Raw genomic sequence first — 72,089 nt, 5'->3', positions numbered from 1 at the left:
CATCCAATCATTTGGATGTTATTTACTTTCCTTTAGTTTTCTTTCAAACTTTTCTTGACATTCTTGAAATAAGTTTTATGCTTCTCTTAACCTAGAGTTTTCTTCCATAGGGTTGGGATACTCATCTAATCACTTGTGAAATGGAGTGATTATAAGCTGAGATTTGGGACAATAATTATGTTGATTAATCATGAAATTATCAAGAAATCATGCATAATGCCTAAGTGATTTAGCCTTTCACCAAAGGATGGAAACAACCTTCCATAATCCTAGGTTGAAAGCCATGAGGCTCCAAGAGTCATGATGACTAATATCAAAAGGTCAAAAAGGGTACAATGATAGTCCATGAGCCTCCTTTTATACTTGAGCCCATGACCAAAGTCCTAAACCTAATCTAAAGGTGTTGCTTGAGCCTCCTTTCATACTTGAGCCCATGACCAAAGTCCTAAACCTAATCTAAAGGTGTTGCTTCATTATAGCTTGGGTGTTGCCCTTATTTTTCTTTCAAACTTTTCTTGACATTCTTGAACCAAGTTTTATGCTCCTTCTATCGTACACTTTTCTCCATAGGGTTGGGATAATTATCCAATCACTTGGGTGTTGTTATCTCTTCTTGATGCTCTTCCTTTAATTGAATCAATGGATTTACTCTGGTTGCCCTTGAGTATCCTTTAAATAGTCAAATTATAGATGTTGAGATGCTCTCTTCCTCAGAGCCACTTTGTATGGTGATCTTATCATTAACTTATCCAATTGTTTTTGTTCCATGTTTCCTACCACTTCCTTCGAAGTTGTAAAATTAGTCATCTCCCTTGTAGAAAATATTTGCTTAGATTGCAATTATGTAATCACATTAAGAGATATGAATGTTATATTACCTCTTTGAACACAAAAGGTTTAGACTTACATGGTTGCCCTTACTGCCTAGAAAGATGCACTTCTTCTTCATGCCTTGAGATCATCATGCCAATATAAGGACAAATGGAACTAGAGCCTGAAGGAATCCTGGATGTTAGAGAAAAGCATTTTGCAAAATAAGATTCTGAGAGAATATTTGGTTAAGTGAAAGTTTTTCCCTATTGAGGATGTAAATTGGGAAAAAGAGGAGGACCTTGCCAAAGATTATCCCTAGTTGAGGACATCTTTATGATTAAGTGGGGGATAATGTAAGATCCCTTCCATCCATAAAGAAAGAAATTATTAAATAAAGGATTTTTGGCTTTTAAAAATGACAAAATTGTGTACTTTTGAAGCGCCATAAAATGTAAAATAAATTGATTGGACACATGGAAAATTGTCTGAGTTGAGTAAAAGCCTTAAAAAATTAACAGTTAGTTAGGATTATTAATTTTGACCTAAATATCTATGGTTCACATTTGGTGTTTTTTTTAAAAAGAAGGTCAAATAGTAATATTAGTACTAGCACACATGTACACAAATGTAGATATATGGAAGCTCATTGATCCTTAAAGAATTTATAAAAAGTAACTCCGTAGATGAGTCCAACAGGTGGGTTTTATCTTTGGACCAGTAGCATGGGCTAGAATGTTGATAGCACTTGGCAAAAATAATAAATTAAAATCAACCTAGATTTGGTATACACCCTTGGATAAATAAACTAATTAGAGTATGGTTTAAGGGACAAAGATTGGAAAACCATGGGTTTGAACAATATAAGTGAAATTGGGCAAGTGGTATGTGGAATGTGATAAGTGGTCTTGCACACATGGTTTTGCTTGAGTGGTAAGTGGAAATGGGTTGATAGTTTTGGAGAGCTAGTGGTTTGCTAGAGTTGAGTTCACTTGCCTTAGATAGACTTGAGATACTTGAGTTCATTTTACTAGCGCCACCTTAGACTAGTGTATGCATTAGTAAAGCCACCTTTTACTTGAGTATGTGTGAGTTTAATTAGCATAGATGGAGGCTATACCAAAATAGGGTCATATACATACATGTGAAGGGGCTATCATTAATAGCCATACAGTACTCCGTTAGTACCCTTACATGCGATTGTACTAGCAAAAGTGGTCAAACTAGCTATCTATTTCACATTAAAGCTTGTGGGGGCACTGATTCCAAGGCCAAAAGGAAGCGACCTTTTTTTGGAGGCTTTGGAGGGTTTTCGATTTAATTCTTTTCTAGCATTTTGTTATTTGATAATAAATAAAAATTTGACTTTATTATCTTAGGCATCTACCATATGCCCTTGGAAACCATTAAATAGGCCAATTTAAATAGATTGGCCTTGTTGTAGCCTTTAAATAGTTACCCATAGGATAAGCCTTTGGCCAAACAAACCTTTGCATCTAATTTCTTTTTATCATTTATGCTCCATGTAATTATTTACTACAATGAACCTCAGGATAAAATCCATAGACTATGTTTGGACAATCTTATTGTTGGGAAGCCTTGGAAGCATACTTGTAAAAGGGCATACCTTAATTTTAACTTTGAATAGGGATAGAATAACCTTAGGTCTTTGGAATCATTGAAGCCATAAAGGGTAATTATTTTGGGTATCAAAATTAGAGTTTCTAAGTGCACTAAAAATGTGTACTTAAACTAGTTTTATTCCCTTTTCATAAATAGTATTTTAGTCATTGAATTTAGCCAAAGAATAAATTAAATCGGATGTATTTAGAAGATCTTATGTGGGGTCAGATCCTCTAACTGTGCACCATTAAAATTGCATATACGATGGTTGTTATTCCCATTCTAACTAGTCTTTTACCCTAGTTGTGAAATGTTAATTTTAGCTTAGAAGAAACTCTAAATCTAGCCTTAGACAGTGTAAATTTTTAAAAGAAAGAAGAGGCTAAGCTTGGAAAGATGAGTTCTAGGCATGCCTAAAAAGGAGCAAGTCAAATACACAATCATATGAACTTATATCCTAAATTTTACCCATAGAAATATTTAGAAGAGTTAATGAGATTATTCCACATTAGAATCCCTAACAAATTATGGGCGTGTGAGTAACGAACCAAGAATATAAATTATCAATGTGTGAGTTCACGCCGGCTGTATAGGCCCAGTGGTAGGGCGACATGCTAGATCTAGGGGATAGGATAAGATCTAGGCTATGTTTATAGATTAGGTTGAAGTAGAAAATGGATACATCACTGGAAAGCGGATGGAAGGGTGGACCCAAAAATACAATGCTTTTTCCAAACAAAACCAAAATTTGGTTGAAAAACTTAGAGAAATGGGTAAACCGGGAAATTAGGCTCTAGAAAACGATAGAGTTAGTCCAAAGTTGTAGAGGCCATCTTCATTATAATTGAGGAGTAAGACATTGGCTATATGTAGCCACTGGTTACTTCTTACTTGTGAGAATCATGAAGGGACATGTGCAGGAGGAATCATATGCATTTTCTAGTGCAAGGATTTTCTTGCAGATGTGAGATGCATATTTGTTGGGGCCGGACAACTAGGTGAGTCGGAATGCCAGAGTCATGGCCCAGTCAGACGTATTTAACACCACAGTCATGGCTTAGTTGGGTAATAATAAAATGGACTAGCTGATTAAAAGGCAATCAAGGATGTAACTCAGCCGTGCGCTCAGAGCAGGATGCCATCATGGATGTAACTCATTGTGCTCAGAGCACGATGCCATCTTTTTTTTCTTTTTTATTTTTGTAACTGCACACTAAAAGCAATATAAAGTTGTAATGGAAATATGTACACCGGTTGTTGTTAGCTAGTTATGTTAATCAAAGCACACCAGTTTGTATATCCATCTTTTTAGTCTTTTGTTTTCGATATGGTAGTACCTATAGGTCAATCCGTCTCTTGTAATTGTTTGCATCTCGTGTAATTCGATTTTTACGCTCTGTCTTTCGCATCGTTCTGTATACATTTTCTTTGTGTCACACTCGTGTATGCTGCACGCATAACTAGAGAATGCTTAGTAGGTTATCGGGTAGCGGTCACCCGGCAACACTTTGGCAACCACGATGCGTCTTGCTGCTTGTTTCACTTATTGTTTGATTTTCTTTAGGTTTGAGTCCATCATTCATGTCAACACGTGAACATTGCTATTTGGTGTAGCTACAAGCTTGAGCACTTTAGTTTGCTAACTCCAGCTCGAAATCATCACAAGATGAAGCAACAGTAACTCCGCACAACAACCACTATACATACCACCACCCGCACCCCTGCCCTCACCACCCCCTCCTTTAGCAATGCTTGGATGTAGCCAATCGACCAGTGGAAGAAATACTCAATTCCTACTTCATGAAGGGATTGAGTAAGCAGTTAATAAGAGCAGTTGCTAATGCCGATCTCGCAACTATGACTCTGGAGCAGCTGGTTGAATCAGCTCTCAAGGTGAAGCAAGTGTTGGTGGGTTCTGTCAAGAGCAAAGGCAAGAGCAAAAGCAAGAGAAAGTCGAAAAAGTCAACTTCTAACTCTTTATTAGAGGAGGAGGAGGAGGATTCTGATGACTCAACTTCAAGTGATGAATCAGAGGAAGAGGAGGAAGACAACAAAACAAGGTCAAAGAGCAAGAAGGCAGGAAAAGTAGCCAAGGAGGTGCCTACTCAGTTGACCAGTGAAGGAGCAGCAAAATCGCTCCACAAGTTTGATTAGGCACTTGGTGCTTGAGGTGTCAGATTCATGGCCATGGAGCCAAAGAATGCAGCTTAAATGAGCTGTGGTGTGCCATCTATAGGATAGCCACACACAGCACCGATGTGTGCAGATATACTGGGAGGAGAGCACCTTAGCAACCTACAATACATGCCCCAATGGTGGCGGTAGTTAAGCCTACCCCATAGATGGCTCCGCAAAATCCATACAGAAGGCCACCATACTGCCCACGCGGGAATTTTCCTCCCAGAGATGTACCAGGTGCTCAGCGGCCCGCTTTCGCATGCTTCTATAGTGCCATGCACCAAATCATCGAAAATACAACTACGAAATGGATCCAACCCCGTTCACAGTAAAAATGGCAGATCAATGCCAACCGCTCGGATTTATCCGTGGGATCATAGTGGAAGTCTCTGGATTCACCTTCCAAATAGCAATGATGGTGCTCCACATGGAGGATGTAAAAGGTGCCTACCCGATGTTACTAGGAAGACCATGGCTCAAGTAGGCATGGATTAAGTAAGATTGGGATGCGGATAGAGTCACCATCCCGAGAGGCAAGAAGAAGGTCAGAATTTCAGTGGTGGCAAGACATCCGAAAAGTGGAGAACCCGTCTAGCCGAAAGTAGCCGAAGGAGTAAACATGCTGGAGGGACTAGATATGGATAAAGAAGAGGAATATCTCCAACAAAATGCCAATCTGATCATCTTGGTTGAGGTTGTGTGGTTAGCATCATGGAGAGTACCACCCAATCCATAATCACCAAAATGAAGCAGGTGAGAGTCAGCAGGATCTGCCGAGGCAAAGGGAATCTCCAAATGAAGCCCAAGATTTTTATGAAGAATTGGATGATGACAGTGTACCTAGCCTCTAGCAAATCATTGCGGCAGAGAAGGCCTTTGAAAGGGACCTGAAGCAATCCAAACAAGTTAGAGAAGATGAGCTGATCGAAATGAATTTGGGTACAGAAGCAGACCCAAAGTTTGTTCGAGTCAATGCTAAATTGGATGCTACATTCCGAGAAGAGATTCGAGTATTTCTCACTTCCTTCAAAGATGTATTTGCATGGAGCTACACCAAGATGAAAGGGATTGACCCTCGATTCTACCAGCATCGGATCAATCTGAGGGAGGACACAGTTCCAATCTTGCAACAAAGATATCGGATGAATCCGAACTATGCAAAGAGGGTCAAGGAGGACTGGACAATCTACTGCATGTTGGATTCATACATCCAATCGATCGGGTGACTTGGTTGTCTTCAATCGTGATTGTCCCCGAGAAGAATCAAAAGCTCAGGGTCTGTGTGGACTACAGGAAGCTTAATGCTGCTACCATCTTAGACCCCTTCCCTCTACCGTTCACAAACTCCCTGTTGGATGTAGTAGTCGGCCATGAGATGTATTCATTTTTGGATGGATTCAGTGGCCACAATCATGTCTAGATGGCACCGGAGGATCGGGAGAAGATGACATTCATCATCGAATGGGGTGCCTTCGCATCTAATGTGATGACCTTCGGACTAAAGAATGCTCTGGCAACATTTCAGCCAGGATGGTTCATGAAATTTTTGTAGAGCATTTTACAAGCTTTATGCGGGTGTTCATTGATGACTTCAGTGTCTTCGGGAAATCATCCCAACACCTGACGCACCTGGAGTTGTCTTGTCAAAATGCAAAGGTTCTAGATTGAGCCTGAACCCCACAAAATGTGCATTTGCTGTCCAAAGTGGTATGCTCCTTGGCCACATAGTATCTCAGGAAGGCATTGGAGTGGACCCGGCCAAGGTAGAGGTGATTGAGAAAACTCTGGTTCTGACGAGTGTGAAGGAGCTGAGAAGATTCTTGGGGCAAGTCCGTTGGGGCAAGTCCGATGCGAATGCTCCGGTACTTGGCACACGTAGCAGTCCCACTAAACCAACAATTGGCACATATAAAGATGCCATTGAACCAGCAGTTGAAGCAGGCTGGGGTAGTCAGAGGAATGTGACATTGCATTCAGGCGCCTCAAGCTAATGTTGACCGAAGCCCCTATAGTCTAGGCACCCAATTGGGAATTGTCATTCCATGTCTTCATGGATGCATCAGATGTGCCAATCAGGAGTGTCTTGATGCAGGAAGCCGAAAAGAAGTGGTTCCGCCTTGTGTTCTACGCTAGCCAGAGATTATCAGATGCGGAGTGGAACTACTCCACCACCCATAGGGAGGCGCTCGGCATGATCTACTCAGTCGACAAGTTCTGCCACTACCTGTTGGGAAACAAGTTCACATTCCATGTGGATCACTCAGCTTTGCTTTATCTTGTTGATAATCAAAGCTTAACAAGAAAGATGGCTCGGTGGGTACTAATCCTTCAGGAGTTTGAGCTTAACATCGTGCACACCTCGGGAACCAGGTGTATTGTGGAGAACTACCTGTCTCGACTAGAGTCTAGTGAAGCCCCAATCGGCATGGTGGATGATTTACCTGATGCGGAGCTGTTTGCAGAGCAGAGGCAGTCATGCGATACCTGAGACCTGGTACGATGACACGTTGGCATTTGTGGCCACAGGTCTAATACAAGATAACCTCTCTCACGATCAGAGAAAGCAAATACCTATCCGAAGCTGGTATTTCCAAGTAATATCCAGACAACTATATAAGAGGGGCATTGATCACATCCTCTGGTGGTGCATTCCACCTCATGAGCAGGAAGCTGTCCTCTGAGAAGCCCATCAGGGGATCAACGATGGCGGTCACTTGCAGGGGAGGTGACAGGAAGGAAGATCCTCTAAGTGGGTCTCTGGTGGACCAATTGTACTTGGAGATGCCTACAAATGGGCCAAACAATGCGATGTGTGCCAGCGCCTCAGTTAGCTGACTGATAGAGATCAGATACCTCACAATCCGATCATCTCGCTGGAACCATTCTAGAAATGGGGCCTTGACTTCGTTGGTCCATTCAAGCCACCAGCTTGATTTATAGGTAACAAATGCATTTTGGTGACAATGGACTATAGTAGCAAATGGATGCAAGTAAGAGACCTTAAGGATAATACGGCCAAGTCCACCGCGAAGTTCCTCTAGGAGATGAAGGTACAACTGTTCGATAGAGCTGATAAGTGACCAGGGTAAACATTTTGTAAATGATGTCGTCCGCCAACTGGTCACTTAGCACACACCTTATCATCCATAATAAGTCCACGGTCTATTACCCACAGGCTAATGGTCAAAGGCTAATGGTCAAGCGGAGTCCACCCAACAAGATCCTGCAGTGGATTCTTAAGAAGCTGGTAAATGCGAATCACTCAGATTGGGATGAGAAGCTATATTTGGCACTATGGGCATTCTACACTACCTATAAGGTCTCCACACAGGGATGACTCCGTTCAAGCTAGTATATGGCATTGAAGCAGTGGTGCCAATAGAGTTCTTGGTGCCGAGCCTCCGGATTGCCATAGCACAAAAGCTAAGTCATGAGGAATCCATACAGCATCGCCTGGATCAGCTCTTGGATAGATTCAACAGCTTCTTCGTGACCACAGTGATCTAGAAGCGGAGAAAGAAGTGGGTGGACCGCCATTCGCATCTACAAACTTGCACCTGCACTAAGCCTCACACAAACCATAGATTCCTGCAACCCTTGCTGCACTTTCTTCTTGCACAACACTTTCTTCTCCTGCCAGAAGCCATGGTGACCTTCGAGCCCATGTGTAGGGATGGTTGAGACTCACAAGGCTAGCAGATTTTCTAAACATGCCATGGCACACAATCCCAGTGCACCCTAGAGCAGACAAGCTTGTCAGGCAACTGCGGGGGAGCACAACCATCAACCTATGGGGCATCCAGACGAAGCTCATAGATGCCTTGGTGGCAGAAAGGCTGAAGTTGCCCCTCGATGGCGTTACAAACATCGCCCGGTAAAGTAGGAGTACATGATCCGCTACTTTGGGGACCAAGTAAGTGGAGAGCACATCACAAAAACACCACGAATATCCTCTGCTATACAGAATGTTTTTGGAGACACTGTGGTTGCAAAATAAAACACAGCACATCTCAGCAATGGCCTTGGTCTAGATTCGAAAAGCTAAGAAGGGCGAGGACATCAGTTGGGCCACCCTTGCTTCACGAAACTGCAAAAGGAGGCCACCCGCCTGGCAAAGAGCAGCACCCATACCAAGATGGGCCAACTCTGCTCTAACGGTCCTATTTCCATTTGGCGTAGGGCCACTGCCAAACCCTTCCCAGCCAGCAGAAGTGCAAAACGCTCCAAAACCACCGTGAAAGCCACAAACTGTGCAAAAACCTATAGAGGTGGCCAGCTCGAAGCGAACGGTTAGCTAGACCTCCGACAGAGGAAGAACCGGATCAACGGCCATGGTATCTCAATTCAAGCATAAGCTGGTGTTGGCCTCCCAAGTGTCCCAAGAAAAGAAGCAACGACGAGTACTGGTTGAGTTGCCAATGCCACAAAGCCGGCTGAGCGATCTCCAATAGGCCCAATAGCCCCTTCATAGGTCCCTCCGCCCAATGCCGGCCCATCGACATCCGCACGGCCCGAAGATACGCTGAGTACCTGGCCGAGTGCTTTGAGGGGGAGGATCCGTTGGGCATGCACCAAGCTGAGGCCCAGATGCTCCGCCTGTAAGAAACTGTCGACCGACTCCAGTAGGAGAAGGACAACCTGAGAGAGCAAGTGGCAGATGCACAGAGGGAGGTGACCATTACAAAAGAAGAAGAAAGCCAAGCCGCCGCCCTCTTCATAGGCTTTATGGACTTAGTCAAAGACCAAGTCCTCAAAGACAAAACCCAAATCAGCTTTTTGAAGCCCAGCTGAAGACACACACCGGCACCTCCTCCAGCACCATTCAAATTGACATGGAGATCCTGGCCGAGCTCTCTGACACCCTACAGGACAAGTTGACTCGTCAATGGGAGAACCTCATGGACCAACTCCGCCTGATCCTCACGGGCCACTGCAAGGAGCCTGCAATCCGACCAAGGGATGACACTGACTCGGATGATGACATCAATCTGGAGCACCGAGCAAAATGCCTGTCCACCATCAGTTGATTGTGCCGCGAGCCGCACCAATGGCTCTTACCCGGCCCCGCCACACCAAAGGAATCGGCTCCTTCTGCGGCACATGACGACCTCCTGCTGAAGATGGAGCAGCTGGAGCAGGAGCTTGCCAGGTACAAGGAGCAAAACGCCAAGCTGACTGCCCTGGGTAAGAGGCCTCTCCAGATCCCGGAGAAGCCGGTCTACATGCAAAACTTACAACTGGCAATGGTGTCAGTCTCCGGGGACTCGGCCATGGCCCTACTGAAAGAGCATGCAGCGGCCCTCCATAAAAACTATGATGAGCTATAGGACAGGATGGCAGCCATGAGATGGCCTAAAGGACCAGCACAAGTAGGCCACAGAGGACAGGAGCACAATGCAAGCTCACATAGATGAGCTAAAAACTAAGTTGGCAAGGAAGAGGCCCAAGGCTCGGCGGGGGAAGCACTAGGAAACACACCAGAATATCCAGTTGGCCATCGCCAGCCTTGAAAAGGCCAAGAATGTGACCCTCCACGCCGAACTCGCATCTATCCGAATGGAGCTCACTGACACACAGCAAGAAGCAATCAGGCAACAAAGCAACCTCACATAAACAATCCACCAAGGATGTTACTACATGCAGATCCTAGCAGGTACCATTGTAGTGGCCAACCTACCCGAACCTCGAGCTTGGTTGAGGATGGACACCTTTCTGTAGCAGCAGTCCCTGCACCATCAGCCCTTCCCAACCTCGTCCCAGCTCCGGTCGGTTTGAACAATCCGAACCAACCTGTTGTGCTGCCAATGATGATGATGAGATGGGTGGAGTCGAAGACTAGAGCCTCTGAACCTGTGAGATCAGGAATGCGCCCAAGCAGGTTAGGGTTAAGAAGTCTGCTTAGAAGACAACGAAAACCACAGATGTGCGGTCCTTATCTCCGGGTGATTAACTCCATTGTACTGACAACACCAAGGGAAACTGATGGTTCGAGTCGGTAGATTAGGAATCCGACCCACCGGTGTGCTAGGTGTTTGGGCTGGACAACCAGGCGAGTCGTTGGGTGCATTTAACACCACAGTCGTGGCTCAAGCGGGTAACAGTAATGAACTAGCCGGTTAATAGGCCAACTCAGAGCACAATGCTGTAACTGCACATTTAGCAGTATAAAGTTGTAATGAAAATATGTACACTGGTTGCTATTAGCGAGTGGTGTTGATCAAAGTACACCATCCTGGTATATCCATCTTTTCAGTCTTTTGTTTTCAATCTGGTAGTATCTCTACATGTTGATCCGTCTCTTATAATTGTTTGCATCTTGTGTAATTCAATTTATGCTGTCTTTTGCGTCTTTCTGTATATGTTTTCTTCGTGTCATGCTGGTGTATGCTGCGTGTATAACTAGAGAACACTTAGTAGGTTATCGGGTAGCAGTCACCCAACAACAACATTGTTAGTTAGCCCAACAGTAGGCCATTGTGTATGACGCCCCCAGGTGGGACTCTCTAACTGGTACGTGTAGACATCATTACCATTGTAGACATCATTACCATACTTTGGGAAGACATATTATATTATATATAGGGGGTGGGGGTCCTCACACAATTAAACTTGAAACTAGGTTTTTTCCATTCTACAAAGAGGATGAAAGCCATCCTACTCATATGGAAAAACAAGATGTAAGAGGCAAGTTATAAGGAATATAAAAAATTCTTTAAGATTTTTTTATAAAAAAATCTTGAAGAGGTGAGATAAGAAATTTAAAAAAAAATTCTTTACGAATAATAGAGAAATATATTCTTTTGAGCAAGACTGCAATGAAATAGTTGCAAAAAATGATAACTTGGGTGGCTCTAGTAGGTAGCAATACTGGAACTCCAGTCAAAAATCTCACATACATTAGTTAAATCTAAATATTTTGCACACCTGCCAGGATTTAGCTTCTCAAAATTTCGGAATTTCCTTGACGTTGCACTAAATTTAGGGGTAAACACAGAGAAAAAATTAAACTAAGGGACTAACACAAAAGGAAAACTGTACATTTAAAAAAAAGAAAAACCTTTCCCAAGTGGCAAGCACTTAGGGGATTGGTTTTGTTTTCGCTTTAAGCTTATCAAAAATTAGGGGCAAATTAGGGACAAACACAAAGAAAAATTTAAATTAGTGCCTAAACACAAAATGCAAATTTCATATTTTTAAAAAGAAAACCCCTCCATCTCGCCACTGGTTTTTTTTTTCAAAATTGCACTTTTCTTTATGGTGTATTAAAATTAGGAGCAAATTAGGGCATACACAAATGCAAAATTGCACAAACAAAACCCTCCCAAAGTAGCAAGTTTTTTTTTTAAAAAAACCTTTATTTACATTGCATGAAAATTAGAAGCAAATTAGGGCCAAAACAAGTATAGATTTAAATTTGCGATTAAATACAAAACAGAAAAGTTTAATTTAAAAGAAAACTCCCTCAATTAGCGAGGACCAGTTTCAAACCCCCCTTTAAACTTTTATTTATATTGCATGGAATGTACAAAGAAAAAACGAAATTAGGTGCAAATTAGGGGCCAAACACACAGAAGAAATGAAATTAGGTGCAAATTAGGGGCCAAACACAAAAGGAAAAGTTTTTTTTGTCTCCTGTTACGATGGAAGGAGGTGAGCATTAAAATTTGCATTCATGGAGTCAATAGAGGTAGAAGCAAACCATATTAATTGTTTTCTCGATTTGTGTCAAAATAAAGATCAAGATTGATTCCTTAAATTTTTTTAATTAGAAAATTAAATTGTCTCTTATTATACCTAAATTGGATATGCACAAAGTATAGATAAATTAATGATTGATGTAACCTTCTCCTTTCCCTTGGAGCAGGTACCTAAAGGTATTACCTATTTTATCCCAGCATTTCATTCTTGATTAGTGTTTTATCTCCAAGAAGGTTCTTATGGCTTCCCATAATTTTTGAGGTTCTTGTGGCTTCTTGCCAGCATTGTCATTTGCTTTTAGGGTGGGCTTTAGGCCTCCCTTCCTTGGTTGTAAATTTGCTATTGGGGACTTTGAAACAACTCTTTATTTAGGGATCCATATACGAATAACACCTTCATAATAGCCTTGAGCTTTTAGTACTATCATTGGTACCCAACATTATTTAATCCTCCTTGAGTTATTTTACTTAAGGTGTACACTTTGTAATAATGGCCGATGTTGTGGTTGTTGATGTTGAGGCTTGCTTTGATTGGTACTTGTGTTCTACTTGACAGCTTCCTGCTTTAGTATTTAAAGGGCATTTAGGTGTCATGGTATTGGTATTGGCATTGTTGCAAACCAATTCCACTCCTATCAAATTCTTAAATGCACATGTGTATATGTTGCACACATTTGTAAAGACCTTCATTGTTTGGGAGATTTCAGACCTGGTAGCATCTTTGTTATAATATGAGTTATCTCCAAGTGTTGGTTTTTTTTTCCATCCAACAAGGTCCAACAATGGATGTCCTAGTATTATGGTTTGATTCATAGATTAAGAGGGATATTGAGGACCTAGGAGAAGTAGGAATAGGCCACTCAAGATACTACAATTACAATACCCAAGAGAAGAGAGAGAATGGTAGGAAGGAGGCATGCCATGGTTATTTAGCATTAGTGATGAAGATTATGATGTACCCCCAATAAGAGGGAAATAGAAACCTAGGATGAAAACTCTCGTAAATGGTTGTAAAGCAGATGATGAAATTGAGGATCAAGAATGCTCGAACTTTTTTGTGATCAATTTTGGTAGTGAGTTTCATATGAATGCATTGCAAGATGTCTTGGATTGTCTAATTCATAGCCACTTAAACAATCTAATCAAACACTTTTTTCCAACATAAGCATGCCCGCCAAAAGAGAGACAGTATAAAGGCTGACAAGGCCCTTTGGGATGACGTTTGGATGAAGCATAAAACAAAGGCTTCAAGATCAAGATAAGGGGGGAATTCCTGACCAATAAAATGGTTACATGTATTATGGCATGGAAACCATCAACTAAGGACATGGATGGAGGAGATAAGAAGAGGTATAGTGCTCTTTTCTTTTTTCAATTGTAAACTAGAGCTACAACCATTCCATGGCACTAGATGAATAATCTCTTTCTGACTCTTAACCAAAAGGGCATATTCTTTATTACCACATGAGCATGAGGACAAGATATTGTCCAGCCAATTGAGCCAAAATCAAACCATAGTCATATGCCCAGAAAGTTCTCCAAGCGCAACCCCATTCTCTCTCTCTCTCTCTCTCTCTCTTCCTTCTTCTCCTCCCCTCCTCCTCCTCCTCCTTAGTCAAAGCTAATGTAGGTAGCTTTGTGCAACTAAACAAACGGACCTATGAGGCTATGGCTACTATGGTGAGCAGATGTACTTCTTGAAGATCTTGAGGTGGTCTCGTTTTCATTGGAGCTGAGATGGTGCTAGGCTGGTTCTAAAGTGACTCTGGGAAAAATGGGTGTATATGTACGAGATGCCATGCTTTGGTGCTTCATTGCCTCTGTTTGCCTGTGCATATACAGTAGGACGTGAGAGGTAGACATGCTACAATGAGGGCAAGTGTGGCTGGGGACGAAGGAAGTGAGTTTTCTGCTAATACTTAAATAAAACACCCTTACACTGTGTTAAAAATTTCTTGTTAAAATTCTAGATACAACCTATGCTACTCTGTTTTTCCATTGTTGGAACTAGAAGTGAATGCCTCTCTCTATCTTTGGCTTCAAACAGAGGATGGCAATGCATTACGTCTCTCGTTGTATGATTCTAAGCAACGCTCAAGCCCTCTGCGTGTGATGGCTGGGTAGAAGTGTCACGTGCATCCTTCACGGTGACACACTTGCATGATCATGAGTGCAACATTTTATGCAAAAGTAGTACCTTTTTATAGGAATATTTGTCGTACGTTGTGACCCCATAGTGAACCCTCAATCTAGGGACAATCATTCACGAGTTATAGAGGTCAGTCTCCAAGCCATAGAGGTCAATCGAGAGCCAGTCCTCTTAACCCACTTGGAGAATTCATCAGATATTGCATGTAGAAGTCCGCCTTAGCAGTAGGTTTTGTATCAGAAGCATGAAGTAGTTAGGAAGAGGCCAAGTGCAAGAGAAGCATGCCTATGGGCAAGCCCATGGCTATAAGACTTAGTCTCGGCAGCCTTGTGAGGACTATTTACAGCCCTGCACCACAGGTGTGACCAGCCGACCAGCATCACATGGCTTTTGATAGCAAGCGACCTGCATATTTCGTGCATAGCAGTAGGTCGGGTATGGGCCTGTAGTTGGCCAACAGATGTGGCATTTAATGGTAAGTGCAGCATTTCATGTTGCATAAAATGCATATTTTGTCCAATCAAAGCTGGCCGACAAAGCAACCACACTGGCCGACCAACAACAATTGACCATATATAAGAGGCCCTAAAATCAGCATTCATATTCAATATTCAGCAAAGTATTCAGCAGTACAAGCATCACTTAAGTCATCCTATCAACTCTAGGCTGTCAATGAAGCTCCTCTTCAGCATTCAGCCAACATATGTGCTTTCCGACAGCCAGAATATGTGCATAAGTGGCCCGAAGAGTCTTCTCCAGTGCCTTGGATTTGGTGGATACTCAACCAACGTACGATCTTCCTCATCCTTGTGTTGGGCATTCATATCGCTTGTTTCTCAAGCATTGTACAACATTCTCCAAAGAATAATCTAAGCAAATCTAAGCAAATACTCCTGCTTGCAAGGGAGGGCCCTTCGGTGGGTATTTGGGACCCCATACGGTGTCAACTACTTCACTCTTATTCTCTTCTCTCTTTGTCTATTTTGGATACTAAAGATCTCGTGAAAGGTATAAACAAGGCCCTATCGTGCGTTACCATGATTAACCTCAGTGCATGTAACAAGAAGGGTGGCTTGGCTCTGTCTTTGTGTTACGTTGAACAAGTTGAACGAGACAAGGGACTTCTTTTTCATTGCCTCTTTTCGATGGGTGCAATGACATTAAGAGGGGGAGAATGAGAGAAGGCAACACTAGCTCTATTCCTCTCTGAAAGGACGACTGCTCTCTCTCTGCAATTACTTCTTCATGACCAGATTTGCATTTGGCTCAACACCCATTTCGCATGCCATTGTTTCTATTGTTGAGATCTTTCACTTGCCTTCATCCCTAATGTTGAGTTCATGTACCCTGAAGCTTCTATAAAGGGGTCGCTGACTCATCAACAAAATGTTGGTCAGGGAACATCTTTCACTACACTATCATAGCTCCATGCAATTTCAAAGTGCTTGAATGAGAGGATCTCTTCCCAGTCATGTCTTGGCAAATTTGTAGCAAAGCCGCTTCATATAAAGTGTTTCGCTGTTTGGATCAACATAATTAGTGAATGAACAGAACCTTTGTTAATGCATATTTCTACCATGCCTCTTTGTGGGCTCTCTATGCTCTTGGATGGTAATGTAAAGTGTTGGATTCGCATAGGTATTGCTTCAAATGGCAACATAGCTATACACACCTCAAATAAGACCCCAATTGGTGGTGTGTCCAGACAGAAAAGGAGAACCAGAAATACTCTTCAATTTTCGATTGTGCATCTATCAATTGTCCAGTGTTTACTTCTTCATTGATGCATCTCTCACTAAGTAAAAAGAAAGCATCCACAATGGGCTGAAAAAACAAAGGCAACGGTCTTCCAACATACTGTAACTAATAAGCAATGTTTAGTCTCTTCCAACATACTGTGCAACAAAATGAACTTAAACAATTAAAAAATACTTGGTCTATATTTACAAAATTGTGTAAGACAGAAGAAATCGTGTTGCTCCTTATGCAATTTTGTAGAGGGTTGGTGCTTGTTTTTTCTATCCTAAAATCCATGCCTGACGCTCTTCGTACTTGGCTTTAAGATCTCTTTTTTGGGGTACAGTTTTCCCATTAAGCCCAGTTGCTTGCCACCATTCAGCTAGCTCTGCCTGAAATAGATCAAGAAGTGTATAATATATACCAGGATCTTCATTCTCCAAATCCACAAACACCCCCCACCCATTCGCCCTGCACTAAACAGAGCACTGAATGGCTGTGCTTGCTTCAAACAGCAAAGGGAAGCAGTGCATGCAGGCAAGATTTGGCACTTACAGTAGCTAACATATTTCAGGTAATGGAATGCTTTCAGAGCAAATTGGAAACATATAAGGGCATCTCACCTCTGTAAAGCCTTGATTAGAAACATATTGACTGTCAACCGTGCATTCCATATTACCTAGGTCAACCAACATGGACAACTTTCTGGCTCCAACACTAGCTTCAACATAAGCACCTGCAAGAAAAGCACAGAACATGTTTAGAGATGAAAGAGACATGATATCCTCAAAGACACAGTTGGAACATGTTATGTCCCGGAAAGACATAACTAGCTGAGCTTTGATGGTAAGACTAGCCTAATACGAGTTGGTGGATGGATTAATAACACTGATTGAGTATTAGTAAGTTCCAAATAAATGGTCCTGTGTAAACTGACCTTAAGGGCGATCTGATGATGAACATATGCCTACGCCAGACACCTGGAAGATGAGCTCTTGTGGTATGGGATGCCCGAACTTGGATCAAGAGTCATGCCTGGGTGTTGATCCAGGGTGCTTCTGATAGGAGCTACGCCTGGGTGGTGAGCTAGCCAAATCCCTCCTTGAGTGGTCTTGGGAGTTAATTGAATGTTGAGATTCTTGAAGGCTAAATGGAATAGTTCATATAAACTTCATGGATTTGTGTACATTTCAGACCTAGAGCCAGTAATCTCTAAATATCGATTGAATAGATGTGTCCAACAAATGCACTGACAAGTGTTACTCCATCATGTACCTCTCTCTTGCTAGATTCCTAATAAAGAATGGTTACTCCCAATAAATAGTACCTTAATGATAAATACAGAGACTCTCAAAAACAGTTTCTAACAAACATGACTTGAATCATCTAGATCTCTGACCTTTGGAATCACCCTTTGGGTACTTTAAAAACTGCCTTTGGGGATTGTTAATCCATAATATACTCAAGCCAGAGTTATCAAAACATCACAACCAAATGCAAACGGAAACCCCAAAAGCATTCAGCAAAAAATGACAACAAATGGACCCCAAACCCATGTTACCATGCCATGTCAAAGGTTGTCATATGCATCACATCTCAGATACATGCGTCATGTCTACTGAGGCATTGTACATGCTAGGCTAGGAGAGATACAGGTCATTGTGAGCCATATTCTATCAGGGGACAGGATCATGGAGCAATCTGATTGGTTTAAGGTAGAGTAGTGTAATGGGACATTGTGACCCACCTATGAGTACAAGGTTGACAACACACAAGGATCCTGTGGACAGCCTGCAGTCAGCAGGCTCGTGTGGACAGCAGCGTGTGTGAAGTGTGGGCAGCCCACAAGGCAATTTCCGATCAGTTTTGGGCAGCTTAAGCATGTGCAGACCAACATGGCCAAGGAGCCAAGGTTGGGTACCTTTTTAATAATGTGAACGTCACTAAGATTGGCTAATTATCCCCATGAATATCACCAATTTGGATAATTATCCCATGAATATAACCACCACACGGGTGGTCTATAGTGCCGAGTGGACTTGCCACCACTGTCATTGAGAAAGGGACCGTGATGCCAGATCCTCAGGAAGGCCTCCCAGCGCTTCCACATGCGGTTTGAGCCACCCTAAAGCTTCCCCTGGTGACCACTGTCCCCCACCCTCCTCGTATGACATGAAAATCGCAGCCTCAGTGGCCCAAGCAACTGTGCCCCATCGGGAGGGGGCCAGTCCAAACATAGAACCACTGTGGATCAGGATAGAGGACATACCCTGAGAAACCCTAGCAAGGTTTCCATAGACTTGAACGTTGAACACGTTGCGTGACCGCGATAGATTGTGGCTAGCGGCTCACCACCCAACCGTAGGTTCAGTACATTGAATCACTACCGAGCCTGAGGTTAGATTGCCATGAGCTTGCCAATCACGGATGGCCCTAAAGGACAAGGCTAGGGTTACTTGATTAACTTATCATGTCACTCTTTTTCTCACTCCTTCAAATTGGAAATGAATATGTCCTCATGTAGAGGCCCTATTTCTTACACCCACTGCTGAGCGATCCCCAATTTTGCATATGCAACTTGGTCTTAGGCACTTAGTCCTAGACATGGAAGTTCAAAACTTCTTATCTCTCTCATGTACAATTCTGAGGCTACCTCATGCATCAATATCACTTGCCCATCACAAGAAAGTGTGTGTGAGGAATCACTCTACGGGTAACATGTCATGCTCAGACAACCAAGTTCCTTATCTTATCGTCACTCACAAACTAGCACTACCCAAGCATAGAGTGTTCTAGATCAGAAACCCACGAAGCCAGATCCTACATGAGAATACACTCTAGCGTCCCATACCACCAAAGCACACCCCACATAAAACCCTCATTAAGCATTTGCTCATAGGTGGAATGGCCAACTTTTCCCCCTATATCGTAGCCTTCAAGCAACCGCATCCCCCCCTGAACACCAAGGTCAAACCTTCGATCAACCTAAGGGTCAATCTAATCCATGCAAAGTCAAGGATAAAAGATATCACTACATCCCGTCATGGGCTCCCGTAGTCAGCACAACTGGCTGTCTAGCCTTCCCAAAAACTTGGCCTAGGCATCTCCGAGTATGACCAACTCCACAAGGCTGCTTGACTTGGCACCATGTCTTGGGTTATGCCAACTCCCGACAAGACTTCCTGTCATCTGTCACTTAGTGGCTATCCGGAATAACACAAAGGGTTCATGCTAAAACTTGTATCCTTTCGACACCCATAAAAAGAAACGAGAACATGCAACAAAATAGGTTCCATCACAATTTGGCAAAGATCTCTAAAACTAAATATTTTAGATTAGGGGTTTTACAAAAAAGTACTTGAAATACAAGTGTCATGGCTTCAGGTGTGTGAAGTCAAGACTATCGAGCCATTCCTAGACCCACCAATACGTGTTCAGATTCTTACGTGAATCCACGTGTCACGAGCTCTTGACGCCACTAGAAACCCAATGGTTATCGGTTGGCAAAGGCTTGACATTATCCTTCCTCATGGGATACTGGATAACACGCTCTTGACTATCTTCCAACTTTTCTACTCGTGGTGGATAAAATCCTGGCCATCCCGAAAGCTTCACGTGCTTAAAGTCACCTTCGTCGACCGACTCACTGCCAACAGACTTCACTGAGTTGCTGCCCACTGACTCCACGTATCGCGAATAAACTTGCGTGTGTACCTAGGATAGTGGATAAGAGAAGTGAAAGGTTAAATAAGAAGTTTATAGGGTGAATGAGAAAGGTATCACCAGGACACGACGTAAGAAAACTTGCAGCTTGTTGTCGATAGAGAGAAGTACTTGTAGGTGAAGTACTTGGTCCCCTTCACAAAGAGAAGACTTGCCCCTATTTATGGGCTTTGAGAAAAGAAGAAAAAACATGCTTTTCTTTAAAAAAGCTTGCTTTCTTTAAAACAGCTTGATTTTCTTCAAAAAAAGCTTGCTTTTCTTTAAAAAAGCTTGCTTTTCTTTTTCTTTTTATAAAGCTTGTCCTATATATATTTTTTTAAATCTATAACCCTTTCCCTTAATTTTTTTTAAAAAAAAAAGCATACTTGCCTTTTTAAAATTTACCGAAGAGTTTTGAATCCTGTGTATCTTCTAGCTATTAAGTTCACTTTAATATATAATATACTTGGCTCCTTCCTTACATAATTTGGATATATAATATCAAATAATGAATCAGCAGCATAAAGGCTAACAAAGAACACAGTCAAAGAAAAGCATACCACTTCTGAACACAGCATGAGACATTTCAGAAAAAAATTGAAGTACCTTTTATGCATGCCATCCGATAACCTGTGCCACCTAGTTCCTCCTCCCATTTGCCAAAGCGCAATCTTACAAAGAATCCTTTTATAGGCAGATTGATATCTGCATGACTTTCCCACCTGTTACATTATACGATGGTGAGGAGCATACAAAATCTATGAGAAAAGAAGAATACATTCAAGGATAGGCAGATGATGAATGCATCTAACAATAGAAAGAGATAAGGGCTCACTTGAAAAGGTCAGCTCGAGATAGACGAATTGATTCAATCATTTCCAGGATGCCCATAGGAACCAAGGGAGTTCCCCACTGGGTCTCATGCTGGACTTTTGCAGTTGGAAAGGCTAACCGGAAGTGCCAGTCATCAAGTGCTTTGTCATCTCTAACTAGCAAATTCATGTGTTTCACACCTATCATGTTCCCAACAGATTTTCCTTCTGAGTCAGCTAATTTGCATTTCCATTTGCTGTGCTCAGTTGACAGAAACTGCCCTTTTTTTTTCAGATCAGAATTTCTGCACAGCACATCCTGTCCAAGATGCAGGAGACCGCATGAACCTTGTTGATAACTTATTTCCTCAATGCTATTAGCACTATGCACGCCCCATGTAGAAGGCAAAGTTTTATTGCTACATTTCTCAACTAAAATTGGTATCGCATCACCTGGATCTCTCAGCTGCTCAGCTTTAAAAGAACTTTCATCAATGCTTAAATTTCTCTTATCAAAGGCATTATTTTCTGGGTTCCTAGGACAATCATGGTGTTCAACCTGCCCTTCTTTTGGGAGCTTTGATTCTTTCATTTGTGACATTGAAGAAGCATCCAACTCTTTGAGATGACACTCTGCTCCCCAGTGACCTTTGCCCAGACACCGCAAGCAATAGATTGCATTTATCTGTGCACCAAGTCTATGTAAAATAGGTAGCTTCCAATCCAAATCATGGAGTTCACAATTGCTTGTTTCTGAGCATTCAGAAACAGTATGACCATGCAGACCACAGAATATACAAATAGAAGGTGCAGTCTTTTGCCCTTCCTTTTTATGAAAGGCAGCAATATATTCTGCATATTTAGTTGTCCAATCTTTGACACATATCATGGTGGCAGTAAAATCAGCTGAATCTTGGCCAATCAAACCCCCAGCTCCATACGCGTACAAGCTGCCTCTTGTAGGATACTCTGAATATTCAGGACAGGCTGGTCCTTTGTCTGTTTGGCCCTTCTCACCCTGGAGCGATTTCCCCAAAATTGAATCGGTTCGCTTTGAAAGAACGTAAGTTGAAGAAGCACTGGAATCAACTGCCTTATCTTGATCATCTGACTGTGAGATTATTGAATCAGTCCCCCTCATTGTGAGCCCCAGCTGACCTCCTTGCTTTGTGTTAATGCCGGCCTCATCAGTTCTGTCTTTGCCCACTAGGTCGCTGTGCCCTACATGGACCTGAGGGTAATATTTGTGATCAAAACCCATGGGCAGACCCCTTGTTGAGAATCGACTTATCCACATGCTATTATGATGTCTGAACCCTTGCATACTACTGTCTCCATTCCTGAAGAAATTTAACTGAGAGACCTGATCACAATCCTTCACAACACTATCAGGACTGAAAGATTGGTGCTGTTCAGCACCAAATGAACCATCTTGAGGAGTTCCATCACATTTCTTAGCATCTCCGAAAGGCTTAACCTGGCATGGTAGATTATTAGAGGTGGATTCAGCAGGCACTTGACAAGTTTCAGGCACCACTTTATTGATGGTCTCAATTTTGTGCTCCTCCTCACATGTACAAGCCAAAGAACTTAATTTTCCTTGATTGAAGTTTATATTTGGCGCAGTAACAGCTACTACCTCTGCTGGAGTGCAGGTAGTACACATGATAGGCTGCCCATCAGTGGAACCAATTGTGTCTCTCTCCTCACTATGGCTCATACTTGTGCATGGAGGATTTATGCCATCTTCTGATGAGCCTGGTATCAAAGGTAAAGACTCCGGCTCAGAAGGCAATGAAATCTGAGGACCATCAACTGGGACTGCATCAATGAGAATGGTACTGTGACCATTTGGGGATTGTCTTCTATCATTAGAGATACCCAGCGACAAAAAATCTTGTCGTGAGCCAAAGCTAGACCATCTATCATGTGCCTGGGCAACCATGTCTCTTCTTGCTTCATCCAGTTCAAAAACAGAGAATCCTGTATCAGGATGCTTGACTGCTGGCCAGTTTTGAGAATCCCCTCCTTGCCTCTGTTCATGGTCTGCAGTAGCAGCCACCACATTAGATTTCAATGGCAAAATTGCATCAAGAAGATCCTTGACACAGATGACTACTAAAACTTACACACATCAAAGTGTTTTCTATCGCCCAAATCCATCATTTCATGAACCTATTCAAAATAAATTGTCCCCTGCTGGCCTCATCATCAACAAAAGGCCTGGGCTCTTGCCAACCAGCAAATATACACATATTGCATGCTTTAGTTACTGTGAGCAGCTAGGTTGGCTGAATATGTAGGATTTACTCAATTGGTCAGACCTGTGTTAAGCCTCAACAGCTATCTGAAGAAAACTTTCTAAGATTGCCTTTAAATAGAGAATAGATTTCTACATAATAGCTTAAAGGTTGCAAATAAGTAGAAAACTTCAGCAAGTTGGCTTTATCTTATCAATCTCACTTCCTAACCTGGGCTTCAAGAGTATTTCCAGCAGAATAGGAGCACTAAAGCAGAAACTGGCCATCCTGCAGGTGGACATGAAAGACAGATGCACAACAAAGGGAGAAAATCATATGTACATACCTTCAGAAGGAGCTCTTTCTTTATCAAATCTACTGACTTGCAACTTGTGACTGCGAAGTGTTTCAGCATTTCCCAGTACAGAAACGAGAGTGCACCCAGCATTCGCTTGCGGCTTTGAAGGCACACAGTCTGGAATTTTATGTGTTCCGCTTCCCATTCCCAAAGATAAGCCTTGTTCAGAAGGCCCAGTACAGGTCTGACCACCAATACCTCCAAGTTTTACAACAGTAAACGCCACTTTATTTTTATCACCTAGCATTTCTAAGTTCACAAAATGACCCATCACCTTCGCGTGCTCGTTTTCAGCATACACAGCCTTGTTCTCCAACAGAAGACCACAGACATGTGGTGCTTCTTCTGGCCCATCACCAGGCATGCACATGCTTGATTCTTTTACCATACAAGGCATGTCGAGGGTACTGAAGCCTGCATTTGCACCTGCACCTGAACTTCCTGCTTCCTCACAAATGCTATCGTGGTCTTCTAACCGCTCATCAACACCCACACTTTGACTAGCTTGAAAGGTACCAAGACACTGAGAAGACCTGATACATTGTTTTTCTGGCAATGAGCATGTTTCACTCCTCAAAACCAGGAAAGGATTGGCTTGCATCCCTTTATGGCGCTTCCAGCAAACTGCCACATACGACAAAAGTTAACCAAAGATGAAAACTAAAGTACAAGTAGATTTACTAAGAAGAACATATTTTGTTAAAGCTTTGCAATATCCTTCTAATAAAACTAAACCAAATCAATCAATAAGTCCACCTTTGCTTGACTCCATCTCATTTTGTTGGGACATGCCAGATTTGTTCTGTGAAGAAGACATCTCAAGATCCACATCTTGATTTTGACCAAAGCCATCAAAGATTCCAGACATTTCTAAAAAACCTGCAGGTATACATTAGGGTATTTCCACAAAACACTCGTAATTGGCAGTGGCTCATAATGCAAAAAGAAAGGCCTTTTCATGAAGTGCCACCTGTAGCATAAAAAAGCTACTCCTCTCATGTAAAACAAATTTATCCTTGATATGACAGCATCTTACAAAATAAAGGGGGCGAAAGAGCTATGCCAAAACAAGTCAATAATGTCAAAGTAAGTTGAGCCTAACCAAGACCATCCCTCCGTCTCCATTCCGCACATTGCAATCCCATCTTCTATGCAGCTATCAAGCACCTGAAGAGGATGGTATGCTGGGACCACAAGATGTCTTCAGCATTCATGTCCACTCTCCATCTCTGTAAACATGAAAACTGAATCATCCAGGAGGACATTCTTCAGCATGTATCCAAATTTGGATTGAACCAGCACATCTTTCAACAAAGATGCGAGTGTGTAAGAATGCTTGAAAAGTGGAACCAGAGTGCCAGCCGAGCAAGGTGGATGCATGTTGAACACATCATTTCTTCTACAATTCCACAGACAGTATTATTCAGGAACCTGGGTCTCTCACAAGGCATGTGTGTCAGGCTATGCAGAGTCCAACAGTAGAGTTCCCTCACAGAAAAACAAGACTATATGAAACCCTAGGTCAATTATCCCCACAGCATCTGCCAACTCTGTTGGATTGGGACGTTGATGCTCGAGCTGGAGCTCTCCCCCCTGAGCACTAGCACCCCCTCGCCTTCACCCAGCCCTCCTGCCCTGTTCGCACCCCCCCCTCCCCCCGCCCAGCACTTGTGCGCAACTCCCCCACCCCTGCACTTTCTCCCGCTTGCCACCTGCACCCCTTCCACCTTTGGTCCCGTTCCTCCATTCCGCCTTCCCTCAGCCGTCTGCAGCCTCGCATCTTCCTTGCCTGCAGCCCTAGCCTCCCACCCTTCCACCTCCCCCTTCCCCCCACCTGCAGCCCTAGCTTCTCCCTCTCCCCCGCCCTAGCTTCTCAAGCACCCTCCCCTTCGCATCCCTCTTCGCGGGGCTTTGATACCCCACCCACCCTCTCCGCCTCAAGCCCCCACCCCCTACCCTCCACCCCCCTTTTGCCTCCTATGCCTCTTCGGCCTCAAGACTGCTTCCCCGCGTTTCCCTTTTCCTCCCCTCCGTTTTTTCCGATTCAGGTGTTTTCGCTCTCAGGGTTTTTTACCAGTGGCGAGTTTCGGCATCTTCTTGTCTTGAACCACTAGGAGGCCACCCCTTCCACCTTTGCTCCCGTTCCTCCATTCCGCCTCCCCTCAGCCGTCTGCAGCCTCGCATCTTCCTTGCCTGCAGCCCTAGCCTCCCACCCTTCCACCTCCCCCTCCCCCCCACCTGCAGCCCTAGCTTCTCCCTCTCCCCCGCCCTAGCTTCTCAAGCACCCTCCCCTTCGCATCCCTTTTCGCGGGGCTTTGATACCCCACCCACCCTCTCCGCTTCAAGCCCCCACCCCCCCCTTTTGCCTCCTATGCCTCTTCGGCCTCAAGATTGCTTCCCCGCGTTTCCCTTTTCCTCCCCTCCGTTTTTTCCGATTCAGGTGTTTTCGCTCTCAGGGTTTTTTTACCAGTGGCGAGTTTCGGCATCTTCTTGTCTTGAACCACTAGGAGGCCGCTCCGTCATCCCCTACTGAGGCCACTGTCCCTTGCCTCTCTTTTTCAGAAGCAGACCTCCAACTCCTCGCTTTGACAATTGCATCCTTAGAGGCCTTCACCTTGGTATGCAAGATTGTGGATAGCCCACTCGGCACGCAAACAGCTCAAGGATCTGTTATAGGCGCACTATAAAGATCACTAATATTCATCCTTTGGGGCATGGCTACTACCAGGCTGAGTTTGACTCGCTAGCAGCTTCGCATAAAGTCATGCAGCTGAGCCGTCGCACTGCGTACGTCCCAGGCCTTCTTTGCGCGGTGGTAGCACGGCTTTGACCCAGCATCCGCTGGCGTTTCAGGCTTTCCCGTGACAGTCTGCTTCCCAAGACCTAGCAAGGAGTACCTTCCTCTCCTCCCAGTGATAGGTGGTGCTATCGAGAGAGTGATGGAATCCCCCTCCACCGATGCTTTGATTGTTGCTCAGGCCACCAGGATTCCATCCCTTCGTATCTGCGTAGCCTCTCCAAAGACAGTGCCTCATGCCATATCTCTTCCTTGCCTCCAAGGAAACCCTATTCTTCATAGAGTGTAGTGTTCTCGCCTCCCAAGCCAATGCTTCAATTGTAGGCAGATGAGACATCTCACTAGAGCTTGTCCTTGTCGTCAGTCCACGAGAACACCTCCAGTATTCCCCCCCTTGCCTCCTTGCCTCCTCCCCCACCTTGCCCCCTTGCCTCCTCCCCCCACCTTGCCTCCTTGTCCCCCGAGACAGTTTATCTTAGCAACCCCCCGGCCGACATGCATGCACCCCCCCCCCCCCAAGGCCACGACGACCCGGAGGAAACCACCTCCGGCCCCACCTTTATGGAGACCTTCGCCTTGCCGAGATCCCTGTCCAATTTCCCCGATTCCCATGAGGCCTTTAGGCCGTACCGAGCCATCGATAAGCCCTTCCTCGCATCCCCCCCCCCCGGGGGGATTCCTCCCCTCAGCTGCCCCGTGCCCCCCCTTGCCTCCTCCCCCACCTTCGTCTTCAGCTCTCCCCCCTCAACATCTTCCTCTGATCTACCCCCCCCCCCTCTTCCGCCTCTCCAGAGCATTCCCACCACCCTTCGGCTGCGCCAAACCCGAAACAGAGGCAGTCGGCGAGTTCAGTCTGCCGCCTGATTCATCGTTTCTCGAAGCCAGTAGAGATGACCATCGTTGCCTCTTTGGTGAGGGCTCTCCCTCCAAAGTCGCTGGGAGCCCCCCCAAGGTTCTAGGGCAGCCAGTGGATCTTTCCTCGTCAAAGGAATTGGTATGTTCGAGGAGATGGTGGCTCCCATTCAGATTTGTGTGGTGTTTCATCACTATAGGCCCTCCACGCCAGAGAGTGGTGCGATGATCTTCTCCTTCCCCTTGACTGCAACACCGAAGATGGAATGGGATACGGAGTTGGTGTCTGCCCCTATCTAGGGGCAAGCTGTCGAGCTCTCTCATCACTTACATGATTTGCGCATCACCGATGTGTTTACCTGAAACCGGCCTTCAAAAATCTGACGGGCGGTGTAACAAACACTCACACACAATACACTTCATCACCCATGGGAACCTGGAAAAGAAAACAAACAGGGGGAGCTAGAATGCTCCTGCAAATAATACAAGGACACCGATTGGCCCCAAAACGTAGTGGCGCCCCTTGCGGTATTTCTTTACTTGAACAAAAATGAGTACAAAGTACAACTTGTCGAATCCTCTATCAATATGATCCTTTATAGCTTTCACCGAGGACTTCCAAATAAGAACTCTCGCTATTACAACAAAGCATTCCATAGAGAAGGCACACCTGTACAACACCTCCCTACTTGAAAAGGTCTTCTCCAACTCTATCATGGATCCCACAACCCTTTCCCAAACAGCAGTAGGGCTGTACCAAACCACATGTCCTTCCTATAGTCACAGTTTGCATGTAACCTGGAGAAAACTAGAACCTGTTCACATGAATCCAGAGACATGTTCTCCATATGAAACCAAAGACCTGTATCCCATAACCATAGGCCTGTTTCCTCAATACCAAAGTCATGTTTCTTCTCGAAAAACCAATGTCCTGTTTCCATGAGAAAAATCCACATATATGCACCATCCAATCACGGTGCCAAAAACCTAGAGAGAGAAAGATAGAGGACATGTCAAGCGATCCCTGAATACACATAAGTCCAAGATGAAGAGCAACAACACATCTCTTCCAAGAACATCATCCTGTGCATATGTAGCTTGATCCTCTGCATCCTAATCTCGTAAATAAAACCTGCTTGCGAAGAGAGAGAGAGAGAGAGAGAGAGACCCCTTGGCTGTTAGCCCCTCGGTGCCTCCTTCAGCTCGCCTTCTTCAAGAGAGAGAGAGAGAGAGACCCGTGCTGGCTCCTTCCACATATGCAGCCCGAGTCTCCCGTCTGACTCCCGCCCGAGTCTCCCGTCTGACTCCCGCCTGGCTGCCTGGTCTTCCATACGCGAGGCTTCCCACCAGAAACCTGCCTGGCTGACCGACTGGCAGCAGCCGCCGCCAAGAGCCCTATGTGCGCAGCAGAAGCAGCAGTACACGCCGCCTGTAGCTCTTGCGCAGCTGTCTGGACAGCCACCTAGTAGCCCGCCTATACCACGCGTAGCCACTTGGTAGCTGCCTTTACCACACGGCGACCCCTTGACGACTCCACACAGCAACGATCGACGATGATCCATGCGTCAACCTGCCTGACTTCAGCTCGCCATTCACCATATATAGATACGTTGCGCTTTTCTCAAAAACGCCAAAAGCAATCAACAAAACGCATGCTTAAAAATAATAATACCTTTAAATGATCAAAGGTTTAAAGTCCCTTTTTGTCCCCTTTCACACTTGGGCTGGCCACACTTATGAATTTCCTTTTCATATCCAATTGATGCCTGTCCACACTGTCCATCCCGTGCCCGTGCCCATGCCCATGCCCACCTGCTTGTTGTCCAGAGGGAAAAACACAGGGTCGTAACATTACCCATCTTTGGTCCTTGGCTCAGATGGAGTTGGGAGGCTTGGGCCACAGAGATTAGGATGGGGAGGTGGTGTCCTCTAGCTTAGAGGTGCTGCTTTTTGTGTTCCTTTATATCTCAGTAGTATTACACCTTCCCCCTTCCTACAGATACCTACATTGCGACAGGTGGAGCGCAGATTATGCTTATTCCCGGGCTCAGACAAAGTGGCGTCATATGGAGGGGAGGATCCATGCCCACCTGGCACGTCTTCGCCCTAGGACCGACTGTGACTACTCCCATCGAAACCCACCCCAAGATCCTTTGAGAGGAGAGCAATTCCAATAGTTCCGCTTCCCACAAAGAATAGATATGTGGATTGTCTCTCGTGGAACATTCAGGGTTTTTAGGGAGCCTCAGTGCTTTCAGAGGCGTGGCATCCTTAGAGGAGAGCTTCATAGAGTAGTAGTTGGAAGACCCATTGATATCCTCTTCCTCCAGGAGCACCATCTTTGAGAGGGGCGTACCTGTCAATGCAGGAAGATACTACCGCATACAAGTCACACTTCTTGGTCCTCCTCTTTTAGCCCCTCCGAGACACAGGGGGGGGTATGTGTTTCTATCAGTGAGCAACTACTACTGGCAGTAGTAGGCTTAGGCATCATTGACTCTGGTCGGGCTCAATGGGTGACCATCAAGATTGGAGAGGACTATGTGTGCTTTTTAAATGTATATGCACCGAACACCGCAGCAGGCAGAGCCACCTTCTGGAGTACAGTTTGTCAGTCCCTTCCACAAGCCGACTTTTGGTGTATGGGTGAGGACTCTTAACATGATAGAGTCAACAGAGGATTGACTCAAATGTCACGCGAATCCCACACTTGATGCCATGTGGACATATCTGTACAGCAGGTGCAAGACCTAGAATGGAAATTGGTCCCATGTGAGCCCCAGTCCGAGATGAGTCACCCAGGGTTCCACTTTAAGCACACAAGGTCAGGTGTACAAGTCCCGTACATGGTCTTGGTCAAGTGTGCATTGTCCTACACATGAAGCAGTGCTAGTCCGTACTATGTATCTACCTCTGGATGATGTCAGGTGTTCCGGGTGTTCGGCTTGTAGCCAGATACCGGGCAGATGCATGTAGATTGCATGTAGGAGGAGGCAGCCCTTTGGGCTACCCCACAAAGGGATTAGTGTCCCTTGAACATGGGCACGGGGTACCCCAAGGGCCCAAGAGGCCCATGGCCTTTGAAGTTTGCCACCAGCCTTTAGAGTGGCTAGGCTTTGGTCGGCCAGCCCAAGGAAGGGCCTGGCAGCCTGTCGGCCAGCCCATGTGGGCTTGGCCAGCCAGCCAACCAGCCTTGGAGGCAAGCCCAGCCAAGCGGCCAGCCTCAGAGTGGTAATGACAGGCTAGCGCATGTGCAGGGCGGCTAGCAGCAGTGTGAAACAAGCGCATGATTAAAACAGGAAAACAGGTTGTGGAGAAATAATAACAGGCCGACTACCTTATGTAGCCATCGACCAGCATCAGTAGGGGCTATAAATAGCCAAGCATAGAATTCATTCATTTATCTAAACATTCACAAAGGGTTGTTGTATTCCAAGGGCCAGGACAGCCAAGGGGAGTGCTGCAGCCAAGGTGAACGTGAAAGGTCAAGAACCAGAATTCTTTTACAGATTTGCATCATTCTAATAAAGCAAATACACCATTCGTGGTGGGGGCCCTACAGATGGTATTTGGGACCCAATACTATGTCCGACTCCCTCTCTCTCTCTTTCTATCTTGTGTGTTATCTTCGTCGTGAAAGATTACTGAATTCTGTCCATTGAAGTTACCAATTCTGCCCAGTAAGCTTTCGCATGTTACATTAGCATCAGAGCCTTCTTCAAGTGTGAAGATTCAATCAGAAAACCAGAAAAAAAGAAAGAATTTTTTTTTCACTTGTATGGTTTGTTTCTAGACTCTGGAGGACCACCCCCTTTCAGTATGACTCCTATCCCTAGAAGGACGGTTGGTTTTTAGCCACCGGAAAGTCTCCCACACGCATATTGGATGGTTTTATTGTGTTCCGGAAAGGAAGTGCATATTCCCACTATGGTGAGCTTTGACGAAGAGAGAGAACAAAGAATTTCGGAACAAGAAGCACCATGCAATCCTTCGAGGGCAGCAGACATGAGTGTCGAGACGATGATGCGAGAAATCGCAAACCAGAGCACCAAGTTGGAAGAGCAAAGGCGCAGATCTTGGCCCTGGAAGAAAGAACCCGTATTCCAACCCCTTTTTCTCCGTCTCCTCCTCTCCTTCTGTTTCCCACAACCCGATAGCAGATCCTCTTCCGGGTAACCCTCCTGAAGGGTTACTACTACAGCTGAGTTCGACACTCGAGTTGCATATGAGAGCATTGGAGATTCAATTGATGGAAGACCGTGCGGCAGCATCCCATGCTGCTTCACAAGAAGATGCCAGGCGATGCGTGGAGCACCAAAGATTTCTTGCCGCTTTAGACGCAAGAGAGACACCGGCTGGAGTCATCCTCCCAAGAGGATGAACTTCTGTAAGTATAATGGTAAACTCTCACAGAATGTGCAACGGAAGAAGGGAAAGTGAAAACACAGGGGAGAGAGAGAGAGAGAGAGAGGAAACACAGGTGAGAACCTGCTCTCAATATCATCACCAAAAGGAATACATGTCCCGAGCAAGAGGGGAGAACCTCGTAAGTGAGGGACTGCAGCTAGACAAGCTAGGCAAGCAATGAAATATGAGGGAGGCATGCCGGCTATATATACACCTACATGAAGGCAACCGACTAGAGCTAAAAGTACCTACACGACTGGGAAAAATACCCAAGACCATAAATGGGGAATAAATACGGGTAAAATATATGTGAGGAGTGACCAGCCCCTCTGACTAACATGGTCAGCCCTAGAGGCTAAAATAGGACACCAAATAGGAAGCCAGCAAGTAGGGGATGATGTCTAACACCCCCTCTCAGCACCGGATGCTGAGCAAACTCCAAGAAGCCAGAGATGCCGTCCTCGATCAAAGATGAAAGACTGCAGAAACAGGTACCAAGAAAGCTCCACAAGCAATCTCCTCAGCAACTCGGCTACAAAAGCAATAGAACAAGCTGCCCGGTACACCGCTCCTCTGGAAGAAAACAACCATACAGGCTGCGACATACTGCTCCAAATAATGGTTCCAAAACCAAGTGTAAAAACACTCCCCGAAGTCGAATGTCATGTATCCAGCTTGGAGAAGGTATGAAAAACCTCATAACCAACCAAGATCACATCCTATATATAATCAATTCTGGGAGAAGCAAACTGCTCCTCACTGGAACCCTCAAAAGAAATAGAGTCAATCTGCTCCAACTCTGTACCAAGAGTAGCCAAATGCTGTACAAAAGCATCCTCGAAAAAGATCGGCATCGCAAGATGTAAAGACTCTGTAGAAAAGATGGGGTCCATCTGCTCAAACTCCATAACATGAGTTGCCCAATACTGTACATAAGTACATACCACTAAGATGGGCATCGCACGATGAAAGGACTCCAGAGTCCACATCCCCCTCTGAAAAAAGAAATCGTCGAACTAGTACAAGCCCAACCTGATTCTGATCCAAATCCAAAAAACTCTGGAAGAACCACTGTGCCCCAGGCACGGTTAGCAACCACACATCCAAAGCATCCCACTGGGTTCAAAAAAACCATCCTCCAAAACAACAAGCCTGCAGAACTAGCAAGGGGAGGGGCATCCTCAGAAGCATCACAAAGAGATGCAGAGATAGACTCCTCACAATGAGGAAGGGAAGCAAGAATATAAACTACAGTGGTAACAAAGTCCTCAAAAGCATCACAGATAGTAGAAGATTGTTCTAGAAGTAGAACCAGATTCCAAGAATCAGCAACAAATAAAGGATCCATGTGAAAGGATCACACCGCAAGGGCAAAAACACCCTCCTTGTTCTGCAAATACTCCAAAGAACACAAGCTCGGACAAAATAAACTCTACTCAGGATCTCTGAAAAGATCACTAAGATCACTGCTCTCCTCCAAAATCTGTAAACTCCTGTCACAGAAGAAAGTCTCCACAGATACAAAACAGCTCCCGAAACTAATCCTCAAGTGAAGTAACTAGAGATAGGCCCCCTCTGAGTGTAGAAACTCCTATGCGAAGAAAAATGCAGCCAAAACACTGCTATCCGGCAAAAATAGCAGTCCACCGCCAACAGAAGGCAAGGAACGTGTAGAAACCGGGAAACCGTGTAGGCCAGGAACAAAACACGGGTATAAATGCTCCAAAATCAGCAAAACGCTGACTGAAATCTGAAATTCAGAATCCTCCTCAAGTACCACAATCCAAACAAGAAACCCCCTCTGCAAGTGATTTGTGTGTAGGCATATGCTCACTTATGGTAGTGCTATGTGTGAACAGGGCTTAACCAAGGGCACTTTTTCCCATGTGGTTTTTCCCCTTGGATATCAAGTGTGAAAGGAAGGAGCCACACTACTCTCACATAAGCAGGAGGGCGGGTCGAGGTGGTGAGCTCTTATGTTTACCTTGGCATCACATTTACTAGCTCAGCTGGACGCTTCTCCATGGCTCAGGCAGTCCGAGACAGAGTGACCCGGGGGTATGCAGCTCTTGCTAGCCTTGAGCGTCAGAGTCATCAGGCACATTTTCAGGAACCCCGCACGAAGGGGTGGCTCTTTGATACATTAGTGACACCAGCCTTGATGTATGTAGTAGCGGTTTGGGGACCAGGGCTTGCAGCCTCCACATGGGTACAGCTGGAGAGACCACAGATCTTGATGCTCTCGAGGATGATACGCAGCAAACCATCCGTCTCGCATGACATTGTTCGAGCTGAGTTTGCTGCACCACCTATGGCAGTGGAGGCATTGTTCCAGACGATCTCCTTTATATACAGGATGAGGGAGATGCCCACGGAGAGATTATCCCGCCAAGCTTTTGAGGCATCCAGACAGCTGGCCGAGGCTGGACACACTGGATCTTGGTATGCACAGATGCTACAGTGGTTCTCACATCATGGGATAGACATTGAGCGGTTGCCACCTTTTCAGTATGATCAGTCTACTCCACGGGGTTACCTCTCTCTCAATGAGAGGAACAGAGTGATGAGACAGGACATATGGCAGCACTACATACAGGAGACATGGATAGCACCAGAGAGCCCACTACCACCGAAGATGCTGTATTACAGAGACCACTTTATGAGCATCTCAGGGGATGGGTTTATACAGCGACCGCGGTACATGGATGTATACATGCCACACAGCTCTCACGTTGCTATTGGACAGCTACGAGTCTCATCACATCAGCTAGAGATAGAGGCTAGGAGAGCGGCACGGGTTCCCAGAGTTGAGCGGATATGCAGATTGTGCTGCGAGGAGGTGGAGACTGAGGATCACTTTGTATGTAGATGTAGAGCCCACCAGGGGGTCAGAGATAGATATGCAGGATTGTTTGAGGAGCACTCTTCACTACATCAGTTGATGAAGGCCTCGGACCAGCGACAGCTTGGCAGACTACTACTAGAGCTTCTTAGTTCTCGAGAGAGACTCCTCCAGACACCCACTCCCACTAGGGGTGGGAGATAGTCCCACCTCATAGATTTCTTCCAGAAAGCTATGCCAGTGCCAGCTGATGTACCACGTGGGGTGACCGCACAGAGAGCAGAGGAATTGAGAGCCAGGAGGAGACCTAGACAGACTGGACATAGAGCACCCCGACTCCATCACCGAGAGATAGCAGCTATCCGAATGAGACACCAGATGGCGACACAGGAGAGGCTAGCTCGCTTTCATTCAGACTCAGGGTACATGTTCACGCCATTCATAGCCTCAGCATCGGCGATGTATGATATCTTATATCCCTCTTATGGCACTGGATGGAGTTAGACATAGATCTGCATAGCATGCTTGTACTACCCCTTCAGCATATAGAGATGCATCTTGCCTTAGCACTCCATCCACATCCCCACCCCCCTTTATATTGTTTGTATATGGGCTCCACCGATCCATGATGATTCACAGTTGTATCCAAACACATGCACACTTTTTCTTTTGTTTCTTTTCTTCCGATGACCGGAAGAACACAGTTGTATTATTTTTTTGTCTCATAGGCCGACTTTGGCCTCTCGTAGATGTTAATATCTCTCTCTCTCTCTCTCTCTCTCTCTCTCTCTCTCATTTCTGTGTGTGAGCTTCTCCATCCTGCACCTAACCCTAATGCGCATGCTTGTGTGTGTGAGTGTGTGAGTCCAACACCAACAATTGGTATCAGAGCTGGGAGCTGGCCCTAGGATTCTGCCCGTGGAGATTCTGCAACAAACCCGGCGAAATTCCATCGAAAACTGACATCTCGGGTGTTTCCTGGTTTTCGTTGCCCTGCCCGCCGCCACCGCTCAGCCCCGCCGGCTTCCGGTCCTCAACTCGCTGCCACCGCCCAACCGCGCCTGCGCTTCTAGTGCGCTGTGAGCCACCAACGCCCAGCCCGGCCGGCGCTCATACTGGGCAGCAAGCCGCCTCCACCCAGCCCGGCTGGCTGCAATAGCGGGCAGCCCTTCGCCGCCGCCCCGCCTCCACCTGTCCCGTCAACTCTGTGCGCCGCCGTCGACCCTGCGCTCCAGCTCCCCGTCGACCTGCAGCTCCGGCGGATCCCTCTCGCTCCATCTTCACCCTCTGCACGCCTGCGCCTCGCTGCTGGCCGGTCAACATTTGCGCCTGTGTGCTCCCCGCCTACCACCCGCTTGGCACGTGCTGCCCTTGCCTAAAGGTATTCTCTGTACACATTTTTGTTCAAACACAAATACAAATTTTGCAGCCATTTCAATGCAGGTGAGATACAATTTTGCAGACACTACAGTGCATGTGGTGAAAATATGCAGATTTTGCAGACACTACAGTGCATGTGGTAAAGGGTTCAGGCGATTTGGAGGATTTCTCAATTTCAGGACAAATTGAAAAAATTGGGCATGTTGCTTTGCTTGCAATTTGGGGGTTTTCAAAATTGAGGTCAAAATCAGCAAATTGAACCTCTTTCATTTGCAAAAATTTGGGGCTTTTGTGAAAATTGGCCAATTAAATGCACATTGAAGCGATTGGAGTGCATAAAAATTGGGGATTTTCAGATTGGCGCATGTAATTGGGCATTACAGCTGTGATTTGTCGCGTATGTATACACATTGTGTGTAATTGGACAATTTGGTGCAGGTTTACACTTGCTTTGGTTTGCAAGCATACATTTGCACAAGACATTTGGTTGCCTAGCAGTGCACATTGGTGCTTGGTTTGCTTGCAGGTATATTTTGTTGACATGGCACAGAATGCTACAGATGTATTTGGTGTGCTCACCCAGGAGGACAAGTTGGATGGATCTCACTACTCTCTCTGGAGTTTCATGATCCGTAATTTGCTGGTAGCCAAAGGGCTTTGGGGCATCGTGTGTGGTGATGACACACGCCCACTTACCATACAGCCAGCCACGCCTCAAAGGGGAGGTGCTCAAAGAGCTCCTGATGTAGAACCTGCTCCCACACAAGAGCAGAAGAGATGGGACTCTAGAGATGCATAGGCCATGTCATTGATAGCCCTTTCAGTGAAAAGGACTATTATTCCGCACATTCGTTCTTGCAAGACATCGAAGCTTGCATGGGACACATTGCAAGCAATGTATCAGGTACGCAACGAGGCAAGAGTTGCCTACTTGAAGAGGCAATTGGATCTTCTTTCTATGGATGAGGGTGACTCCATGGCATATCATCTCACCAAAGTGAAAGATTTGCAGGAACAATTGCTCAACATTGATGAGGTTATCCCAAACAGACAGATGGTCACCAACACTCTTCATTCTTTACCACCTTCCTACTTGGGCTTTCACACCTCTCTCAACCTCTCAATGAGAGGAGGTGGTGATCCTGACACTTTTGAAGAGCTGGTGGGTTTACTCTTCCAGGAGGAGCAAACAAGAGCAAACTTATCGAGCAACCGTGGTGGAGACAAGGCATTTACAGCCAAGGATAAGGGTAAAGCAAAGAGCTTTAAGCATGGGGGACAACAGTCTAGCAAGGCTGGTCATGGACAGTCCTCTTCTCGTGGTGAAAAGTCTGACAAAGGGGATGCAAACAAGCCCAAAAAGAAGAGCAAATGTCACTACTGCCATAAGCATGGACACTACATCAGTGAATGTAGGAAGCGGATTGCAAAAGAGAAAAGGAAATAAGCAGGCAATGCAGTAGCAGACTCTTCTGATGACAAAGCACAGCAATCAGCTAATGTAATCCACGAAGAGTACACTTTTTTGGTCACATGCACTAGTGGCACACCAAGTGCTTCAGACACTGATATGTCTTGCATTGCATCTGACAGACAGAATGCATCATGGTATTTAGATAGTGGTGCTGCGAGCCACATCACTTCATGCAAAGATGTATTTCAGCACTTGGTTTATGCTTCAAATGGCCGCACTGTATCATGTGCAGATCATACCACATATCCAGTAAAGGGAATTAGCAATGTCATACTTATTGCAACCAATGGTGCCAATATTTGTATGAAAAATGTATTGTATGTTCCAGGGATAAAGAAAAATCTGCTCTTCGTCTCAGCCATAAACGACCAAGGTTTAAAGGTTGAATTTGAATATGGGAAGTGTTTGCTAAAAGACCCATCAAAGGGTTATGAAATAGTCACTTCTGGAACACGATACAAAGGCTTGTATAAGCTGGACAGCTATGACAAGCGTACTTATGATGCAAATACAGTGGCTGCCCACACTCCTGCTATGCATGATGCAGAGCTATGGCATGCTCATTTTGGGCATGTAAATTTTCAGAGTTTGATGCTTTTGCAGAAGCATCATATGGTTGATAATTTGCCGCCTCTTGAGTCTCCACCAAGACATGTATGTGAGGGGTGTATTTTGGGAAAGATGCCACATCTACTTGTGAGGCTGAGTACAGGGCAATCTTCACAGCTACAGTAGATTGTGTATGGTTGAGGAGACTATTGGCTGATCTTTGTGAGTGTCAGCAAACACCTACCACCATTCTCACTGATAACCAAAGTGCTATGGCCGTGGCACGAAATCCAATATTTCATGCACGTACCAAGCACATTGAGATTCATTATCACTATGTCAGAGAGAGGCTACATGCAGGGGAGATCAGTTTATCTTACTGCCCTACACAGGATAATGTTGCAGATCTATTCACAAAGGCTTTACCTCGAGAAAAGTTTGAAGCTTTCCGCAAAGCTTTGGGCTTACTCTCATACAGAGAGTGATCTGCTACCTTGTACAAGTTCACACTTCCACTACAAGGGCGATTTGTAGGCATATGCTCACTTATGGTAGTGCTATGTGTGAACAGGGCTTAACCAAGGGCACTTTTTCCCATGTGGTTTTTCCCCTTGGATATCAAGTGTGAAAGGACACTCTTATTAATATTTTGTACTTCTATATTATATAGATGTGGCACACATGCAAGGGTTGACTTGCATTTTGTGGATACCACACTTTTGGCTCTCTTTTTTTTTTTTTCGTGAAATGGTGTTTTATATTATATGTAAAAATGTACATCAGCCACATGGCTCACACAGAACCTATGGCCCCAAAAAAAACCCCCACAAAATATCCACTGATGAGCCGAATACCTCTCTACTGACTCCCAAACGCGAGAGACAAAAGACCAAATCTGACGGGCCACTGGACAACTCATGAACAGATGCATAACTGTTTCAGTGCATGTCGTGCAGAAGAAGCAAGAGGCCAATGTAATTTTACGACGGCTGAGCTGATCCTGTGTAGGTAACCCTCCCACCAACATCCTCCAAATGAAAACCTTACCTTCGTAAGGGAGTTTAGTCTGCCAACCACGCATAAGAGTTTTCTGCCACCATGATTTAGACTTGTGCAATCCCCACACCTTATTGGCCTTGGCTGAAACCCAATCTTTCTTTGATACGAGCTTATGATAGACCTGGTTAGCTGAAAGTGATATCAAGTCACTAGATTTACATAGTGCCCAATCCAGCCAAGGCTGATCTGCAAATGGCCGAGGCAATGGAGTAAAAGGCTCAACTGCATGCATGATGTCAACCCATAGTGGCTGAAATGTCCGAGGAACCCTAAAGTGCTGCCAAATACGACGAAACGAATATGGCCTGTCACGACCAGGTATCACAGCATCTCGGATTCTAACCAAGCCTAACCTGACCGTGCGGTTGAGTCGTATGCGTGAAGCATCTCTGTCTGGCCAAACAATGACACGCGACTCCACAAATGTTTCGAACTGCAAAGAGTTCAAAAGTAGTCTTTCATGACCAGGATCCCACCGAGCCAATAGTAGAACTTCATGCCAAGAAAGGAGAATATGCGATAAAATGTGAGATGAGCGAATACGGACAAGATGAGCCGCATTCACAATGTCCTACCATGAAGCCTGCACACGTGTCCATCCATGTGACAATCCCTCCAACTCAATCAAGTCACGAGCCATGAATACCCAAGGCTGCTCCTGCAAACACATATCCTAAAAAAGCGCCCACCTACGCGCCACCATATGCAAGTGGACATTCAGTAAAGCAACGCCACCCATTCTTTTGGGCGTCGTAATGTGATTCCAAGCTATCCATGTTTGACCCATAATATTTCCTTGCCTTTTCCACAGCATAAACCGAATGGGAGCAACCAAACGGAGAAGAGATTTATGCGTCCAAGGGAGCAAAGGCAAAAAATAGGAAATCATGCTAAGCATAATAACCTGAGCTACCTTAACCCTCACGTGCATAGGCCACCCTTGAGCTTTCCAATACACAAATTTATCCGAGATCCGAGGAGAAATCCAAGCAAGAAGCGCTTGGGGGTCCACATCCACACCCACTGGATACCCAAGATGACGAACAATGTCTCCTGTATGCACCACACAGCCTTGCCACCCTAATGCCTCAAGATCAAATTCCGTGCATACGATGCAAGGTGGTAAGGTACGTAGTGTACGGCACGCTATCAGTACGTACGGAACGTACTTCTGTACGGAACAAATTTTAAGGTACGTAAACAGTATGTACCATTTGTAAACAGTCCTAGAAACCTGAATATTTTGTAGACATAGCAACCAAAATACTTAAAATAAAGAGACTGAACCTAATTACTTAAAGTTTAAATCAATTATCAGTTACCAAGCCCATTACACAATACCTCATGTTAACAGTCATAGTGATATAAGCAAGAACCATGAAAGTCATAGATGATAAAAGAGAGTACAAATATCATGTCTACAGCTGCCAACACATGTCCTGGTCCACAAGTGCAAAAAGCAAAACAATGAAACACTACAGTTGTCTAGACTCTAGAGTCTAGACGCAAGAGTCTCAAATCTCATCATCAGATGAAGATGATGAGTCTTCTGAAGAGAGCATGCCTCCATCATTGATACCATTGCCCTCTTCATCGAACTCTGGCTCAGCAGCGACAAGCTCCAGTGCATCCTCGTCATGTGCCTCGGGAATCTGAGTGTGAATGAGTTCGACAGCCTCATTTGCACGCCTCTGCTGGGTGCGACGAACTGGAAGCTTTCCCTTACGAATGCTCTCTCGTCTCGCAAAGCCTGATCTGGAGCTGCCGGGCGTAGAGGAATGCTGAGAGATCGTGCACGTGAGCGGGTCACACAACGATCCACGCTCTCAAGCTCTCTATGTAAAGCTCTCAAAATCTCCTCTTGCTCATCTCTAATCTGCCGATCCACAAGCTCCGGGCTGGGTTCATCTACCATTTTGAGTAGTGTTGGATCAACCTGTTTAAACATGCCACAAATTGCATATTGGACAATGGATATTCATTGAACTAGAAAAAAATTTCTACTTCTAAGTTCTTCTTGAGTCCAAATTTCAATTTATACTTGCTTCGGTCACCCCAAAGCATGGTAGCTTCGCACGAGCCTCATGTTAGCTCTGCAATACACCAACTTCTCTAATTGAGAAGTACTAAGGCGATTCCGAATCTTAGTGTGTATAAGAGAGTATGAGCTCCACTTCCGCTCACATGCTCCAGCTGAGCAATCCTGTGCAAAAATGAGTGCAATGCGAGCAAATTTGTAAATCTTTTAATGCTAAAATATCAATCTTCATTTTCGAAGAGTATACTTTAGAGATTAATTACAAGTTACCTGAGATAGAACACGAAGAGCAACTCGTGAAAGGTTTGGAAGACAAACCCTTCCATAAGAGTGCCACCATGTCAAAGGGAATTTCATGGCTTCCTTCCTCAATGACACAGGTCTCGCAAATGAAGCACCAATACCACTCATGTAAGTGGTGAACTCTCTATCAATCTGAAGTTGCTCCTCCTCTGAGAACATCCTTCCCACATACTCTGACTGCTTCATGCTCAAAGCAGTATTATTCCATAGCTCTGGCGACCTGTAGAGAGGATGGAGCATGGCAGCCATCGCATGGATGGGACGGCTCATGAATGTCCACCGTTTGTCTACAATGTCCAAGATCTCACCTCGGCTGAAAATGAGAGATTGAACATACATGTCTTAGGTTATAGTGCTAAGAGAATCGAGAATCGAGAAGTCATAAAAATCAAAGAAAGAGGAAGAAATTAGAACTATTGCTTACCGTTGAGCAGTCATCATGGAGCACTGAGCAACATGGTCTTTCATTTGCATAAACAAATGAAAGACCAGCCCCAAAGTTGAGCCCTCCATGTCTGTAAGTCGGAGAAGGACATACACGGGCTTAAGTGCAACTGAAAGGCTATGAACTTGCTGCCAAAAATCATCATCCAGGATCCGCCTCTGCAAGTATTTTGTACGCTCATCCTCTGAATGATGCATCTGTCGCCACCTTGGATCCACAACTGTTGATGATAGTGAATCTCTTATCTTGTAGAGCCTATCCAAGACCAAGAATATGTAGGCAAACCTGGTCTTGGAGGGTCTCACCATATCCAAAGGGCTATGGCTCCGAAAGATGGCAAGAGCCTGATGCTTCTTGCGGAAGAAGGTGGTGATCTTTATAGCATCTGCAACAATGGGCTGCACCCAAACAAGCTTCCCAATGTCTTCCATAAGTAAATCAAGACAATGGGCAGCACATGGAGTCCACACTATATGTGGAAACTCTGCCTCGACCATTTGACCCATTGCCTTGCAGTTAGAGGCGTTGTCGGTCACCACCTGCACAACATTGTCCTCCCCAACCTCAAGGATAGCCTGTCGAATGTGGCCATAAATGAACTCCCCTGTGATCCTATCGCCTGCTCTCCCTGCATCCACGGCATGCAAGAAATAGGTGCCCAAGCAAGATGACACAAGGATATTGATTATGTGCCTCTTGCGAATGTCTGTCCACCCATCTGAAATAATAGTGCATCCAAACTCCTGCCAACCTGCTTTCACAGGAGTGAACGCCTTGTCTATCAAGGCCTTCTGCTCATCCAACATGGATGTACACATCTTCGTATACTCAAGACCTGTCCATGTCTCAGTAGGCCCTACCTGCGCAATTGCTTTCACCATTCTTTTCCATTGGTCTGTCCTTAATACATTGAAGGATATATTACACTCAATAAGAGTACGACAAATCTCCATTTCTACCACCCTTTGCCGCTCCTTTACCCAAGCTTGTGATGAGATACAAGAACGTAGAGTGGATTGCTTTGATGCCTCCCCTGTACCTCTCGCATCTTGAAGCAGGAGGTCCTCATCATCAGCAATACGTGCCCTCTTCCTGCCTGTGGTGGATTGGGCTGAAGCCGGGGCTGAAGCTGAAAGACTTTCACCCTCATCTACTGTACCTGAACCTGTAACATCTCCAATAAAAGCATCATGGAGAGCATCTTGCGTACTTTCACCACCTCTAACACTGCTTGCACCACCCATTGCAGGACAATTCTCCGCAATCAATTGGTCCCTCACAGCTTGTGGTATTTTATCACATGGACCACATTGATTGGTGCACCCAATACCTGTCATGTGCTTGATGACGCGAGTCATGGTGCTAGTGTACTGCTCCCCGCAATACTTGCATGCCCATAGCCGAGTACCTGACCCTTGCTGAGAAGGGGTGTTAACAACCCTCAGGACATTGGTGTGGATTGCCCAGTTCGGGTTAGTCTTGCGTGGCATGATGAAGCCTGGGCGTGAGAGAGCGAAGAAGAGCGAAGAAGTTTGCTCTGCAGAGTTTTGCAAGTACACACGATTGTGCAAGTATTCACAAATGCCCAAAATTTGGTCGCTTATCCACAAGCACATGGTCGCCACACGCGTTTCGCCACGCCACACCATTTATTATTTTTTTAAATGTTTCCGTACGGATCCGTACGGTACGGTACCGTACGACTGTACCGTGCTGTACAGATCCGTATGTACGTACGGCATCAACCTTGATACAATGAGGGCTGATTTTGTTGAATTTATTTTCAACCCAGAAGCCAATGCAAAATTATTCCAAGCTTCCATTGCTCGATCTATATTGGCTTTTTCGGCCCTCAGATCCGCAAGGGCTTAAGCAACCAATTGCTTGCCATGAGGGAGATGCAAACCAACCACTTCACCATGCAATGCCATAGCATCTAGGCGAGATAACATAAGATGAGTGGCAATGGCAAAGAAAAGAGGGCTAAGAGGACAGCCCTGCCGGAGAACGGGTGAGAGAAATACCATCCGAAAGTCCTCCATTGAGCATAATCCGCGCGATAGAGCCAAAGCCAAGTAAATGCACTAAATTAGCCATTTTGGGACCAAAGCCCATGGTTGTAGCCTGTCGTTAACTAAGAAAGGAAAGACCAGCTGACATGATCAAAAGCTTTTTCAAGATCCAGCTGCACCATCACAATCTCTTGCTTCTTTGCCTTGGCATAATCCACTCCAATTTGAACATTAAGAATATTATGCAAAATATTCCTGCCATGCACAAATCCATATTGATATGGATGAATAAAAGTAGGAAGCACCTTCTGCAAGCGATTGGCAAAAATCTTTGTAAAGATTTTATACATAATACCCATAAGTGAGATCGGGCGCCATTGAGCCAAAGAAGTAGGCGAAAGGGACTTCGGGCAACAAACGAAGTATGCCCAACTTCCAATCGGCAGGCATATATCCCTCATCCCAAACCCTTTGACAAATAAGCGTCAAAGGCTCTGCAAGCTGATCAGCATATTTTCGGAAAAACTCATTTGTCAAACCATCCCAACCAGGGCTCTTTCCCATGGGAAGTTTGGAGAGAACAGCTTCCACTTCCCCTTGAGTAACAGGAGCATCAAGCTGAACCGCCACATCAGGGTCAACTTGATATCGTACTTCAGCAAACAATGACTCCCTTGCAGCCAAGACAGCTGGTGAGACATCCTCTCGAGGGGCAAGCAAATCTTCATAAAACCTGATGCAATGCTGAATAACCTCTTAGAAGGTTGAGTAACAAGGTTGCCTTGGGCATCCATCAGCCTAACAATATTCTCACGCATATGTTTTTGATGCAACTTATCATAGAAGCGATGAGATTGACACTTAGCATCCCGCAAAGCATCAAGACATGCAAGTAGTTTAAAGAGAACATATTGTGCTTTCTGCACCCTAGATAGCTCCTTTTTCAGCCATTCTATGGCATCCACAACTTCAGCATCCATAGAGTCAGTAAACATGAACGCCTGCAAACCCTTTAAAAGCGACTCAAGAAGAGCCACATGCTGTTTTTGTATAGAGGCATTAGCAAGACCATAATGCCGCGCTAATTTCCGAGTGTTGGTAAGGAACACTGGCCAAGCATGATAATCAACCATGGACACTCTTGTGGAGAAATGTCGTATCAATTGACACATATAAACATCAAAAACTTCATGCTTCAAAAAAGTGTGATTTACGCGCAAAGGCAAGCGTCCCAACAAGCCTTTATATGCATCCACAGGATGATAGACCATTTCAAACACAAGCGGCCAATGATCCGACAAAACCTGTTGCTGATCAACCATCATAGTAAGAACCTCTGGCAAAAAGAGATCTTGATGTAAAACATACATCCTATCTAATCCCCGAAACTGTTGTGAGGCATAAGTGTAACCCCTTTCATTTGGATGCAACCAAGACCACATGTCTTGTTTTAGCGACCTTGCTCACGCCATTCTCTCCGGGCCATCCATTACAGAATGAGGCGACGTGGCTTGCTCCCTGGAGACACACATATTAAAGTCTCCCATCACAAAGCCAGGATGAGAGATTGAAAGAGCACACAAGTCATTCCACAGCAAACGGCGTGCACGAGCATTATTTGGAGCATACACCCCTAACAACCATAAAGGCGTATCATCCCAAACAATCTGTATCACTAGAAATCTTCCATGAACATCTTGAATCACAAGAGAAGGCTGAAATTGCGAACGAACAGCAAACATAACACCTGACTGCGAAGCAGGATGTCCACTGTGGAGAACATGAAACCCCTTATATACATAGGCTTTGCCAGCCAACTTATGCTGCTTATGTTCAACTGCACACAAAACATCCCAACCATGACAAGAAGTTGTACGCCAAAGCCTGAACTGCTTTTGGCGCGAAGAAATACCCTTTACATTCCATTGTACAATTTTCATAAGCCTTCCCAGAAATGGAATCAACATTGCCGTGTACTAGGCCCAGGACAATCTGCCAAATCATGAACCTTTTGAAGCATTGCATTTTTAGACATGGTATTTGTGATCTCAGACTGCCCTTGGAGTTCCCGAGCACGTGCCGAAGGGTAATGACCATCCCGTGGCAAGATGACCTCACCCTTCGAACCAAACACAAGAGGCAATTGTTGTTGTGCTTCTTTTGTTAGGCGACTTCTAATAGGATAGCGTTCTACTCTATCCACCCCAAGAGCCCCTGTATGTACCCTGAGAAAGTTGGCCTCTCGGCCTCTCAATCCTGGTCTATTGCTGGGCACCTGAACCCAAAGGGCGACGAGCATATGTATGTAAGGGCCCCTAATGAGTACGCAAAGGCCCCTGCCAAACAGCATCTGAGGAAACCCCCCGCGGGGCAACAAATCGTGTCTTTTTACCACGTACTTCCACCCATGGCTGCTCAACCTCGTTCTGAACATCCACATGTACATCCATGTGCTGGGCATCATGTAAAGGAGCATCATGCTCATCTTCCACGGGCAACTGCCCATCAACGATATCCTTGGTAGCAACTTGTTCTTTCTTAGGACATTCGGAGACAAAGTGGCCCATCTCACCACATTTGAAACAGTGCCTAGCAAATGTATCCCACCTCAATTCATACATTAAAGGTTGCAGCCCAGCCATATTGACACGGCAAATGTGTCGGCCTAGGTCTCCCAGTATCCCACAACATGCATAGACGATTTCGGTTTCTAGATGTCATTCGAGGCACCACCAAGACATCACCGATACCTCGCATGAGACTTGGTAAAACACGCCAAAACATTGGTGGGAATTGTTTCACTTCAACCCAAACTGGGCAAGCCTGGCGCAACATATCTTGGTCCTCTGCCATAGGCTTCCACGGAACCACATGAACCAACTGCCCATCCAAAAAGAGTGGCACCTGCTCCACGACTGCCCTACGGGCTTCCGAAGTGCGAAAAAGTATTTCATAAAAGCCTCTCGGACCATCATAAATCTCCTCAAGTGCCTCAGGCGACACCAAGCGGCCCAACCATGCTCTAAGACGAGGCAACAACGGAATACGCCCAGTAAAGAAGAAGATAGCAGCACGATCATGAAAATCTGCTAGCTGTTGTAGCAATAAAGGAGTCTCCATGCATACATCAACCACACCACCATTATCTACTGCAGCCATTTGCACGCTATTTGCCTTCACATATTCTTGCAGAAGCTCACCAGTGATCTGCAGCAGCAAACGTGCAATCTCCGGAGAAGGTACCTGAGAACTTTCCTCTGCATTCTCTCCAACATTCACCGGAGTGTAGCTTGCATCAACATCAAGCCTTTGACGTTTTTGTTGCTCCGAGGCATCTGAAGCATAACCCACATCCTTCTCGATCATCTCCTCAATAAGATCCATGTTAAGGCTATTGGCAACCATGCCACCAACAGCAGCAGCAGCCGGGTCATCCAAATCCATGTACAAAAGCAAAGAAAACCCGTTCTCTCAAACCCTAATTCAGCACCTGAAAACCCTAATTCAGCACCTGCACACACACGAAGACAAGCCTAGAGGCTATGCAGAAGCAGAGGCAGTAGACAGGAAGAGATCAGCTGCAGAAGAGGAAGATGACAACTAGCAGGAATAAGCGACAACAACAGGAAAAGAACGACGAACAGCACGTACAGAGAACAACCAGCAAGCACAGTCAATGGCGCTCAGCAATTCCAGGCAACTTCCCAATCTGCAGCAGTAACAGGTGACGGCCGAATCCCTCCACACCGACCACAGCAGGAAAAGGCGACATCCTATCAGCGCAGCACATGCACACGCACACACACACGTGCGCATATACAAGGCACACAGGTCGCTGGCAAAGACAGCACACAAGACGCTCGCGAAGACGGCAGACAGGTTGCTGGGGACCTCTCTCAACTCCTCTCTCCCTCTCTCTCTCTCTCTCTCATTTCTGTGTGTGAGCTTCTCCATCCTGCACCTAACCCTAATGTGCAGGTTTGTGTATGTGAGTGTGTGAGTCCAACACCAACACTATGTCCACTCGAGAAAAAAACGCAGCCAAATAAGGGGCTACAATCCTGAAAATTCAAGTCAACCAGTGTCCACACCTCCTATGAGGAAAAACGCTGAAGAGAAGGTACCTTCGGCTCCTACAGATGAAGCCCAAGTGAAGGTAGAGCTACCAGCAAGATCGGTTCAGAAAAAAAAACGCAGCAACCATGGCTGAAAATCTGAAAACACAGAGGTATAAGGGGCTGTAGAATAGGCTGAATATGGAAACGCTGAAGCCTCAAATCAAGAACTCCTGCAAAGAACAATCAGGGGGTGGGAGGGATGGCACAAGATAACCAGAAAGGATAGGCAAAAGGGAGCTCAGAGAGCTCCAAGATCAGGGCTGGGAAATCAAGCCCAAACATGCCAAAAAACGCAGCCTGTTTGGGACAGCTATGTTGCTGTCCAGTCCTGAAAAAAACGCCTGAGAACCCCTAGAAGGTGCCACCAAGAAGGACAAGTATGCTATCCAGAAAAAAACACCCTTGTCAGGCTGCCAAGAAGCTGCAAACTGACGCCCTAAAGAGAGGAAACTGCAGCCCACTGAATGGGTATCAATAACGCAAGCTTCAACGCATGAACACAAAAAACGCAGATCTGTCCATGGGCGAAAAAATGCAGATATGAAGAGGTAGAGGAGGGAGCATCCAACGCTGAAAATCACCGGCGCTCTGATACCATGATAGAATGTGCAGCGGAAGAAGGGAAAGTGGAAACACAGGGGAGAGAGAGAGAGAGAGAGAGAGAGAGGAAACACAGGTGAGAACCTGCTCTCAATATCATCACCAAAAGGGATACATGTCCCAAGCAAGAGGGGAGAACCTCGCAGTTGAGGGACTGCAGCTAGACAAGCAATGAAATATGAGGGAGGCATGCTGGCTATATATACACCTACATGAAGGCAGCTGACTGGAGCTAAAAGTACCTCCACGACTGGGAAAAATACCCGGGAAAAATACCCAGGACCATAAATGGGGAATAAATATAGGTAAAATATATGTGAGGGGTGACCAGCCCCTCTGACTAACATGGTCAGTCCTAAAGGCTAAAATAGGACACCAAATAGGAAGCCAGCAAGTAGGGGATGATGTCTAACAAACTCAACCCCACGTCGCTTTATTCCTGGTTGCATCAATTTGAAGCTTATTTTGCTGTTGTAAGAAAAAATGATACTGACAAAGTGATCTTGGCTAGTTTTGGTATTTAGAAGGCGAGGCCATTCCATGGTGTACTAAGTGGGCTCATGCCCACACCACATTAGGTATGGCAGCTTATGTTTGAGGCGAGTTTGTCTTAGATCTTAAGTGGCGGTTATTACCTTGAGCGACTTGAAGACGAGTTTAGGGGGGGGGGGGTGTCAAAATGCTCAACCAGTCCTATAGTTGCCAGCAAAATTTCAAACTTATGTTTACAATTAGGCATTTCTTCTAAGGACAAGAAAGGGCAGTTTCTTTATGGCCTTGACACGCTAATTGTTGGTCATGTCCGCTCGGCCACTCCCGGCTAGTTAAGGTGTGAACCCAACTTACTCATGGGCATTTTTTCCCTGTGATTGGACACAGCTTTTTTCCCCGTGTGAACACACTTATGTGTGTTGGGCACCTTGCCCTAGGCTTTTACGTACTCCTTGTACTTTGTACAATATTATTATGAGTGAGTACTTTTTCCAGCCACACGCTTCTCTCTCTTTCAAGTTCACTGCACGCTTGAGCTTCTTGTTGTGTTCGTGTGCAGGTTTGCCCCCAAGCCCAACATTGGTATCAGAGCGTGTTGGTTAGGGTTAGGGTTAGGGTTTCCCCATGCTGCCCTCTACTCCTACAGCTTTGGCCTATCGCACAAGAGCCCTTCGAACACACAATCAGCAGCTGCGTGAGAAGTTTCACCTTCAGACTTCGAAGCCTGCTAGTGCCTGCCGTTTGCCATCTCAGAGCTTTTTGAAGCCAGCCAGTGCTTGTCGTCTGCCATCTCAGAGCTCTTCGAAGCTAGCCAGCAAGCCAACGACCTACACCCTGTTGTGCGCTACTGTACCTTCCCATTGCTACTGTTGTGTGCTGCCACTGACGTGCGCCGCCCTGTCCATGCTAGCGCTCTGCCATGCGCTGCCTTGTCCACACCTTCTGCCTGACTTGCCCGACCTGTTGAAGCTGTCAACTGAAGCTGCTCGAAAATTGTGCCGATTGCAACCCAACATTCGAAAACTGTGCCGACTGCTACCCATGATTTAGTATTTCTGCAATTTTTTCAAAAACTCAGAAATTGCTAAAAATTAGCAAATCGACTACATTAATTTTGGGGCTTTTCACCATTCAGCTTGAAATTGCAACATTAACACACATTGGCATTGGTTTCATCAGATTTGGTGCGTAATTGCACTAGAAATTTGGGGATTTTATAAAAATTGACACTATTTGCAAGTCTATTATAGACATTTGCAGTCATTTTGGGTGTTACATGCACATTCACTCGGCATTGGGGCATTTCCCCCAATTTTTCAGTGTTACAGCATTGGTACAGGTGACAAAAACACATTTGGGAAATTTCCCCCAATTTTTCAAAGGTCTCAGCATTGGATTGCTTCGCAGATTTTTTGCTCTCCACTTGATGTGGTTTATGTCTATGTATTAAGCAAACACAGTTGTATACTTGGGTCATATTACAGTTGACGCCTTGACTCAGTTACACTACCTGTTTGTACGCATTCGTGACAGCCATGTCTGGGAATACCAGTGATTTGTTTGGTATGCTCTCCATTGAGGATAAGTTGGATGGCACTAACTATCCTATGTGGGCATATATGATGAAACATGTACTAGTCACAAAGAATTTATGGGTCTATGTATCAGAGGCTGATGTCAGGCCTATTGATCTTGCACGAGCAGTAAGTGCTTCAGGCACTATTGATGCAGGTGATGATGCATCTTCAGGTGGTGCTATATCTTCTGCACCTTTGCCACCCACTCCAGAACAGCTAAGATGGGATGCCAAGGATGCTCAGGCACATGCTTCGATTGCCCTTTCATGCAAAAGGTAGGTTATACCGGACATTCATTCATGCACTTCTACTAAGAAGGTGCATGGGATGTACTTGCTTCTTTGTATCAGGTTCGCAATGAGGCTCATGTTGCCTATCTTCGCAAGAAGATTGAGTTTGAGCATATGGATGAGGGTGATTCAATGGACAAGTTTCTTACCCGCATCAAGGATTTGCGAGAGCAGCTTATCAACATTGATGAGATCATTCAAGATGGTTCACTTGTGTCTACAGTGCTCAGGGTTTGCCAGAATCCTATCAGGGTTTTGCTACTACTCTTCATCTACTCATGAAGGGTAATCCAAACTTGTATACCTTTGATGAGTTGGTGGCTCTCTTATTGCAGGAAGAGCAATCTCGTTCTAACAGGACTACTATGCTTTCTGCTGATCAGGCATTTGGTGCCTTTGATCGAAACAAGGGTAAATCTGGGGCTTCATCTAGTGGTAAGCCTAAGGGTAAGCCTAAGGGCGAACCACCTGCCCATTCAGATTCTACCTCGTCTAAAGAGGGTGACACCAAGAAGAAGAAGAGATGCAACTATTGCAGGAAACCTGGCCATCTCATTGAGGAATGCAAGAAGCGCATTGAGAGTGAAAAGAAAAAGAAGCAGCAAAGTTTGGCTGCTACAGTGGACACTAAGAAGAGGCTAACTTTGCTCATGAGGGCTATGCATTAGTAGTTACATGCAATTTGCCTGCTTCTTGTATGTCTATCCCAGGTGAAGATTGGTACTTTGATAGTGGTGCTTCTAAGCACATCACTTCTTGCAGGGATCTATTTGCCACTTTGCAAAATTCAACTCCAGGTGGCATAGTTATGCGTGCCAATGATGCCTCTTACTCCATTAAAGGCATTGGCAATGTGAAGCTAACAACATGTAATGGGGATAGTTTTACTCTTAGTGACACTTTATATGTACTAGGCATTAAGAAGAATCTCATTTCTAATTCAGCCCTTGCATTATCTGGGTCTAAGGTTCAATTTTCTGACCATTGTTGCTCAGTGTATGACAAAAGAGATTCGGCTTCTCTTATGCTTTCTAGGACATTATGCAGTGGCTTGTATAAACTTGACATGTATGATAGGAGTACTCATTCTCATGATGCTGTGGTTGCATCCACCTCCCGTGTGTTGAGTGACACTGAGTTATGGCATGCTCGGTTTGGCCACTTGAATTTCACATCTCTTGTACGCTTGCAAAAGCAAGGTATGGTGCATGAGCTTCCTCCTATGCAGGTTCCTTTCAAGCATGTATGTGAGGGATGCATTCTTGGAAAGATGCACAAGAATTCCTTTCATAAAGATGGTACTATGAGGGCTGTCCATCCATTACAGCTCATTCCTAGTGATCTTTGTGTTCCCATGAGGGAACCATCTTTTGGAGGACACTTGTACTTCATCACGTTCATTGATGACTACACTTGGTTTTGTTGGGTGTATGGTTTGAAAGTTAAGTCAGGTGCTTTTGCAGCTTTCAAAGACTTTCGTCCCATGGCTGAAAATGCTTGTGGACACAAGCTTGTCACATTGCGTACAGATTGAGGGGGGGAATATTTGTCAAATGAGTTCACATCTTACATGCAATTACATGGTATTTCCCATTAGTGTACTACCCCCTATAATCCTCAACAGAATGGAGTTGCAGAGAGACGTAATCGTACACTTCTGGACATGGCACGTTGCATGCTCAAAAGCAAGGATCTACCCAGTAAGTTTTGGCTTGAGGCCGTTATGTGTGCCAATTATGTGCTTAACCATTGCCCCATTAAAGCCTTGAAATCGATGACTGCCTATGAGGCATGGAATGGCAGGATTCCAGTGGTGCCTCATATGAGAGTCTTTGGGTGTTTGGTATATGTGCATGTGCCCACATAACAAAGACATAAGCTTGATGCAAAGGCAATCAAATGCATTTTCATTGGTTTTAGTACTGAGAGTAAGGGATACAGACTCTATATGCTTAATACAGGCAAGATCATTGTGTCAAGAGATGTTATCTTTGATCAATATGCATCTCAACCACTCCTCTCATGTACAAGACAGCCATCTATTGGGCCGGAAGATGTGTTTGATACTTTGTTGCCTTTATTCAATTCAAATGTGGATAATGTAGAGCCAGTTTCAGCTCATTTACAGCCACCTATGCCTGCTGAAAATCAGCCAAATCAGCAGCTGAACTTGCCCCAAATTGATCCTAAAATGCCTCAGATCGATCGGGATCCCTTGGGTGATGCATTAGGAGAGGAAGATGCAGATACTAGGAAGTCAAAAGCTGTTTCTAGATGGCTGGTTGAGACTTTGCGTGATAGCAAACAGTCTACATTTATGCCAGGTCATACACGTGCTGCTTCTCGCCATGCATCTTCACATTATGTGGATATAGCTCTTGTCGCCACCGCATGTAATGAGGAACCTATTTCTCATGTTGATGCATTGGAGGATGACAATTGGGTCACAGCCATGCGTTCGAAGTTGGACTCCATTGACAAAAATGGTACTTGGGAGTTATGTGACTTGCCTCCTGGCATGTACATCAGTTGGATGTCAAAACTGCCTTCTTGAATGGCGATTTGCAGGAGGATGTTTATGTATCTCAGCCTCCTCGCTTTGTTCAAAAAGGTGCAGAAAGAAAAGTATGCCGTTTACATAAAGCACTATATGGTCTCAAACAGGCTCCTCGTGCTTGGTACCACAAAATGCATTGTCTGAGCACTATGCATTGGCAAGCATGTAAGCATGTCTTTTGCTATCTTAAAGGCACCGCAAACTTTGCCTTGTTCTATGGCAGTTCTTCTACATTATGCTTGCTTGCATTTACAGACAGTCATTGGGCAGGTTGCTATGACACGCGAGTGTCAACCAGTGTGGTAACTGTTTTCTTCTTGGTGACTCATGCATCTCATGGCTCAGTAAGAAACAACCTACAGTGGCCACTTCTAGCTGTGAAGCTGAATACAGAGCACCCTTTACAGCAACTGTGGAATGTGTTTGGCTACGACGCCTATTAGCCGATCTTGGTGTTGGGCAACAATCTCCTACCACCATCTACACTGACAGTCAAAGTGCTTTAGCAGTTGCACGAAACCCAGTTTTTCATGCCCGCACAAAGCATATTGAGGTTCACTATCATTATGTCAGGGAAAGGCTCCATGCAGGAGAGATTGACTTGGCTTATGTGCCTACACATGCCAACATAGCAGATGGGTTTACAAAGCCTCTTTCGAGGGAAAAGTTTGAGCTTACAACCTCTACCAGGGTAGTTTGCTACACCCTATCTCCGTTCACACCATTCGCTTGAGGGGGGTTTGTTGATTATGTCCACCCGGCCACTCCCGGCTAGTTCAAGTGTGAACCCAGCTTACTCACGGGCATTTTTCCCTATGACTAGACACAATTTTTTTCCAATGTGAACACACTTATGTATGTTAGGCACCTTGCCCCAGGCTTTTATGTACTCCTTGTACTTTGTACAATATTATTATGAGTGATTACTTTTTCCAACCACACGCTTTTCTCTCTCTCTCGTTCACTACATGCTTGAGTTTTTGTTGTGTTCGTGTCTAGGTTTGTCCCCAAGCCCAACACTAATCTAGTGGAAGGTGCGTATGTTTCGGCCAGCCACCTTTGAAGATGCACTCTCACTTGCGCAGAGTGCTAAGATGAAGTATAATGGCAGAAAGCCCAAGACTACCTAGCCTTCCAATCCCAAGGCACCCACCTTGGGGGGAAAAGGCCAGAACCAGACGAGGTCTTCCCCAAGACAAAGCATGGGAGCCTTTGGCTCCAAGAACTCAACTAATGCACCCAAGCTTACTCCAAACTAGAAAGCTCAAGCAGGAAAGACCAGTGGGAAACTGGCTCCAAGAACTCAACTAATACACCCAAGCTTACTCCAAACTAGAAAGCTCAAGCAGGAAAGATCGGTGGGAAACTGAGTCAAGAAGAGACAACTCAATAGAAGGAGGAGGATAGGGGGTTTCTTTTGTCACACAAAAGGACACACTTCTAAGGATTGTCCAAAGAAGACTACCACCCCAACCTCCACGGCTTCCGTGGTTAGCCCCGCTCCCACACAGACCCCAACAGTCGCCCCTAGTTCTTCGGACCCCAGTTCTTCGGTTGGTGCAATAATTAGCCGGGAGCTCAAAGATAAGCAGAAGGGCGCCCAAGGCCAAAAGTATGAGCACAACAAACTGCTCAAGACTTTTGGCTACATAGGTGGCCACAGAGTCGTCGTCTTGTTTGACAGCAGCAACACGGAGGATGTGGTAACGGAATAGGCCGCTTAGCGAGCCCGGTTGCTCGATAGACAAGAGTATTGAGGGATTTAGAGAGATGGTATCCACAAGTTGCAAGGCCAAGATGGATCTATAGTTTCGGAACCCCCCATGTGAGAGCCATAGCCACAAACTTCTTTAGATCCCTTCTCACTGGTGCCCCCATATTCTCACACGTGGTGGATGTGCGAGAGCGGATCTGGCGACATATGAGAGAGGTGGTTTCCCCTGTTCTCTAGACCTCCCTACTGACTCCCTTCATAGCTAAGGAGTTCGCAGAGGCCTACAGCACTTCCTAGGGGCGAATGCCCAGGAGCGGACAGGTTTCCAGTCTCCTTGTTTCTTCATCACTAGGATCTCATGGAAGGCGGGCCTAGAGCTGCCTTCAACGAGATTATGACTACGGGTGCCATGCGCGAGAGGCTTTCAGAGGACTTGATACACTTGATTCCCAAAGAGGGTGGTGAAAGATAGGAGATTCAGCAATGGAGACCCATCACCCTCCTTGGGACCGCTTACAAGATTTTGGCCAAGGCCATCAACAGGAGACTACAACCTTGCCTCCCCGACTTGATTCATGATACTTAGTCATGATTTTATTCAGGATTGGAGCATTTGGAACAACATCTTTGATAGAATGTGCAGCGGAAGAAGGGAAAGTGGAAACACAGGTGGGAGAGAGAGAGAGAAAGATGGAGAGGAAACACAGCCACAAACTTCTTTAGATCCCTTCTCACTGGTGCCCCCATATTCTCACACGTGGTGGATGTGTGAGAGCGGATCTGGCGACATATGAGAGAGGTGGTTTCCCCTGTTCTCTAGACCTCCCTACTGACTCCCTTCATAGCTAAGGAGTTCGCAGAGGCCTACAGCACTTCCTAGGGGCGAATGCCCAGGAGCGGACAGGTTTCCAGTCTCCTTGTTTCTTCATCACTAGGATCTCATGGAAGGCGGGCCTAGAGCTGCCTTCAACGAGATTATGACTACGGGTGCCATGCGCGAGAGGCTTTCAGAGGACTTGATACACTTCATTCCCAAAGAGGGTGGTGAAAGATAGGAGATTCAGCAATGGAGACCCATCACCCTCCTTGGGACCGCTTACAAGATTTTGGCCAAGGCCATCAACAGGAGACTACAGCCTTGCCTCCCCGACTTGATTCATGATACTTAGTCATGATTTCATTCAGGATTGGAGCATTTGGGACAACATCTTTGATAGAATGTGCAGCGGAAAAAGGGAAAGTGGAAACACAGGAGGGAGAGAGAGAGAAAGATGGAGAGGAAACACAGGTAAGAACCTGCTCTCAATATCATCATCAAAAGGAATACATGTCCCGAGCAAGAGGGGAGAACCTCGTAAGTGAGGGACTGCAGCTAGACAAGCTAGGGAAGCAATGCAAGCAATAAAATATGAGGGAGGCATGCCGGCTATATATACCTCTACATGAAGGCCGCCGACTAGGGATAAATACCTCCACGACTGGGGAAAATCCCAAGACCATAAAATGGGGAATAAATATGGGTAAAATATGAGTGAGGGGTGACCAGCCCCTCTGACTAACATGGTCAGCCCTAGAGGCTAAAATAGGACACCAAATAGAAAGCCAGCAAGTAGGGGATGATGTCTAACACCCCCTCTCAGCACCGGATGCTGAGCAAACTCCAAGAAGCCAGAGACGCCGTCCTCGATCAAAGATGAAAGACTGCAGAAACAGGTACCAAGAAAGCTCCACAAGCAATCTCCTCAGCAACTCAGCGGCAAAAGCAACAGAACAAGCTACCAAGTACACCGTTCCTCTGGAAGAAAACAACCATATAGGCTGCGACGTGCTGCTCCAAATAATGGTTCCAAACCCAAGTGTAAGAACACTCCCCGAAGTTGAATGTCGTGTATCCAGCCTGGAGAAGGTATGAAAAACCTCAAAACCAACCAAGATCAGATCCTGTATATAATCAATCTTGGGAGAAGCAAACTGCTCCTCACTGGAACCCTCAAAAATAGAGTCAATCTGCTCCAACTCTGTACCAAGAGTAGCCAAATGCTATATAAGAGCATCCTCTGAAAAGGTAAGCATCGCAAGATGTAAAGACTCTGTAGAAAATATGGGGTCCATCTGCTCAAACTCCATAGCATGAGTTGCCCAATTTTGTACATAAGTACACGCCATTGAGGTGGGCATCGCAAGATGAAAGGACTCCACATCCCCTTCTGAAAAATGATACCGTCGGACTGGTACAAGCCCAACCTGATTCTGATCCAAATCCAAAAAACTCTGGAAGTACCACTGTGTCCCAGGCACGGTTAGCAACCACAGATCCAAAGCATCCCACCGGGTCCAAAAAACCATCCTCCAAAACAACAAGCCATCAGAACTGGCAGGGGGAGGGGCATCCTCAGAAGCATCACAAAGAGAGGCAGAGGTAGGCTCCTCACAATGAGGAAGGGAAGCAAGAATATAAACTGCAATGGCAACAAAGTCCTCAAAAGCATCACAGATAGCAGAAGACTGTTCCAGAAGTAGAACCAGATCCCAAGAATCAGCAACAGATAAAAGATCCATGTGAAAGGATCAAACCGCAAAAGGGCAAAACACCCTCCTTGTTCTGCAAACACTGCAAAGAACACAAGCTCGGACAAACTAAACTCTGCTCAGGATCTCTGAAAAGATCACTGCTCTCCTCCAAATAACTGTAAACTCCTGTCAAAGAAGAATGTCTCCACAGATACAACACAGCTCCCGAAACTGATCCCAAGTGAAGTAGCTGGAGAAGGGCCCCCTCTGAGTGTAGAAAACTCCCGTGGGAAGCAAAGCACAGCCAAAACACTGCTATCCAGCAAAAATAGCACTCCACCGCCAACAGAAGGCAAGGAACATGTAGAAACCGGGAAACCGTGTAGGCCAAGAACAAAACACAGGTATAGATGCTCCAAAATCAGCAAAACGCTGACTGAAATCTGAAATTCAGAATCCTCCTCAAGTACCAAACTGCCTCCAAAGCCACAATCCAATCAAGAAACCCCCTCTGCAAGTGATCTCTGTCCACTGGAGAAGAAAACGCAGCCAAACAAGGGCTACAAACCTGAAAATTCAGGCCAACCACTGTCCACACCTCCTATGAGGAAAAACGCTGAAGAGAAGGTACCTTCGGGTCCAACAGATGAAGCCCAGTTGAAGGTAGAGCTACCAGCAAGATCAGTTCAGAAAAAACCGCAGCAACCATGGCTGCAAATCTGAAAACGCAGAGGTATAAGGGGCTGAATATGGAAACGCTGAAGAAATAGGTACACCCAAGCCTCAGATCAGCAAATCAGCATCAGAAACCTGTAGAAGAAGAAAACACAGCAAATATGCTGCTACTGGCCTGTACAAAACAGGCGACCAGCACTAAGGGGGGGTATGAACGCTGAGAACTGCTGCAAACTGCTGTAGACAGCCACCTGAAGAAAAACGCAGCAACCTATGTGCTGCTGCTGCCCTTGCTGAAAACGCAAAAACGCAGGTCTGTCCAGGGGCGGAAAAAACGCAGATATGAAGAGGTATAGGAGGGAGCATCCAACGCTGAAAATCACCGGCGCTCTGATACCATGATAGAATGTGCAGCGGAAGAAGGGAAAGTGGAAACACAGGAGGGAGAGAGAGAGAGAGAAAGATGGAGAGGAAACACAGGTAAGAACCTACTCTCAATATCATCATCAAAAGGAATACATGTCCCGAGCAAGAGGGGAGAACCTCGTAAGTGAGGGACTGCAGCTAGACAAGCTAGGGAAGCAATGCAAGTAGTAAAATATGAGGGAGGCATGCCGGCTATATATACCTCTACATGAAGGCAGCCGACTAGGGATAAATACCTCCACGACCGGGGAAAATCCAAAGACCATAAAATGGGGAATAAATATGGGTAAAATATGAGTGAGGGGTGACCAGCCCCTCTGACTAACATGGTCAGCCCTAGAGGCTAAAATAGGACACCAAATAGGAAGCCAGCAAGTAGGGGATGATGTCTAACAATCTTCACTTTCTGGGAGGCGATTGCTTCGGCCAGGTTGTGCCAGTAGGATCTCATTGTGCTCCTATTGGATTTTGAGAAAGCCTACGATAGAGTTTATTGGGGCTTTCTGGAGGGGACGATGTGCCGGATGGGATTTCCAGAGAAGTGGATCCGTGGTGTTTCAGGACTTTACTTGGCCTCCCACAACCAGGTTCTCATTCAAGGAGCCAGAGGTGACAGGTTTCCCTTCTCTCGTTTGGTCTGGCAAGGCTGCCCTTTAGCACCATACCTTTTTCTGTTTGTAGCCGAGACCATAAGCAGCTTTCTCTCAACTCAGGAGGATTGCGTCTCCCCATCCGCACACACAAGGAGCTGCTAGACTCCGAGTTCGCAGATGATACAACAGCATACTTATCAAGTGACGAGGGGAACCTTCAAAGATTTGCAGAGGCGATAGAGATCTTCTGTCGTGCATCCAGAGCACAGGTCAATTGGCACAAGTCGTGTGGATTTTGGGTTGGCTCTTTGCCCGCCCCAACTACTTGGCATCTAGTTGATGCTTTCCACTGGATCCCAAGGGGCACTCCATTCCGTTATCTTGGATGCCAGGTGGGCATTTCCCCGGTAGTTAACCCCTCTTCTTATGAGCATTCAGAAAAAGCTACTATACTAGAGTTCAGTGAGGCTTTCCTTAGCCAACCGGGTAGTGGTGGCAAACCAAGTTCTTCTTGCCACCATGTGGTATTATGGTATATCGCTTCTTGTTGGGCCTTCTCACGGGCTTGCATTGGTCAAGTTCAGCGGTTGATCCACAACTTTCTGAGGGCTGGCAGCGCCAGGAGGCCTGCCCGGGCCAAGGTGGCCTGGAGAGTGATTATATAGTCATGCCACAGAGGAGGCCTGCGCATCATGACCCTGCCATATAGAGCCGTGCCCTTCTAAGCAAGCTAATTGTTAGGCCTTCTTCCAGGGGCAAGCGAGCCTTGGAAGGACTTCCTCCTCGCCAAGATTTCAGCCCGTACACTGAGTCTAGGGGACCCTTGGCCACAAACCACTAGATGGATCTTCATGGGGATGTGGGCTCGTGGCTTTAGCCCAGCTTTTGAGGACAGATTTGCAGCCAATTTATTACAACTTGGGATCATCTCAGGCCGACCCTTCAACAGTCTATTCCACCCATGACCTGGAACCCCTGATCCGTCTACCTGTTGGTCACATGTTAGGGACTCACCCATACGTATCCTGGGGAGCTTTGAGCACGGGCCCTACTAGGTCCCTTGGAGATTGGCTCCCAAAAGACAGCTACACCCAGCGGTCCAAGACAGGGGCCTGACTGGGATTCGGGGCAGGGACAGACTCATCCTCGACATCGACTCTGCCATCCCTCTGGAGTGGCTGACCCAGATCCTCGACCCTATCACGCATGATATTCTCTTCGTAGTTCATGGTGCGAATGAGAGCTCCGCCTTGCTCACCTTTTCAATCGGACCTCATGGCATATTAGTGAGAGCAAAGCCCCCTCTGGAGGACTTCAGGGGATGCATGTTACAGAGGGTTAGGGTGATCGGATTCCATGCACATGAGTGGCACATTGACCCATCACTAGCCAAGGTGGCCAGGGAGAGACTCGCGTTTATGGATTTGGAAGAGCCAGCCCATCACGCGCCTCCAGTGGGACCCTGGGAAGTGGACTTGGTGTGATCCGGCAGACAAGGAGGAGACTCCGGGTACCCCATTTTTTGCATACACCGCACGGCTTGGCTGTAGGATCGAGATGCCCGAGGTCGAGAGCACTCCGGCAGCAGCAAAACACTGGCAGTCCCACGGCCTCTCACCGTGAGTTCTCTTAGATTTCTGGAAGCGGCCCTGGGACAGTTTTCGACCTCAAAAGATCACTCTCTTTTTGTGGCTACTGGGTCCTGTCACATAGGAATTTGGTGGTAGACACGTGTTGACCATTGGAGGTAGACCAGCATCATGTCCGAGATGTGGCCATCCCCTGGAGTCTTAGCGACATTGCCTTTGGGATTGCCCAAAGGCTCAACACATTTGGCAATGGATTCTTCGCATCTTCACTATGGACACGACCTCTTCCCATACTATTACATGGGGCCCTGTTGCTTGGGCCACTAAGGCCGAGGTTGTCATGGCTTACAAGAAGGAAGGTGGGGGACTAGCCCTTCACCTCTCTCACCTTCGCATCCCGGTACTGCTAGTTCCAGCCCTATCGACTGGTCAGACTGGACTCTCGGTTCGAGCCAGAGATGGGAGATTTGTAGCAGCAGAGCCACATTGGAGAGCTCGATGCAACGAAGCCATCGAAGGCACCCACACTCCACCTGCGAAGTCTATCAGGAGCATCTAGCTCCACGTCATTCATACCCTCTGTGGCCAGTGGGGGAAGCTTCAGGGTGGTTCTGACCGTATGAGGAAGTGTCGAGAAGCCTTCTTGAGGCTCTAGCGACTTGGCTCTTTTCTCACAGATAGTGGTGGTGAGCCCACTTGACACTATAGACCACCTACGTGGTTTCATCCCCCCCCCCCATTGTATGAGATAGCCTTCTCCTCATAGAGCGGCCAGCTGGAGGAGAAGTGCATCCTTCCTACCCTTTTTTCTTCATTCTTTGATCCTCGCTCTATACTCAAAGGTGAGTTTATACTTAGCCTTTTAAGACTGTCTTCTATTAGCTAACAGAAGGGTCTTGTTTTCGAAAAAAATAAAAATAAAAATTGTAGGATTGGGGATATAGAGACAATGGAGCACATGGGACCTCATCTCATAGGGCAACTATTTCAGGACTCTCAACCAACCCTTCGACACAGCCAAAGTCCATTTGGTGTATCAATATACACAAAAGATGTTTGCTAAGTGGAGGGCCAACAATCCAAAACGCACCAGAGGGTGGATGGAAATCCACCAACCCAAGGTTTTGAAAAGCCACAAATCATATGGGAAAGCAACCCGAGTCTGGAAGAAGCCCTATCTCTTAAACAATCCTGAGATGTGGGAACCATACACAAACGTGCCTAGGGAAGTCCGCATCGACCCAATGTTCATGCCCATCAACAAGCGAAGGCGGTCCTGGTGCAAGTTCTTGAAAATGGATAGCAAGGGCCTCTCCTAGTACCTACAGCTTTCCTTACTTCAAACGGCACATGCCACTTACCACAGCCGAGATGCGGCTCGCACAAAGAATTTCGATGACATTTACTACACCAAGGTCCCCGACCTGGCCATAGTAGCCACTTTCCACGTTTGTCTTATCGCTTATTCTAAGATATTAGGAAAGTTGTCACAATTCTTTCAGCGTCCTAATACGAGATTCTTCTGTGATGGAGTGAGACTAAAGCTGAGATATAAGAAAATCACATGGATTAATGCTAGATTAAGGAGATCATCTCATACAAAGAGCCATGATGCCTAAGTGAGTTAACCTCTCACCAAGAGGATGGAAATAGCTTTCCATAAGCCTATGGTAGCCAAAGGCTCCAAGAACATACCAAGAGGTATCAAATGTCCCAAAAGAGATAATGTCAAAAGATCATAAAAGGGTACAACTGATAGCCCATGAGCCCCTTATATACTTGAGCCCATGACCATGATCCTAGACCTAATATAAAAGTTGTTGCTTCATTACAAACCATCCCCTCCTATAATGATTTCGTCCTCGAAATCAAAGGGTGGTTGTGCACAAAAGACACATCCAGAAGGCTATATACAAAAGCCAAAAATCACATCCAAAAACTAAATGTCAACATCATCATCAAGGGCATATGACCCCTCCTGGATCAAATGAAAAGAAATGTAGTGCAATGCCAAAGATGAGACCAACAATGCGTCCTCTCTAAGTCAAATGCCCCCAAGGTCAATGGAAAAGATAACAAACTTCCGTCGATGATGAAGCTAATCATGCAACCACCTGGATTGAAGGGAAATCTGAACCATCTAAACTCCAAAAGAATAGCCCTCCAACCACCTGGATCAAATGGTAAATATGGAAGACCTATGTCAATAATGAGGCTAGCCCAAAATCCTCCTGGGTCGAAGGGAATGCTAACAACTAGCCCATCCTCACAGTCGTAATGTGAGTCCAACACTGAAGACATCCATACAATGAGCTCAAAACTCGTGGCCAGAATGTCGACACAAAAGAACCATCGTGCAGGCCAAGACTAGGATGTGCTGCAGGTGCATCTGAATGTCGAGCCACGTAGTCGAAAACCATATACTACAAATAGCAAATGATGCACCCAAAGGTAAATGTCGTGGCTCCATAAAACATACGGTCGTGTCAATAATCACAGGAACCAAACGCACATAGCTCATACAACATCCCCACTAACGTCTTCAGTGCACAATAGTGGGTGTAGAACTTGGTATCAATACATGCTCCCACACACACACACACACCCCATGTGCGCGCGCGCGCACACACACACACACGAGCATACATTCATACAAAGGTCTTTGTACTGAGTTTCTGTCAGAGCTCCAGAGATGTAGGGCAGACTCAACCATAATGAAGCCTAGCACTAAGGATCATAACAAATAGAAAGGATTATTACAACAAAAAGGTAATTGATAGGGCATTTGCACCACTAAAGATAGAAACACTTAACACAATATCAACTGCCTGCAACTTCGATAGAGAAGCTACGGTTCATGATATTCATATGACTCACACCTCAAACCCATTACCCAATCCCACCATTCACATTCCACCCACTCCAGATAAATCCTCATCTCACTTGGTTTCATACATAAAGAGGATAGAGGGATAAAGGTTTACTGAAGACTATTGTAGTCTCTCTATTTGGCTCCATTCTATCTAGAGGGATCCATCACCTAAAAGATTCAACATACATCACCAGTGGGAGCCAGTCTGCTCTCTCTTGTGCCACTTCACCGTAGCAGACTCCACACTCATACTTAACCCCCCTTTATGCTAAAATGCTTTTGGTACCATATGGTAAATTTTGTACCTTTCAGTACTCTCCTAAGAGGTGAAAGCTTCGAGTGCATCGCATACAATATATGCTCTCCAGTCTTCATCCTACTAACTAGCTGACTTAGATCCTACTAACAAACTGTCCTGCACGAGAATCAAAATCTCATTGCTCCTCCCTTCTCCATCAGACATTCCTGAGGCACTTTCTGGGGAAATTGACCAGGCAAACAGGGTTCAAATCTTGTGTCGCTGTCATTTCCAGGATGTAAGGCAACTTTCAAAACCGACCTGCAGGCAGACCTCGATCACATTCCTGTCATTTGCAGAATCTGACCTGGCAAGTAGACCCCTCGCTGCTGTCATTTGCAGAATCTAAAGTAGCAAGCAGACCCTCGATCTTCACGTTGCTGTCATTTGCAGAATCTGAAATGGCTCCTTGTTTTTTGCTCGCATACAGCCTGCTCCCAGCATCCATGACAGCCTCTCAATGACCTTTCCCTACACATCCTTGCTTCCAAACCCTCCCCTTATTTTTCTCTCTAGTTCGCCATGATGATAGCTCTTCTTGCCATATATTTTGGTATCACTAGAAGATAATCCCAAAGACCAATTATTTTCTGTCAGCAGCACAAGGTCATCCTACACAGCCGTATGTTCAGAAATCGTGACACAGAAGTAAGGTGCGTTGCTTTGCCTCGGTAATCCTTTTGGTACCAAATACCTTTCTCTTGGAAAAAAGATCTCTGTGCTTATATTCCTGCCTGTCTGTTACGGTAAGTCTCTCTCACAAAACATCATGATACACACACACACACACACACACTCAGTCATGCGGCAAAAGCATGCATCCGTATTGATTTCAAAACTACCTAGACCAAGACATTTCAGATGTGAAGAACATCAACAGTTGAGTCCACTGGACAAGCTTTGTACCCACGTTGGAGCTCGACAATTCAGTTTACTGCCTTCTGCAGGTGTACTCAAAATGTCGATGTGAAGCTAACCTCGCCGTTGAGTTCTGTTGCGAGAACACAATGAAAAGTTAAATTTGATCGTTGGACTCTCTCTGTGCATCGCGAATGGTTTTGGAAAGGGAAAGAGGGTGGGTGGAACCAACACTTTCACTATTCATTTAATTATTATAACCCCTACCCTTTGCTATTCCATTTCACGTGACACCTTATCAAATTCAATCAAACGAGTTTGAGGATAACATTTGATAATGGCAAGTATCACAAATTTACGATCCATTCAATGGATTTTAACAATGGTCGAGTTGCATTTCTATTTGAAAAAGTCCATTAAGGGACACCCCATATAACTTTTGCATTGTATAATTTATTTTTTTTAACCTATGGAAGAGAAAGAGACACACACACACACACATACATCAAAGTCGTATGAACAAGTGGTTAGACCCACTATATAATTTAGGTAGCCTATTCATGACAAAACCCCACATCCCCATCCCAAGTGGCAACCTCGCCACTTGGGGGGAGGTGGGGGTTTTGTTTTCTTCAATTTTTTCCATTTTATCTATTTATTTTTAAACCTCTCTCTCTCTCTCTCTCTCTCTCTCTCTCTCTCTCTCTCACCCGAGTTCAAGTCCCACTGTTGGTCGTATATGCCCTTGTGTTGCATTCTACCGACATTAATACCTCTCTCCAGTAGTGTGTGTGTAATACAAGAGGACCCTCGCACTACCTTTCTGCCACCCATAAGTGGGGCAGATTGGCTAGTACGAGGGCCCTTATAATGGCCATGATCCACCCGAGTTCAAGTCCCATTGTTGGTCGTATATGCCCTTGTGTTGCATTCTACCAACGTTAATCTCTCTCTCTCTCTCTCTCTCTCTCTCTCTCTCTCTCTCTCTCTCTCTCTCTCTCTCTCTCTCTCTCTCTCTCTCTCGTGTCCTTGTTCTCAGCCCTATCCTGCTTTCGTCCTCTCCCATTCTTTCTCTTGTGTTCTCTCTCCCAGCCCTCCCCATTTTCGCCTCTCCCTTCTCCCGCATTCTCTGTCTTAGCCCAACCTTAAACCCTCTCCTACTTTTGTAGGGAAAAGCTTTTTGTCTCACGCATTCTCTCTCCTAGCCCTAACCTTAAACCCTCTCCCACTTTCGCCCTCTCCTATACACACGCACACACACACACACACATACATACATACATACATACATACATACATACATACATACATACATACATACATACATACATACATACATATATATATATATATATATATATATATATATATATATATATATATATATAGAGAGAGAGAGAGAGAGAGAGAGAGAGAGAGAGAGAGAACTCTCGCCTAACACAACCACACAGGGAACGTAGGGTGGGTGGGCGACCTAGTTAGATTTTCTTAGAGGAAAAGACAATCATCAACATCCTTACACTTGTTGAGGCCATATACATCAAAGGATAACACCAACATTATCATCTCTATATCTAGATGAAAAGGCTTGGAAAGCCTAAGAGAGAGAGAGAGAGAGAGAGAGAGAGAGATGCCTTGTTTAAGCTAGCCTAAGAGAGGGAGGGAGAAACGCATCGTAGTTCGATAGGGAGACAAGCATCATAGTGCGATAGGGAGAAGCATGCGACCTAACACACGTACAAAATGTGTCCAAGAATTCTTTTTTTCTTTTTTTTTTAATTCACATGACAGAGCACCTACATATGCATTATATTCTGTCCCCATTGGATACTCAAGATCACCATGATTGACCATGATGGCCAAATATATGGAAGAAGATTGCTATAATGAAGTTACTAATGAAGGCACCATTCTTCTTCTTTTTTTCCATGAGTACTTGGTATGACATTGATTAAAGTAGACATACCAATAAAAGGTTACAGTAGTCCACCCAAGGTACAAGAATGGAAAATATATATTAGCTCTCTCATGTTTGAATGGAAAATATAAATTAGCTCTCTCATGATTAAATGAGAATCTATCCATGAAATAATATTTGGAAAACAAATATTCCCATTGACGTGCAAGTGCTTCCACCATAACTTGTATTTTTATAAATATTGTTACAAAAGCAAGAATTAACAAATCCACAATACAACAAATGCAAGTTTATATCTCTTTATGCTCTATCAATCATGTAAATCTCATTAAAATAATCAATTTGAAGTATGTTGAATTGATTGCGCGCCTACTATTGCTTTTTTAGAAGCTGCATTTTACCTTTTTTACAAAGCTTATTTATCCCACTTCCAATCCCCAACCAAGCTCAATACTTATGAGAAAGTAGATCTCAATGTCATCTACGAATTTGTAGAAGAAATCATAGTAAAATTCCTGATTGTTGAGAGTAGCAAGCCCTTCTTTGAATGTTAATTTTTGCTACCCATAAATTACAACAACCACTATTAAGCTTGATTCTCATTAATCATAAGGAATTTTGAGCCAAAAATTCATGAGGAGCTTAGCAATAACATATATCGTCATCTATAGTAGTTTACACAGATCTTTCTTTTTTAGAGAAATTATATTTTTCCTATTGGATGTTTTGGAGAAAATAACATAGATGGGAATTTTAAGCACTAACATAAGCTCTAATAACATGCTAAAATTCTGAGTGGGAGGAGGTGTAAGAGCTCTTGAATTAAATTAGAAGCCATTGAGAACTCTTGAAATAATAGTGGGAGGAGGTGTGAGAGGAGTGGAAAGAAGCTAGAAATATATTACATGAATACTCAAAAAGTACTTTCTTACTTTATTTCTTAATAAAAGAATTACATATGTATAGCCTTAGAAAAAGGTATCTTTCCTCTTATATTCAAGCCCTATATCTTTGCTCCTATATCTAAGCCTTGTAATTTATGAATGTACACCACCTCTTTTATGATTTCTTAGTCACGCCAACCAATACATGACTCATACCAACTAAAACTAATTTCCTCTTATATTCAAGCCCTATATCTTTGCTCCTATATCTACCCTATATTCAAGCCCTATATTTAAACTAATTTCCTCTTATATTCAAGCCCTATATTCAAACTAAAGAAGCTAGAAATATATTACATGAATACTCAAAAAGTACTTTCTTGCTTTATTTCTTAATAAAAGAATTACATATGTATAGCCTTAGAAAAAGGTATCTTTCCTCTTATATTCAAGCCCTATATCTTTGCTCCTATATCTAAGCCTTGTAATTTCTGAATGTACACCACCTCTTTTATGATTTCTTAGTCACGCCAACCAATACATGACTCATACCAACTAAATAAACTAATTTCCTCTTATATTCAAGCCCTATATCTTTGCTCCTATATCTAAGCCTTGTAATTTCTGAATGTACACCACCTCTTTTATGATTTCTTAGTCATGCCAACCAATACATGACTCATACCAACTAAATAAACTAATTTCTTCTAAATCTAAGGTTTCACACATTTAAGCCATCAACTAAGGTTGTAGCATAATAAAATGTACCTTAACTCATACAAATGTGAGATCACACATTTTAACACTTGGCACTTGTTATCAAAATCACAAAACAAGATATGGTGACTAAAATATATTGTGTACCTTTTACAATACAAAAAGGGATAAACCAATTGTTTCTAAATCTAAGGTTTCAAATTTGAGCCATCACCTAAGTTGTAACATTATAAAATGTACCTTAACTCACACAAAAATGAGATCACACATTTTAACACTTGGCACTTGCTATCAAAATCACAAAATAAAGCAAGATCAAATATGGTGTGATTAATTTAGATGATGTACCTTTTACAGTACAAAAATGCCAAACCTCAAGAATCCAAGAACTATCATGCTAAAAAGTAAACTAAAATTATGAGTTCATTTCAAGTCAACCAACGTTTAAAAGATTAGATCAAAGTATGTGTGCTAAAACTATGAGTTCTATTCAAGTCGACCAACGTTTCAAAGGTTAGATTAAAGTATGTGTGCTTTACATAAAGAACTTGAAGGCTTTTACAACACACACACACACACACACATATTCACACCTATATATACACTTGAACGTTGGTGATTACCAAAAATTAGACTTTTCTTGTCTAAAAGAGTACATTAATTGTTGCTCAAAGTGAAAGGCAATTCTTAAAAAAAATTATGACCAATAGACTATCACATCTAAGTTATAGATATGAAGTTAAGCATATCTAAATAAAATATATCTATGAATAAGACCAATAGATAATAGTACATCTAAGTTATAGACACACAATTAAGCATATCTCAAACTAGCTTGTCTTAAATAAAATATAAAACAACAGCACTAGTAGATGTACGTCACTCTTAGCCAAGTTAAAGGAATTGAGCTCCCAAAAATACTTTTGAAAGCCAAGTATTTTAGGGTCCAAACTTTACATGTATATCAACAAACCATAATGCCATTATAACATAAGAGATACAAATGTAGAGAAAAGTAATTTTGAGCATTTATAATTCTTTATTATATTACTATAGTGAAAGGTTAATAGTTTTATAAAGCATTGCACGATAGCATCAGTCCGTTCTCATTGATTGGATTTATACAACTTAGATAACACATGTAATCGCTATTGTTTATACAATAGCATCATTCCATTCTCATTGATTGGATTTATACAACTTAGCTAACACATGGAATCGCTATTGTTTATACAATAGCATCATTCCATTATCATTGATTGGATTTATACAACTTAGCTAACACATGGAATTGCTATTGTTTACACTTGTATCAATTAGACCATCAATAAACTTCAAAGAATAGTGTATGTACAAAGCATTTCTATGCTAAACATATATATCGTTTGCACCATTAAGTGAGAAGAGAACTACTCCTCTGTATATTTGTCGTTCAAGAGGAAGTCACACCTCTTACCCTTCCTTTAACAATAGTCTTGTAATTGAGCCACTTTGTGGCTTTGAGCCACAAAATTGGCTTCAAGGGTGTTGTCATGGATTCACTTAATTTCATAAGAATTATTGATTATTTTCTTGTCAAATTTGATATGTTGTAGTAGACACATGTAACAAGACCATATTCAAATTTTGAGGCTAGATGGTTTTCCACCAAAAAGTGGCATAACGTTTCAAAAGAGCATTATTTGGAAATTTTGAGAGGGAAAGTGTTTTGGGAGAAGGAAGTTTTGAGGGAATGGGAACTTTAAAAAAATGGATAAATGGTTATAGTCGAAGGTGATATGGAGGGAGCCAATGTGGTTGTTGGTAGGTGGAGGAGGAGGAAATCACATATATTATTAGTTGGCAATGGAGTAAATTGTGGGTAGGAGTGTTGAGTTGTTGCGTTAATTAGACGTATAGGATTAGGGTGCCCCAAAAATATATAAGGGTGGAGATTATCTCACCTACCTTTTGTTTTAAAAGTTCTCATGCATGCTAGAGTCGAGTGCCTCCCTCCAATGGAGCTCATTTTCTTACTAGACGCCATTAGGTTTTCCAAATCTACAAACACTTCAATGTAGGCTGAAGTTATGAAGAAAGGGCTTGAGCGGAAGGTGATTGTATACATAATTGCCATTATATATATACATATATATAATAATTACCACTCAAGCTTTATACACACACACACACACATATATATATATGTATATAATTCTCATTTTAAAGCCTAATTCCCACTTAAGCTTATATATATATATAATTACCATTTTTAGCTTAATTATCACTTAATCCAATGCAGGGTATGGAAAAATGAAGTTGGGAAAAGTAGGGACTTTTATAAATGGCTATTAAGTGCATATATAATTGTTACTTTAGCTTTATATATATAGGTATATTTATGTATATATATACACACACACACACCATTTTTTATCTAAGAGATTGATATAGAAAAATGAGTACTTCATTGTGTACGATTCTTGGGGGTAGATCAAGAGATTTTGAGATGGGTACATTATAAGAATATATATATATATATATATATATATATGAAGTTGGGTGCGGTAGGGACTTTTACCACTGGCAGTTGTCTTTCCATAAATTATTTGGGAGCTGCCATGTGGCGACTCCTCCCGGCCTACTACACATGGTAGCGTTCATCATGCCTATTACCCGCTCCACTTTATTTTCGATGATAGTGGTAACATATACATGTGTTTATGCATATTTTTCACAGAGAGAGAGGAGATTTTAACTTTTTTGTTAAATCTTTCATTACAATGTAAAAATAAGAAACTAACAAGTGTGAAAATACAGCATATACAATTATGTTGTACATGCATACACTATACTCAAGTATACTTCATATAAATGTATATTTAAATATAATATATAACACTTTATATATATATATATATGTGTGTGTGTGTGTGTGTGTGTGTGTGTGTGTGTGTGCTTTTAAGTATCTTAGGTATGTTAATTTGTAGCATTATAAATTTTATGTATTTATAATTTAGCAACTCTTCGCATGCATGTCTCACACTTGATTAAAAAAATATGTGTATACACTTACCCATCATCTGCGTGCATGTGTGTATATACGTGTGCACATGCATGTGCTATGTGCATGTATATTGCATGTGTATGTATGTTTTGTGTATGTGTGTATACATGCATATGTTATGCACATTACATGTGTCCATATGTTCTGTGTATGTGTGTGTCCATATGTGTGTGTCCACATATGCATGTGCATAGTAAGAATTTGGAGAATTGGGAAAGGAAGGAGGAGGTTTGGGTAGAATTTGAATTTGGAGGTCTAAAAAGATGTGCTTCGGACACAAGTCTACCCACTAGTATATTATTAGTTGTGGCAATGGAGTAAATTGTGGGTAGGAGGAGTGTTGAGTTGTTGCATTAATTAGACGTCTAGGATTAGTTGCCCCAAAAATATATAAGGGTGGAGATTATCTCACCTACCTTCTCTTTTAAAAGTTCTCATGCATGCTAGAGTCGAGTGCCTCCCTCCAATTGAGCTCATTTTCTTGCTAGATGTCATTAGGTTTTCCAAATCTACAAACCCACACTTCAATGTAGGCCAAAGTTACGAAGAAATGGCTTGAGCCGAAGGTGATTGTATATATAATTGCCATTTTATATATACATATATATAATAATTACCACTTAAGCATCTGCTTCCAACACATACTCAACCACAAAAAACTTGCATGTAAGAGGGTTAGTTTCAATATACATTGTATGTTCAAAGTTCCCCAAACATGGCATGTTCAAGTCTTGTGTAAATGGAAATATTTCAAGATGAGCCGTGAGTGTTGGTTGACCTAACAAATCCCATAACTCGAGGGTCATGAGGTTTTGCTCTTGGTGTGGATAAAGTTGTGCTTGGATTGTGGTGATTCTAGTGGAAAGTTCTAATCCAATCATAATTCTTGG

General features: G+C 44.5%; 2 protein-coding genes across 8 annotated transcripts; both read right to left on the bottom strand.

Moving 5' to 3' along the window:
• Positions 1 to 16,291: 16,291 nt before the first annotated feature.
• Positions 16,292 to 64,866, bottom strand: TZP (zinc knuckle (CCHC-type) family protein). 7 transcript variants are annotated; one of them, XR_015265110.1, is made up of 8 exons: positions 64,687 to 64,850; positions 24,063 to 24,185; positions 23,295 to 23,930; positions 20,732 to 22,754; positions 20,503 to 20,618; positions 17,132 to 17,390; positions 16,818 to 16,930; positions 16,292 to 16,586 (listed from the first exon to the last, which is right to left on the bottom strand). XR_015265110.1 is itself a non-coding variant. In XM_086793040.1 (8 exons), the coding sequence occupies exons 2-8, from the start codon at positions 24,172 to 24,174 to the stop codon at positions 16,476 to 16,478; spliced, it is 3,021 nt and encodes a 1,006-aa protein (XP_086649166.1). In that variant the 5' UTR covers positions 24,175 to 24,185; positions 64,687 to 64,850; the 3' UTR covers positions 16,292 to 16,475. The 7 variants fall into 7 exon arrangements, 6 of the variants coding, with proteins under 6 accessions (XP_086649166.1, XP_086649162.1, XP_086649164.1 ...); XM_086793040.1 differs by lacking the exon at positions 17,132 to 17,390 and having other exon boundaries at positions 23,295 to 23,490; positions 23,581 to 23,930; XM_086793036.1 differs by lacking the exon at positions 17,132 to 17,390 and having other exon boundaries at positions 64,687 to 64,866.
• On the bottom strand, positions 28,247 to 42,495 carry LOC147605632 (uncharacterized). The gene is made up of 2 exons (XM_086793328.1): positions 41,432 to 42,495; positions 28,247 to 41,320 (listed from the first exon to the last, which is right to left on the bottom strand). The coding sequence occupies exons 1-2, from the start codon at positions 42,403 to 42,405 to the stop codon at positions 40,960 to 40,962; spliced, it is 1,335 nt and encodes a 444-aa protein (XP_086649454.1). The 5' UTR covers positions 42,406 to 42,495; the 3' UTR covers positions 28,247 to 40,959.
• Positions 64,867 to 72,089: the final 7,223 nt, after the last annotated feature.

The sequence above is a fragment of the Cibotium barometz genome, chromosome 59 (assembly GCF_041138505.1).
Source record: "Cibotium barometz isolate CiBa-2024 chromosome 59, ASM4113850v1, whole genome shotgun sequence".
Lineage (NCBI taxonomy): Eukaryota > Viridiplantae > Streptophyta > Polypodiopsida > Cyatheales > Cibotiaceae > Cibotium > Cibotium barometz.
The sequence above is the reverse complement of the archived record's forward strand: the minus strand, read 5'-3'. Positions and strand labels throughout refer to the sequence as shown.

Coding starts and splice junctions, on each gene's coding strand:
- TZP (XM_086793036.1), bottom strand. CDS start 24,174: ATGTCTGGAATCTTTGATGGCTTTGGTCAAAATCAAGATGTGGATCTT. Junction 23,931..24,062: donor TGAGATGGAGTCAAGCAAAG/GTGGACTTATTG, acceptor CGTATGTGGCAG/TTTGCTGGAAGCGCCATAAA. Junction 22,755..23,294: donor AGAAAGAGCTCCTTCTGAAG/GTATGTACATAT, acceptor CTGCTACTGCAG/ACCATGAACAGAGGCAAGGA.
- LOC147605632 (XM_086793328.1), bottom strand. CDS start 42,405: ATGGAGATTTGTCGTACTCTTATTGAGTGTAATATATCCTTCAATGTA. Junction 41,321..41,431: donor TCCATGATGACTGCTCAACG/GTAAGCAATAGT, acceptor TCTCATTTTCAG/CCGAGGTGAGATCTTGGACA.